The sequence below is a fragment of the Rhamphochromis longiceps genome, linkage group LG6 (assembly GCF_057381845.1).
Source record: "Rhamphochromis longiceps isolate RC_006_pf linkage group LG6, R_longiceps_female_GT1.1, whole genome shotgun sequence".
Taxonomy (NCBI): Eukaryota; Metazoa; Chordata; class Actinopteri; order Cichliformes; family Cichlidae; genus Rhamphochromis; species Rhamphochromis longiceps.
In genome coordinates, this window is record NC_140562.1 from 16,010,052 (window position 1) to 16,073,843 (window position 63,792).

The 63,792-nt window shown below is 42.0% G+C and overlaps 6 protein-coding genes, 1 long non-coding RNA gene and 2 pseudogenes across 14 annotated transcripts; 3 read left to right on the forward strand and 6 right to left on the reverse strand.

The window, feature by feature from the left end:
* Positions 1 to 4,680: 4,680 nt before the first annotated feature.
* LOC146667730 (uncharacterized) lies at positions 4,681 to 8,205 on the reverse strand. The gene is made up of 4 exons (XR_014911964.1): positions 7,755 to 8,205; positions 5,406 to 5,482; positions 5,249 to 5,310; positions 4,681 to 4,975 (listed from the first exon to the last, which is right to left on the reverse strand). It is a non-coding gene; the product is annotated as an uncharacterized LOC146667730 (long non-coding RNA).
* Positions 8,206 to 14,306: 6,101 nt separating this feature from the next.
* LOC146667731 (uncharacterized) lies at positions 14,307 to 31,676 on the forward strand. 5 transcript variants are annotated; one of them, XM_085409405.1, is made up of 9 exons: positions 14,307 to 14,432; positions 14,847 to 14,990; positions 18,036 to 18,287; positions 22,120 to 22,177; positions 26,434 to 26,633; positions 26,726 to 26,797; positions 26,898 to 27,017; positions 27,111 to 27,264; positions 31,465 to 31,676. In XM_085409405.1, the coding sequence occupies exons 3-6, from the start codon at positions 18,136 to 18,138 to the stop codon at positions 26,739 to 26,741; spliced, it is 426 nt and encodes a 141-aa protein (XP_085265531.1). In that variant the 5' UTR covers positions 14,307 to 14,432; positions 14,847 to 14,990; positions 18,036 to 18,135; the 3' UTR covers positions 26,742 to 26,797; positions 26,898 to 27,017; positions 27,111 to 27,264; positions 31,465 to 31,676. The 5 variants fall into 5 exon arrangements, with proteins under 5 accessions (XP_085265531.1, XP_085265530.1, XP_085265533.1 ...); XM_085409404.1 differs by having other exon boundaries at positions 18,128 to 18,287; XM_085409407.1 differs by having other exon boundaries at positions 18,128 to 18,287; positions 26,452 to 26,633.
* On the reverse strand, positions 14,316 to 15,579 carry LOC146667732 (ras-related C3 botulinum toxin substrate 2-like). Its single transcript, XM_085408802.1, has 4 exons — positions 15,505 to 15,579; positions 15,311 to 15,421; positions 14,753 to 14,912; positions 14,316 to 14,446 (listed from the first exon to the last, which is right to left on the reverse strand). Exons 1-4 carry the CDS (start codon positions 15,577 to 15,579, stop codon positions 14,316 to 14,318), a joined length of 477 nt encoding a protein of 158 aa, XP_085264928.1.
* LOC146667733 (serine/threonine-protein kinase pim-3-like) lies at positions 29,914 to 31,979 on the reverse strand (annotated as a pseudogene).
* LOC146667734 (transcription factor 7-like) lies at positions 31,538 to 35,517 on the forward strand. Its single transcript, XM_085409403.1, has 5 exons — positions 31,538 to 31,676; positions 34,435 to 34,591; positions 34,727 to 34,834; positions 34,947 to 34,980; positions 35,092 to 35,517. Exons 2-5 carry the CDS (start codon positions 34,502 to 34,504, stop codon positions 35,343 to 35,345), a joined length of 486 nt encoding a protein of 161 aa, XP_085265529.1. The 5' UTR covers positions 31,538 to 31,676; positions 34,435 to 34,501; the 3' UTR covers positions 35,346 to 35,517.
* Positions 35,518 to 35,947: 430 nt separating this feature from the next.
* LOC146667735 (leukocyte elastase inhibitor-like) lies at positions 35,948 to 42,722 on the reverse strand (the record flags this gene model as incomplete). Its single annotated transcript, XM_085408803.1, has 7 exons — positions 35,948 to 36,856; positions 36,984 to 37,161; positions 37,233 to 37,322; positions 37,468 to 37,545; positions 37,926 to 38,068; positions 39,965 to 40,082; positions 42,708 to 42,722. Coding segments are annotated over 7 exons (849 nt in total), but the record flags the coding sequence as incomplete, so codon positions are not given.
* A 233-nt stretch (positions 42,723 to 42,955) lies between these two features.
* Positions 42,956 to 44,733, reverse strand: LOC146667736 (uncharacterized). Of its 4 annotated transcripts, none has more exons than XM_085409412.1 (5): positions 44,682 to 44,733; positions 44,462 to 44,519; positions 43,341 to 43,540; positions 43,177 to 43,248; positions 42,956 to 43,076 (listed from the first exon to the last, which is right to left on the reverse strand). In XM_085409412.1, exons 2-4 carry the CDS (start codon positions 44,489 to 44,491, stop codon positions 43,233 to 43,235), a joined length of 246 nt encoding a protein of 81 aa, XP_085265538.1. In that variant the 5' UTR covers positions 44,492 to 44,519; positions 44,682 to 44,733; the 3' UTR covers positions 42,956 to 43,076; positions 43,177 to 43,232. The 4 variants fall into 4 exon arrangements, with proteins under 4 accessions (XP_085265538.1, XP_085265536.1, XP_085265535.1 ...); XM_085409410.1 differs by having other exon boundaries at positions 43,341 to 43,522; positions 44,462 to 44,574; positions 44,682 to 44,731; XM_085409409.1 differs by having other exon boundaries at positions 44,462 to 44,574; positions 44,682 to 44,731.
* Positions 44,734 to 46,018: 1,285 nt separating this feature from the next.
* Positions 46,019 to 49,384, forward strand: LOC146667737 (uncharacterized; annotated as a pseudogene).
* A 4,032-nt stretch (positions 49,385 to 53,416) lies between these two features.
* On the reverse strand, positions 53,417 to 57,529 carry LOC146667738 (kelch-like protein 10). The gene is made up of 4 exons (XM_085408514.1): positions 57,050 to 57,529; positions 56,023 to 56,637; positions 55,154 to 55,303; positions 53,417 to 53,779 (listed from the first exon to the last, which is right to left on the reverse strand). Exons 1-4 carry the CDS (start codon positions 57,464 to 57,466, stop codon positions 53,417 to 53,419), a joined length of 1,545 nt encoding a protein of 514 aa, XP_085264640.1. The 5' UTR covers positions 57,467 to 57,529.
* Positions 57,530 to 63,792: the final 6,263 nt, after the last annotated feature.

Sequence of the window (63,792 nt, forward strand, 5' to 3'; positions counted from 1 at the left end):
ACTTTGGGGATTTACTTACCTGGATGATTGAGCATGCATCAAGAAATTGAAAATGCATTTAATTCCTATTGGAATATTTTGGGGAATTAAACAAAATAATTTCTCTACAGCTCACTGGTTGAAGCATACACCAACCAGAACAGCATCGACTGGAAGGTAGGAAACATGTTGAGTGAAACATGCAAATCATATTATTATCACTGCAAACTGTTGATGTAGTCCTGTAACCATTTCTAGCTCCATGTTTAAAAGAGTATCCCATGACTGAACATTGTAAGGACAATATTTAAAAGAACAAAAAGAAGCGAAATTACCAGGCAACTACAGTAGAGCCCTACAAACATCATACATACATGTTTGCACCCTCAACTTTATTGAGGAAGATCAACCCCATGCTTGCTTTAATACACAATTTAAAATAAGAAACAATCACCTGCAATAACATGCACACACCATGCACTGTAATACACAGGAACAGAAGATTGTGAGAAATGTGTCTCTGTAGAGGCTATAAAAATAATCAGGAAACAAAGGTGGTGGCCGGGCCTTAGTCCATGGGGCCCGGCCGGGGACAGCCCGAATAGGAGACATGGGCCCATCCTCCCGCAGGCTCACCACCCACAGGAGGCGCCATAGGGGTCAGGTGCATTGTGTGCCGGGCGGCGGCCAGGAGCGGAGGGCCTGGCGGACTGATCCCTGGCTGCCAAGACTGGCAATAGGGACATGGAATGTCACCTCTCTGGTGGGGAAGGAGCCTGAGTTAGTGTGTGAGGTTGAGAGGTACCAGCTAGATATAGTCGGGCTCACCTCTACGCATGGCTTGGGCTCTGGAACCGGTCTCCTGGAGAGGGGCTGGACTCTGTCTCAGTCTGGAGTTGCCCCTGGTGAGAGGCGGCGGGCTAGGGTGGGTATTCTAATATCCCCTCGGCTTGCTGCCGGTACGTTGGGGTTCTTCCCGGTGGATGAGAGGGTTTGTTCCCTGCACCTTAGGGTCGTGGAACAGGTCCTGAATGTCATCTGCGCTTGTGCGCAGAGTGGGTGGGGTGCTGGAAGGTGCTTCACCTGGAGACTCTGTTGTCCTGCTGGGAGACTTCAATGCTCACGTGGATAATGACAGCGAGACCTGGAGGGGCGTGATTGGGAGGAACGGCCTCCCTGATCTGAAACCGATCAAATGTCTCCTAGAAAAAAAATCTCAATTTAAAAGGTGAGAAATGTGAATTTCATGTTGATTCAGTGTCATTCCTGGGCTTTATTGTTGAAAAGGGTCATTTAAAAGCACACTCAGTCAAAGTGGTTGAATGGCCAGTTCCCTCAAACAGGCAGCAGCTTCAACAATTGCTGTTTTGCTGACTTTTACTACCTTTTATGATTTCAGAAAAATAGCTCTATTGTTATCAAATTCAAATTTTATTTGTCACACACACAGCCATACACACTATGAGGCAGTCCTGTTTGAAATTTCCACCAAATCTACTTTTGTGTTTGTAGTGCTGTGTTTCCTCAGTGGATGCAGATGGTCAAAGTCTGTGATTTCAAATATGTATAGTGTCATTTCTCTACATAACACAGAAATAAGAATTTACAAATCAAACAATTATTCAGAAACAAAATGTGCAAAACCCAAAATAAACTAATCTTCAGTTTAGAGCAAAGGAATCATCTATTAATGTTGTGGAGTTGTTAAACACACACAAACTGCTCTAAGATGAATAACTCAGTGTGGAGATCAGGGAAATATTTTACTGCTACTATTCATAACCATCATCATTACCATTACATTAATTATCATTTCATCAAAGCATTTATTCAATAGATTACACATGTTCTTAGTTAAGATTATTACACCTATCACAGAGAGCTTCAGTCTGGTAAAAGATTAGAAGCATCAACGGGCGGGGTGAGGCTGAGTGCGTTGGAGGTCGAGACACACACGCACAAACAGTAGTTAGACTCATATTTAGGTAAGAGTTCAAATAATAGTTTGCAAAAGCTTGTGACTGCAAAATTGTGTCTGCCTAAGGGACAGTTTGTTCCAGGAGATAAGCGAGAGTTAGAAGATTAATAGGAAGCACCTGGCCTCGAGACAGAGAAGATGTCCTTTTAAATGTGTCCAAAGTCGTCAACAGAACATTTGTGGTTTTGAAACTTATGCATGTGTTGTATCTGCTTGACGCATGAGGGGGCGTCATAAACGTAAACCCTGATGGTATAAAACAACTGCTTGTGTATCATTGGGCGGAGATCGATGCTGTCTGTGGGCAGTGTTCATCTCCCCACGCGCGTGTTCATTAAAATCATTGTTTGACAGAAGCTCTTCTGGACCATTATTGTTTTGTGCTCACCCTCAATATTTGAACTCGTAACAAACAGCAATAACGGCAAAACATGTAATGGACGTGCTGGTCCACTAGACAACATCATGTTAATGTAATGCTTTGGGTCTCTTATGCAAAGTAAAGAGGCTGAAATAAGGTGTCCATGAGTATCAGTTTTCAACATTCAGTATTAAGAGACAAAGACTGTACGGGTTGGGCCAGTCGTCAAGTCCTGGAGCAAAGTGAGCCTGCAAATCAGTAAGATGCAAATCAGTTTATACCTTTCATTTAATGTTTGAATTTGTTTATTCTGAGTTTTATTGTTCAGTTAGTTTCCACAGTTCATATATCATGTGTAATTTTTCATTAGTTTCAGTGTTTGTTTGTATTTTATTCTATTATTGATGGTTGTGTTGACAGATTTGTCCAAATTTAAAGCTATAGATGTGAACTTTTGGTTCCTTTATTATTACCTGTATAATTAGTTTCAGTGTTTGTGAAGTGGGGAAGGAGGACCCAAATGCAGGACTCGTGCGATGAACAGTGCTCTTTATTTACAGTGGAGTAAATAAGACAACACAATAATCCCTTGAGCTCCCTCGACTCCTGTGTCATGTCTTCACCCAAAACTCTGTGCTCTCTGCTCCGTGGCTGCTGTCCACCTGTGCTCCACTCTCCTCCTCCTGGGATAAAAAACAACAGAGGCAGCTGTCAGGACACCATGCCGCCTAATCAACAAAAAACAGTCCCAGTCTAAATAATCTAAAAGACCAACCACAGCTCCAGTGATGGCAACACACAGTTCTAGTGACCAACCCAGTGGGCGGCACTCGAGACAAAGCAGTTCAGGTGGCCTGCATACATTTAGTATCAGGCTTTACAAAAAAAAGTATCAACTATGTTAGGATCCATGTTCATCATGTGTGATGTGTGTTTACATTTGAAGGTGTTTGTGGATTTGTCACCTCTCTTCAAGGTGTGGTTTGTGTTTGATGCTGAAACAGATAAAGACTGCTGATTGAAGTAGGGTTCAGTAAAAATTGTTTGGTTGTTGGTTTGGGCACTGCTCAGGTCCACATTAAATAAACTGCTGCTCGTGTGTTTGTAGGTTCTCAGTCATCCAGGTCATGGTTGTCTAAGGAGCCTGGAAAGAAAGCGACTTTACTTCTTTAAGGTTCTGGATGATGTTTAACTTCTGATCCAAGAAGCTTCTTCAGTTGATGTGCTTCCTTTGCTCATTTTCCACCTCTGCACAGTTTCGTTTGATGACAATGCAGTGCAGTTCTCCCAAACATACAACAGAGGGCGCTATGCACATTCACTGAAGTGCAGAAAAATACAAGTGGAGGAGGAAACAAACAGCAGCATCAAGAGAGAAAACTGAAGTGTTCAAAGCGAGTTACTTTAGTCTCTTATTGTAATATTAATCGACATCTAAACATCACGTTGATGCTTCATGTTTGAGTTCCGTGTCCTTTTACTGCTCAGTTGGAAAATATTGATGCAATTTAAAAGAAGAGGAGAAGAGTAATTTCTCTGTACTACTTCAAAAGTAATTTGAAAGCACTGCCTCATATGGAAAATGAATCATGATGAAATCCTGAAACAAATAGTGTTTGTGAATATGAAGAGTTTAGTTTTCATTTTGCTCTTAGAAGTATAAAAATGCAGGACTGAAGACAAGATGGAAATGATGTGTTATGAGAAATAAAACACATATGTCGCTATGTACTATAATTTTATTTTGTTTATTTTTTGTTCTTGTAGGTTTTTTGCTTTAGTGTAAATTTTGAAAGCACTGCTTTTAGTTTGAAAATTGGATTCAGTGTTTAGAGTTCGGACAAAACAATGGACGGTTTCAAGAAATGTATTTTATCAACAAAACGTATTTTGATGGTTACTGTATTTATTTTAATGCCCTCAGTGCACGGAGGCCAACAGCCTCCACGTAAACATTTCCACCCCCAACAATCAACTCAGATTTATGAAGTTTATCATGTTCAGGCCCTGCAGCTGATTGGTGGCATGTCTGATCAGAAAGCCTTTCTGCATCTTCACAGTGTGAGTCTGAGAGTTTCTGAACAACAGGATGAGCTGCTACACACCTGACACCACATTCAAACACACACAAGCTGCAAATCTGACACAATATTTTAGACCAAAGAAAAAGGTTCACAATTTGCAGTTAACATGAAGATATTCTAGAGTAGAAACAACACACAGCACACAAGTTTCATGTAGAGATGATTGTTTATTCTGGATGTTATTTTCATTCAGTTATTTTCCATTATTTTGAGCAATTTTCTGATTTATCCAGTTCATGTTAGAACAAACATTCACAGTAACAGCTGGTCCAGTACAGACACGTTCAAAACCAGAACTGATTACACCATAAATCATGTTGTTGTAAATCACTCCACCACCAGAATCACCCTGAGAGAAGAGAAATGTAGTTTGTGCTCCCCAAAATATCTAAAACAAACACAGATGATATACAGTAATATTAGCAGTCAACCAACCCCACGTGCATCTACTTGATGTTCTTCCAGACACAGCCTGTTGTTATATGGCACATATGCAGTACACTGAGAGTATCTGGTAGGCTCACAGTCAGCAACACACGTCTGCACACTGAAGATTAGGTGGTTCATCAGGGACTAGAGAAAAAGGAAAAGAACAAAAGTTATTCATAATCTTTCAAAAGCTAAAATTTTGAGTAGAATGATGTTTCGTCTTTTTTTATGTTTCCAAATGATTTTTAAACAAGGAACTTGGCGCACAGTATATCTACTCCAAAATTTACAAAAATAAAAAACTTGTTCTTCATTCAGTATTAAACAAAAACATAAATGTAAGTATAAAACAGTCACAGAAACCGAAATCAGATTCTAGCATTAACTGTGAAATAATCAAACAAAATATGGTCTTACGTGTGTGGCCGGTGGCATTTACTCTATAACCACCAAGTCCTGCAACCTGAACGACGTCTCCTCTAGAAACAGACAAAAAACAAAACAATCATAAATTAATTTCACATCCATCCATGTGACATGAACACAAAATAAATCAATAAATCATATGATGTACTCTGCAGGCTGGGTATTTCCAGGTGGCTGAAGTGTTTCCAGGCTCCTTAGACAACCATGAGCTGGATGACTGAGAACCTACAAACACACACGAGCAGCAGTTTATTTAATGTAGCGGTGAGCACTGCCCAAACCAAAAACCAAAAATATATATTGTACCCTACTTCAGCCAATCAGCAGTCTTCATCTGTTTCAGCATCAAACACACAACCACAATTTGGAGAGAGGTGAGAGATCCACACACCTTCATGAGAGGAGCCACTAATGTAAACTAACACCACACATGATAATCATGGATCCTAACATAGTTGATACTTTTTATGTGAAGTCTGGCACTAAACCTCTGTGTTCCTGTCATACTGCATGTACTATATATACATGTAGCATATACAAAGCACAATAATTAAGCTGTTAATAATTAACAATGTCTTCTGTAAGTATTTCATTTTAAAATACACATCCATTCATGCATTAATGTTTAATGTGTGAAACATTTAAAAAGTTAGTTAAATAATAAATAATAATAATGATAAAAACCCTCTGTAAAGGACTTTTGGATTTGATGCTTTATGTCTGGATCTTGCGCTTTTGCACCATCTGGTGATGAACAGTGGAATGTAGAGTTGGTTGCATTTTTGGGTCTCCACCCAACCCCTTTTTTGCTAGCACACATCGTTAGCTCCACACATGGAAAAAGTAATGTTCAAAATTAAATAAGTGCAAGAAATCAGAATCAGAATACTTTATTGATCCCTGGGGGAAATTATTTTTTGTTACAGTGCTCCATTATAAACCAACATTAAGACAAGACAGACAATACACTAACTAAGAATAGTACAATATATACATATATATACATACATACATACATAAGTCACTCATAAATAAATAGCTGAAAAAAAAACATGTGTAGTTGTAGCAGCAAACAGTGTGTTAAGTGGATGCGTTGTACAGGGAGATGGCCACAGGCAGGAAAGATTTCCTGTGTCGTTCAGTGGTGCTTTTCGGTAATCTCAGTCTCTCACTGAACGAGCTCCTGTGACTGACCAGCATGTCATGGAGTGGGTGGGAGGTGTTATCCAACATTGTCTTTATCTTGGACAGCATCCGCCTTTCCGACACCACCTTGAGGGAGTCCAGCTCCATCCCCACAACATTGCTGGCCTTACGGATCAGTTTATTAAGTCTGTTGGCACCTGCGACCCTCAGCCTGCTCCCCCAGCATGCAACAGCATAGAGGATCGCACTGGCCACAACAGACTCATAGAAAATCCTCAGCATTTTCCGGCATATGTTGAAGGACCTCAGTCGCCTCAAAAAATAGAGACGACTCTGGCCCTTCCTGTAAAGTGCTGTGGTGTTTTTAGCCCAGTCCAGTTTATTGTCAATGTGTACTCCAAGGTATTTATAGTCCTCCACAATGTCAACACTGACCCCCTGGATTGAAACTGGGGTCAAGTGTTTCCTGGTCTTCCTGAAGTCCACGATCAGTTCCTTGGTCTTTGCCACGTTGAGCTGCAGATGATTCTGCTCACACCACGTGACAAAGGAGTCGACCACAGCCCGGTACTCTGTCTCATCATCCCTGCTGATGCATCCAACCACCGCAGAGTCATCAGAAAACTTCTGAAGATGGCAGGTCTCTGTGCAGTGGCTGAAGTCTGTGGTGTAGAGGGTGAAGAGGAAGGGGGAGAGGACAGTCCCCTGTGGTGCCCCTGTGTTGCTGATCACCTTGTCAGACACACACTGTGGGAGACGTACATATTGTGGTCTTCCTGTCAGGTAATCAACAATCCAGGACACCAGAGAAGCATCCACCTGCATCGCTGCTAACTTATCACCCAGGAGGGTGATAGAAAAAGATAATAAGGCCACAAAGGACTATTTAGCCCCTCCTGGAGGTCAGCTTACTTTGTTTGTGTTCTTTAAATGTTTTATTTTCTGTGATTGATTACGTTGTGATTGATTTACACAAAGTAGAAGAATCCATTTTGATGTGATGTTTTTTAAAAAATCGTTTTCTTCTTTGAGCAGTTCTCCCGGGTCATCGAGACCAGAATAAACCCCGTTTTATAACTCTACATGGTGCCTACGTCAACCTTTGAAGGCGCTACACCCTCAAAAGAATCAGCTGTACAGCACATTTGCTGCTGTTGTTACCAGACACAAATATAAATGTGCCAAATTTTAGATCACAGGAAATATTTCTTAGAGCAGATTTTAAATCAGTAACTTTGCAAATTTAGAGGAAATGTTTTTGGACAACAAACGTGTCACATTTTAAACAGGGTTTGAATAATCAGCGCTGACATACAGGCATTTATGCGCTGGGTATAACAGACATGCTTACCGTGTGAAAGGACCGCGGATGTCTTGGAGCAGAGAAACATGCTGTATTGTTGTTTTTCTTTATTGCATAAGCAGCGCCCGACTGTCAGAAACGCTCTGTGCGGGTAGCAAAGTCGGCTCCAACGCACCTGCAGGTATCCATTTGAAAGAAAGGTGTCGCTGCGGCTAGGCTCTCGGGACAGTCAGGCTTTTATTTATATTTGCGGCATTCTGGTGCGTTAAAACTAGCAGCCTGTGTCCCGCTTAGATCACCATTCCGAACATTCAGATATTTAAATAAAATGATGAATCGGCGAGTGATGAGGAGCCACGTAGATCCTAAAATGAGGTTTGATTAAATTAAACTCTTATGAACAGTGATGACGCGTTCCAAACAAACGATGCTTTCTACATGGCCAAATTGTGTGCTAACTACCTCACAGCGCTGTGTCCGGGGTCCGAAAAAAAAAAGTTAAAACGATATACCTTGCGAAAGTTGTGAAGTGCTGAGGAAAATACTGTGTGTCTGATGGGGTGTTTTTATATAGGTGGACTTGGTTTCAGTTGACCTCTGACATGGAGAGATGAAAAGAGCAGTTTGTAAAGAAAAAAGGTGAAAAACTATGGAACTACAGTTGGGATGTGTGTGCTGGGATGCTCTTGATAAGTATGCAGCTTTTATTGTTTTATGACTTGTTTTGCTGACTGTTGGGGCCCTACCTGTAACCCCCTCTGTCTAATCATCAAGTCGTACTGTTGCAGTGCGTTTGTGTGGCTACTAGACAATTATAGGTTGCATTAAAGGAACATTGGGGCGTCGATACAGTGCTATTGTGGCTAGTTAAGAATATGTGGTTTTTAGAAGTATCACAAGAAAAGTTTATTTCTAAAGGGATACATGTTGTTTGTGGTACTCTGTTTTAAAAACTATTAGCCTCTGTGTCTTTCAGAGCACAAAAGAAAAGTGAAATGCTCCTAAACTAGTTAAAAAGTTATATTACTACTGAGGTTGAGGCAGTAACAAAGTTCTTTAAATCATCAGGCAAAAAAATCCAGAAACCTTGGGTTAGCCGTGGCTATCCGGGTCATCTGAATAGCCTCCTTCTCCTCCTCCTGCACAGGAAATAATCCAAAGTCCGTTACATTCCAAAGAGTCACTGAAATAAATGTCTGCTGGGTAAAACATGGTCAGGTTAAAAGCGAGCCGTTTAATGTGGCTGATAAAAGGCAGATGCACACAAGAAAGAACCTAACTAGAACTAAACTGGGAAAACTGAATGCTAAACACAAAAGGCAAAGAACAAAACCTTGAACGTTGCAAAAAACATAAACATGGAAACTCCTGGAGACATGGAACAACAGACAACTTGACAAAGAATGAACAGAAACACACAGAATAAATACACACAAGGGTGATTAGGGGGAAGTGGAAACACATGGGGAAACAGCTGACACTACTCTGACATAACGAGACAAAGGAAGCAAAGCTGACTACACTGACATAGGACACAGACCTTCAAAATAAAACAGGAAACATGAGACGCAGACAAGACAATATAAACTTGATAACATAAGACACGCAGCATGAAACACATAAAGGGCAAAGGGAGACTAAAACACAGGGGTAGAAGACACAAGGGGAATCTAAATAAACAAATGAGCTTAGATAACCTAATGAACTTAAAAATAAACCACAAATATCAAAAATAACCTAAAACTTAAAACGCTGGGTCAAAAGACCCAGGATCGTGACAGTGGGAGGTTGAAGCCTATCCCAGCTGCCACAGGGCAAAAGCAGGACAGGCTGCCAGTTTATCACAGGGCTAACACAATATATGTGATAGAAAATCAACTGAAATGTTTGATATTTATTTATAATAATAAGAGAATAACTACTATTTATAATAATATTATAGTTGTTGTTATAAAATGTATTTATAAATATGTGTATATTTTTTATAACACCCAACATAAAAGGCTTCTTTCCAAACCTGAGCTGTTTCAGACGCTTCTTGAAATTCTGACTTCTCTGAACTCAGTGTAAGGTGTCTGCTCCCTCACTGCGGCTGTGCCTGGAAGTACTTCTGCTTCTTGTCTTCCCCTAATGCAGCTTTAAAGTATTAAGTATGAAGCAACAGTGCTTCTCTTTGCGCCTCTGAAATCTGTGTTCTCTCTACTGATAAACAAAAGAAACAATGTAAAATGTATTAATAAATCAGTAACAAAAATATAGCGTAGAAGGTAAGTAGAGATTTTCATACCATCTTCAAGCCTAATGCTTTTAAGTCCCACACTCAATGCAGCCTGACTCAAAACCTGATTCTAAATGGTTCAGCACAGACAGAGAGGCACAAATGTTTAGTATTAACCTAAGTTACTGATCATTTACAGTATTACAGAGTCTATCAGTCTTTGCATGATGTAAACATTCCTGTAAGTTTCTAGCTGACTCTCAGGTGTCACAGGTGTGCCAGCAGGAAAGAGGGTCAATAAACCTGCATCCTGAAGTTTGTCATGCAGGATTAAAGGAGCCAGACTTTGTTCACACAGGTAGAATTTTATTTTACACTGACTCTGGGTAAGTATGAGTATCATACGGTTTAAATGAAGCGCAGAAATTTATTATAGATCCATTGAAGCTAATCGGGATCTTTACTGTGAATCTGTGGATGCGATTAACCATGTTACTGGTAACTTCATTAACTAGTAACTTAGCAACTTAGTCATAACAGGAGTCAATATTTCTGTCTAGACACCATTTAAATAGTAACCGCTTTGAACTACTGTTCTTTGAACTAGGAGGCTGTGAGAGTCCGAGGTCCTCACTTAGGCCGGTTTACGCGTAACCCGGGGCCCGTCCGGCTAAGCCCTCCCCTGCGAGGAGCAGGAGAACGGAGCAGAAGGAGGTCGCAGGACGGGGAAGCAGGAAGTGTCCGAAGTCCTCACTTAGGCCGGTTTACGCGAACACTGCCGAGAAGGAGAAATTGATGATGATGATGATGATGATGATGATGATAATGATGTGAAGTTGAGAGTTGTTTGCTCCGGCGGTTCGGGGTCCCTCCAGACCCCAGCGTTTGCCATCGTAACTTACGAATGAGCATTGGTGTTGCGAATTACCCCATCGCCATTACTAAGGAGTCACAGTGTACCCACGGAGTAGAGAGCACCCCCGGTCCTCACTTAGGCCGGTTTACGCGTAACTCGGGGCCCACCCGAGCAGGAGAATGGAGCAGAAGGAGGTAGGTAGGCAGCAGGGAGAGTCTGAGGCCCTCAAGGAGGGCGGTTTACGCGAACTCTGCCCTCTGTAAAGCCAAGCGTCCAACAGCGAGGCCCAGGAGAACTGAGGAGAAGGCCGGTTTACGTGAAGACTACCCTCTGTAAAGCTGAGCGTTTGCAAGCGCAGGATAGAAGGACCAAAGAGAAGGAGGAAGGAGACGATGATGATGATGATGATGATGTGAAGTTGAGAGATGTTTGCTCCGGTGGTTCAGGGTCCCTTGAGACCCCAGTATTTGCCATCGTAACTTACGAATGTGGTTCGGGGTGGCGAAATACCCCATCATGATCACTAAGGGGTCACAGAGTACCCACGGAGCATGGAGCGCCCGCGGTCCCCACTTGGGCCGGTTTACGCGTAACCCGGGGCCCATCCGGCTAAGCGCTTGCCTGCGGGGAGCAGGAGAACGGGGGAGAAGGAGGAAGGAGATCGAGGAGGAACGGAGAGTCCGAGGTCCTCACTGAGGCCGGTGTACGCGAACACTCTCGAGAAGGAGACGATGATGATGATGATGTGAAGTTGAGAGTTGTTGCCGTGGCGCTTTGGGGTCCCTCCAGACCCCAAGGTTTGCCATCGTAACTTACGCGATCGATGGAGGGTTACAACCAATTAGGTGCCTTTGTCCGACGCTGTGACGAGACCCGCTATAGCCGGGGGTCCGCCTGACCCCCATCTGCCCCCACCACGAACCGGTGCCCTGTTTCGTGACAAGACCTGGGTCCGCGCTTTTTTTTGGTCCAGGGCGCACAAGGGTTAAGATTGGAAAACAATGTCAATGCCACAAACGTGAGTTGTCATATACATCTGTGAGTTAATCTGCACAACCGTGTGCACATGTGCTCTGTGCATGTACACACACAAAGAATTGACCTTCGTTCCTTAAATTTGTAGCATTGCCTCTGTGCTGACTGATGGTGCTCAGTGGCTTTTGCTTCTTGCTTTTAAATCAGATGTCACTCTCAACATAAACACAAGCTACAGCAGCCAAGCAGTCTTAGCTGAGGAAACAAAGATACATTTCCTCATTTAATGTAAAATATTGTGGTGATGTTATGTTATATTAGGCAGGCAGCTGCCCAAATAACACTGTGACAATCAAAAGTACAGGGAGTGCAGAATTATTAGGCAAATGAGTATTTTGTCCACATCATCCTCTTCATGCATGTTGTCTTACTCCAAGCTGTATAGGCTCGAAAGCCTACTACCAATTAAGCATATTAGGTGATGTGCATCTCTGTAATGAGAAGGGGTGTGGTCTAATGACATCAACACCCTTTATCAGGTGTGCATATTTATTAGGCAACGTCCTTTCCTTTGGCAAAATGGGTCAAAAGAAGGACTTGACAGGCTCAGAAAAGTAAAAAATAGTGAGATATCTTGCAGAGGGATGCAGCAGTCTCAAAATCGCAAAGCTTCTGAAGCGTGATCATCGAACAATCAAGCGTTTCATTCAAAATAGTCAACAGGGTTGCAAGAAGCGTGTGGAAAAACCAAGGCGCAAAATAACTGCCCATGAACTGAGAAAAGTCAAGCGTGCAGCTGCCAAGATGCCACTTGCCACCAGTTTGGCCATATTTCAGAGCTGCAACATCACTGGAGTGCCCAAAAGCACAAGGTGTGCAATACTCAGAGACATGGCCAAGGTAAGAAAGTCTGAAAGACGACCACCACTGAACAAGACACACAAGCTGAAACGTCAAGACTGGGCCAAGAAATATCTCAAGACTGGTTTTTCTAAGGTTTTATGGACTGATGAAATGAGAGTGAGTCTTGATGGGCCAGATGGATGGGCCCGTGGCTGGATTGGTAAAGGGCAGAGAGCCCCAGTCCGACTCAGACGCCAGCAAGGTGGAGGTGGAGTACTGGTTTGGGCTGGTATCATCAAAGATGAGCTTGTGGGGCCTTTTCGGGTTGAGGATGGAGTCAAGCTCAACTCCCAGTCCTACTGCCAGTTTCTGGAAGACACCTTCTTCAAGCAGTGGTACAGGAAGAAGTCTGCATCCTTCAAGAAAAACATGATTTTCATGCAGGACAATGCTCCATCACACGCGTCCAAGTACTCCACAGCGTGGCTGGCAAGAAGGGGTATAAAAGAAGAAAAACTAATGACATGGCCACCTTGTTCACCTGATCTGAACCCCTTTGAGAACCTGTGGTCCATCATCAAATGTGAGATTTACAAGGAGGGAAAACAGTACACCTCTCTGAACAGTGTCTGGGAGGCTGTGGTTGCTGCTGCACGCAATGTTGATGGTGAACAGATCCAAACACTGACAGAATCCATGGATGGCAGGCTTTTGAGTGTCCTTGCAAAGAAAGGTGGCTATATTGGTCGCTGATTTGTTTTTGTTTTGTTTTTGAATGTCAGAAATGTATATTTGTGAATGTGGAGATGTTATATTGGTTTCACTGGTAAAAATAAATAATTGAAATGGGTATATATTTGTTTTTTGTTAAGTTGCCTAATAATTATGCACAGTAATAGTCACCTGCACACACAGATATCCCCCTAAAATAGCTAAAACTAAAAACAAACTAAAAACTACTTCCAAAAACATTCAGCTTTGATATTAATGAGTTTTTTGGGTTCATTGAGAACATGGTTGTTGTTCAATAATAAAATTATTCCTCAAAAATACAACTTGCCTAATAATTCTGCACTCCCTGTAGACGTCTACCTTTTCGGAACCATGATAACAGGGTTCTTGCTGTTCGGAGTTGGCTTGGCCCTGGCTTATCAAGGAAAGCGGAATCGACTTTTCAAAACCCCACAAGGCTGCCCGCTATGATGGAAATGATGGGACGGGTCGTGACTTCTCAAAATGGGCTCATTGAACGCAGCACGGATAGGATCTTGGAGAAGCTCACGGCAGTCTCTGCTCTCTGAGTACAAGATTGATAACATCTCAGAGAAGCTCTCCAACGGGAGATCGAGAGACCAGTGACGGACTGTTAGACCAACTGTGAAATTGACATGCAGTTGTTCGCACTAAAGGAAAACCACCATCATTTCATGCAGCTACCATATCGGTGTCAGCTGTGGTCTCAAGGCTGGAGCTGATACGTATGTATGTTTGGGGGGGGGGGGTCCAATTTCACTGCAGATGTAAACATTGCATGTGACAAATAAAAGGCTTGATTGAATAGCTTCAGACTTATGTTCAAAGAAAAGAAAATAAGCCCTCAAACCTCTACTCTACTTTATGTGTTCATTTAATGAGCGAGTTCACTTTGTTTCTCTCTTCTCTCAAACGTCTAATCTCTCTTCCTCCTCTTCCTCTGTGTTTTATTCAGTCATACCGTTTACAGCAGCGAGCAGGGCTTCTTCTTGACCTTGGCGGGCTGAGGGCAGAGGACGGCACGAATGGCCTCATCAAACACAGTCTTCAGACCACGCTGGGTCAAGGCTGAGCACTCCAGGTATTTGACTGCATCTATACATGCGAAGACACATATACGTTAATAAAAGAAGAGAAAGAACTACAAAGACAAAGTAAGAGAAGAAAGGTTTGCTGGTAGTGGAGAAGAATAAGTTCAACTTTCAAAGAACACTATAGTCAACTACAGGTACTATACTTTTACTGTGATGCCAGGAAATGAGGGGAATAACAAAAATTTGCAGAGGCAGTCAGGCTACAAAGTTCTCTAGCATCTTCATCTGCTAGTTTCATATCTTCACTGGTGAGGAGAGCTTCAAATCTTAAAGTGCTTTTCAAGCAAATAAAGTAAGAGTGACTGACCTATCTCCTTAGCCAGAGCTAGGCCCTGTGGATAGGTGATAGGCGCCAGCTTCTTGTCCTTCATTTTCTCAATGGTATCCTTTTCATCCCTCAGATCCAGCTTAGTGCCAACCAGGATGATGGGCGTGGAGGGGCAGTGGTGACGGACCTCAGGGTACCACTGGCAGAATACAGAGTAAAGGAAAACTAAATAAGAGGCAAGAAAGGGGAACACGCAAAATCAAGGAACGTGTTAGAGGTAAAAAACAGAATCAAAGGTGGAGGGAGATGAAGCTCTGATGCTAGGTGTTACAGAAAGGTGGATGAAGGCATGAAAAACAAATGATATGCTGTAGCTATTAAAGATGAGAGAAATACATCATCCAACTTTCACCCACAGCATCAATCATTCATTCACATCAATTATTAGACCTGTTTAGGCTTTTTCTCCATTTTGTAATCCAAGTACCTATTATTTTTCTCTATAATAAATTACTGCTTTTGTTCCGTTTGTTCTTTTTTACATTTTGTTCCTTGGCAGCTGAGAGACAGGCCTCATAAAAAACAGCCAAAACTCACCTTAGCTCTGACGTTCTCATAGGATGCCGGGCTAACCAGGGAGAAGCAGATTAGGAAAACATCTTGGATGGAGAGACAAGGAGACAAAGAATTAGAATAGCTGCTGCAGTTTTAATTAGCTGACATGTTATATAAGTTCTGTCTGTGTAACTTTATGTCCATTAGTTATTGTGTGTGCATGTGTGAGTCTGTACGGAGCGGAGCCTGTCATAATCTTCCTGTCCAGCTGTATCCCAGAGGCCCAGGTTGACCGGCTTGCTGTCCACCATCACATTAGCTGAATATTTGTCGAATCTGTGGAGAGAGTAGAGAAGGTCAGCGATCAGCCAACAAGTCATAGGCAACCTTTCATTTCATTGGTTATTCATTCATTCAACAATCTTTCAATTCACTGATTGTTTAACCAGTGAAACTCCTGTAATGGAGAAAAAAACAGGACCATACTTGAAATACCACTGTTCACAAAAACATTAACCAACAACATTACTTTGGTTAGTTTGACACAAAAGCCATCCTAACCATGTCTAGTAAGAGAGAATAATACATAATAAGGCAGGGCTGCCCCCGTGTGGTCTCATAGTAGAATAACAGTTTAATTTCTCAATTTTAAAAACTTGAGAAATTTCATCCAAAATGTATTCAGGCTCAAATGAAACTGATAACACAAATGTTTGCAGACACATTTGTTTTTTTTTTAAAGAAAAAAAGAGACTAGTGTACCAGATTAATCCTGTTTTATGGCCTGTCCGAGGTCTACCCCGCCCTTTGCCTAATGACAGCTGGGATGGGCTTCAGCCTACTTAATGACCCAGTAGTTAAAAAGATGGATGGATTTCCTGAAATAGAAAAGTCACTGAAATAACGTAAACTGTCAAACATAGAACAACTATGACAAACAGTCAACACTATCTGAGATCCTGCTGGTGGTTAGGGAGGATATACGTGATTCTGTTTGTTGTTTAAACATATTTATAGAGTTAAGAGTTCAGATTGCTGGAAGAACAACATTCACGCAGTCTGATTGCTGTTTTTCTCCCAAAATGTAGAAACACCTGCTAACCATGGCACACTCTGCTTTTCCATTAGGTCTGTGCAAATACTACTTAAATACACTCATCCTCCTGTGCCATTAGTGATATTAACAGAGTGTAGTCCATTTACATCTATGCATATGTTGGCAGATTTTCTGAGTAATGTAAGTTTAGGAGGACGTCACTGTGGAGAGGAGTGAGGTTCTTTTTTTTTTTTAAACAAAAATAACCGAGACAGAGTTTTAGTGTGGAAGGAGCCATTATGTTCCCAAAGTTCAATTATGTTTACCACAGATGCAGCAACATGATTCACAATGAGTCAACATGAGCAATGTTAATCATGACTGCAAAAAGATTAGCAACTGTGAAAGTGGAAGATGAAAAGTTATAACCTTGTTTACATAAAAACAAGTTACAGTAACAGTGTATACACACACTGATGCAGATACCGATCAGGGATACCATTATGACCACAGGCCACAGGTCCCCCTTTTGATACCAAAACAGCCCTGAAGCATGGACTCCACTGGAGCCCTGAAGGTATGCTGTATCTGCAACAAGATTCTAGCAACAGATCCTTTAAGTTCTGGAAGTTGCGAGGTGGGGCCTCGGAGCTTCTCAACCTTAAACATGTTGTTGTACTCTTTAAACCAGTCCTGAAACATGTTTGCGTTGCTGAAAGAGGGCACAGCTATAGAGGCCATGTATTTCTGTTGCTCCGTGGTTCAGTTCTGATGCTCATGTGCCCATTTTTGGTGCTTTCATGAATGTACAGAGGTCAGCATGGGCACCCTGACTGGTCTGCAGCTATGCAGCCTCATGCACTGCACATGACCCTGTTGCTGGTTCACCACTGCTTTTCAACCTGTTTATAATGAACAGAAGAAAGCTGGCTTAAAGTGAGGATGGCTGTTATAACCCTAGCAGGCTCCCACAGGTTCAGCTGCCGCCCATTTCTCCTGAGGAGCCAGTGTATAGCTGGATACAAGCTTGTGGAGAGCTTCTCGGTGTACGCCAGTGTCAGTACTGTGGTGACCTTAGGTGTTTGTTTCCCAGCCTGCAGAGGCTTGTGTAGTGATGTGCTTTGACGTATTGACGATGAGTTTAGCGCTGTGTTTGAGCTAGTAGTGAGCAGCCAGTGCCCTATGTGAGAGTGAAGTTTTTCTTTGATTAACCATTTCTTGTCTTTTCAGCAGATTCTAGTCTGTTGACATCCTTTGTTGGAGTGATATAACAGTATAGTTGACTCGTTATCTCTCCCCTGAGCTTATCATTGTTAATCCCCTCATCCCCTAGCCCTTTCCTGAGGGTGTAAGAGTGGCCTTAAAGGAAATGGCTTTTTTTAGACAGTGGATGAACAGTTAAATCTCAATCATAAAATGTCAATCAAGTAGATCAACATTAGTTGACTGAAGCCACAATACTCTTAAAACAGTTTGCAGCTGAAATTGGTTTACTTGTGGATTCTAGTTTGATTTAAGTTGGCCATGACACTAATGCTGCGGTGTTTTAATCAACAATAAAAGGCTCCTACTTCACTATTGCCCATCTGAGTTAGACTATGTAATATTTTTAGAAAAGAGCATTGAATAGACTACACTTTCTCAAAAATGTCTCCAACTTCCTCCTTTATCTTAAAAGCTCAAATTATTTCAGTGTTACTCTAAAAGTCATACCTTGATGACGATCAGCAGGTAGCACAAGCAGATGACCAGCAGGGGGCAGAAGAATCCAACAGTGCACGTGTAGACAATAAACGATGTCTTCCACACTTCTGCTGGTTCAGGCCATACGATGCTGCAGTTCCCATCATCCTTCAGCACGTCCGCAAACACCACTACCAGCAGCACCACCACAAAGGACCCCGCCCAAACGGTGCCACTGATAGCCTTAGCCACGTGGGGGCGCCGCCACCAAGAAGAGCGGATGGGATTCACCACAGCCAGGTATCCGTCCACTGACATCACAGTTAGACAAAAGATGCTGGTAAACTGGTTGATGGCATCCACTGTCATAACCACTCGGCACATCAGAGAGCCGAAAGGCCACGAGAGCAAAGTGTTCTGTACCGCCAAGAAGGGTAGGCCCAGCATGAAAAACTCATCTGCAATGGCTAGATTGGGGATGTAGATGTTTGTGACTGACTCGTGTTTTGTGTAGTTGACAACAACATGGATGACCAGAGTGTTTCCCACCAAGCCAATGACACAAACGATGCAATAAATGAGTGGGATGAAGATTCCAGCCAAGCCAGGGAGGGATCCTGGTTTACTTTTGGTGCAATTTTGACAGGAGCTGTTAAGGAGAAACGAAGTGTCATCTTGGTTGAAGCTGTGAAGCGGTTCGGAGGGAGCAGAAAGGAGCAGGAAATGAGAGTAGGAGGGGGCAGAGGTGTTGCTCCAGGTAGCTGTAGGGACTTCCTGAGGCAGCAAAGCAAACTGGATGAGCTCCATTGAGGCGTTAACGACTATCAGGCAACAGTTGTTGGTAAGCTCACATCAGTAGAAGATCAGCAGCCCTACAGAAAGCAAAGTTAATTAATTTAGCACACTTCATGTGGACATGAAATATAAAGCAATTAATGCATTAAAGGTGTATTCTAACATTTTGGAGATGTCCAGTTAATCAACTCTTCCAACAAATCAGCCGTGTTGGTTGTTCGTCCACTGAAATGTGTCTGTAAAGCTATAAAGTTTGTTCTGGGACCTTTCCTGAGTTCTGTTTTCAGTTTCTGTTTGAGCAGATCTGTTGTTGGAGAAAATGCTTCATCCTTTGTAGCATCCTTTACATCAGGGGTCCCCAATCCCAGTCCACGAGGGCCGGTGTCCCTGCAGGTTTTAGATGTGTCCTTGATCCATCACAGCTGATTTAAATGAATAAATTACCTTCTTAACATGTCTTGAAGTTCTCCAGAGGCCTGGTAATCAACTAATCATGTGATTCAGGTGTGTTGACCCAGGGTGAGATCTAAAACCTGCAGGGACACTGGCCCCCGTGGACTGGGATTGGGGAACCCCGCTTTACATGGTGGAATACACACAGCACACAGTTTGCATGCAATTATACACACTGCAGCAAACTTGTTGCTTAACTTTAAAATATAAATATAGTACATAATAATAGTTTTTGTCAAAGTATAGAATTTATGTAAAACCCTTAGGAGTAAGAAAGGTGCTAGGTGTTATTTAGCTTAGATTAGCACCTGGATTATCATTAATGTAACGTTAATCCAGGTCCATGAAACTCCAACTAAACTGCATTATAATTGTGTTTTAGAGTTTTAGAGGAAACATCTAGGCTGACTGTGTAAAGGTAACAGATTTCCCATCACGTCTTAGATTGTTCTTTGCTAGTATGGACTTTAAATTATTATTGGATAGACAGCAACTTGGGAAGTCTTGTTACCTTGAGGTTGCCTGGAGACAGCCGGCACTCAAGTGCTATATTGTTCTTGGTTTCAAGTGGGCAGGAGACTTTTGCTGCATGTTTAGTGTTTATGTCTTCTCTGTAAAACTCACAAGTGACATTTTTTTGCATCTAGACAACAATACTATATAACTAGCTAATGTGAGCTTTAGGGGTATTTAAATGTTTTAACAGGCTTCTTTTTTTTTTTTTTTTTTTTTTTGTGTCCCGTTTGGATCTTTAGCCATCAGAATTGTTGTCTTAAGGCCAAGAAAGATGCCAAGCGGATTTATTTTACCAAGTGGATCATCATGGCCTTGCCATATTGGTCCATTTGATTGACCTTTATTATAATTATGAATTTATTTTATTTTCAGTTGCTACAAACGGGCCAGACATGACTGGGGGATAGGACAGGGAGAAAGAATGAAAGAAAGAGAGGGAGAGAAAGAAAACCAAAGGGGAGAAGAGACGGTGAGAAGGGGGGGGAGAAAGAAAAAAAACAACAAAAAAAAAACACCTGGGTCACCTGTATGGAGAAAAAAAACACAAGAGAAAGCAAACAACAAAGAGCAACATAATAAAAAAACAGCACCATCACAATAAACTAGCTAGCAGTAGATATCAGTAGATACTAAATAATAAACGATATTGTGCAGCACGCAAGATAGACAGCGCACAATGTGCTTTGAGGCAGCAGCCAAGAAAGCTGTAGTCCGCGTCTGTGAATACCCGTGTGTACACCTGTGTGCATACCTGTGTGGATCAGCATGCTTGTATTCATATTGTTCAGTTATGCAATATGGAACTGAACTCTGAGGGTCCACTGAGCCTATCGCGTCTGATTAATTCTGAGGCTGTTGCCCTTTTCTCTGCGGCCTTTGCTAACTCTTTCTGTTATGATGACATCAGTAATGCACCTCTCTCGGTTGATGGCGTAGTCAACTCTTTTATTTCTACATGTTCTTCTATTTTGGACACTGTGGCTCCAGTAAAGACCAAACGCCGTAAAACCTCTCGCCAACTTTGGCTAAATGAATCCACCCTCGCTCTTAGACGTGAATGTCGTCGAGCTGAGAGGAGATGGAAAAAAGATCAACTTCAGGTGTCCCTTGACATCCTGCATATGAGCCGGTCTAAATTTCAGAAGGCTGCCAAAATGGCAAAAACTTCTTTTTTGTCAAACATTATTGCGACTAATAGTCACAATCCTCGAGTTCTGTTCAAAATCTTTAACTCAGTGGTTAATCCCTGCTCTGACGTTTCGATGGGTGCCTCCCCGGCCCTCTGCGAAAAATTTCTAAATTATTTTATAGATAAAATCTCGGTGTTAAGGGCCCCACATTCTCCAGTAGTAAATCAAGCCCCAGTTTCTGAATGTTCAACGGTTTTTCAACAGTTTGAACCTGTGTCATTCTCGACTTTAAAGGAAATAATTAATAACCTGAGAAGCTCAAATTCTCTGCATGACATTATTCCTTCTCGTATCATTAAGAATGCATTGAATACAATCGGGTCCTGTATCTTATTTTTAATGAACTCATCACTGTCATCTGGCTATGTTCCGACTGTCTTTAAACATGCAGTCGTGCAACCTGTTATCAAGAAAAGTAGCCTTGATCGTAACACTCTAGCAAATTACAGGCCGATTTCTAAACTCCCCTTCATGTCAAAAGTTTTAGAGAAAATAGTGCTTCAGCAACTACAGACCCACTTAGAGAGAAACGGTATAAGTGATAAATTCCAGTCTGGATTTAGACCGCGTCACAGCACCGAAACTGCCCTACTAAGAGTCTTCAATGACCTTCTTCTAATCGCCGACTCTGGGCGCTCTGTTATGGAAGAAATATAGTATCATCAGAATTCAAGTATTTTTAGACATTGAATTTATGACACTGAATTTTTATCCTCCAAATTTCCCTGCAAAAATATTCACCTGCAAAAATTCACCTGCAAAAATTCACCTGCAAAAAATTCACCTGCAAAAATTCACCTGAAAAAAATTCACCTAAAAAAATTCACCTGAAAAAAATTCACCTGCAAAAATTCACCTGCAAAAATTCAACTGCAAAAGTGATGAACTTTAATGACCCAAGCCAGAGCAATCAGCACCAGATCGAGTCGAGTGGCTCTCAGCCAATTAAATTACGCTGTTTGATCACATGACACCGTTAGCCAGCAGTGTGTCTCCTAAAAGAGAGCTGTTTAAAGGTGAGTGATTAAGTTTTTCTCCTAAATAGAGATCATTACAGAACGCCTAGTCCTACTTAAAATCCCATTTATTATTATTTTTTTTTTTATCATCTACTCGAACTAAGGAAAACGTTTGACTAACTCAAAGACAATTTCCACGCCTCCCCTGCCTGACTGCAGAGGCAGTTTTGAATTTAGGAGCGCCAAGATGGCAGCGGCAAACCCTGGCGGCTCTCCGGTGAGTATATATATATATTTTTTATCTTCAAGTTTGTCTTTTGAAACCTTAATTTTATTTAAATCCGTTGCTCACGTATAAAGTACACAGACGGGGTCTTTGCTCAACTCGTCTGAGGCGTGTCTCACTAAGCGCTACATGCTAGCATCCTGCTAACCGAGCTACCCTTTACATGCTGTGCTTTAGAAAATGGGATACTCGTTAAAAAAATACTCCGCAGATATTGATAGATAGACGAACACTGCAAATATAATGTTGGAAACGAGAACGGCCTTTGGTGAAGGGGTAAAATACACCATGAATAGAGCCATAGAGTGAATGGCTGCCATGGTTGCAGAACAGCCTGATTTAATGACAAGAATGGGGAAGAGTGAGGTGTATGGAACGCCAGGACTGCCATAATGAATTAATTAAATACACCATTAAATAATTAATTAAATGTGGCAATAATTAATTAAAATTGGAATTAATTAATTAAATAAATAGTTATGACACATGTAATTAATTAATTATTGACACATTTAATTAATTATTTATGTATTTCACATTTTAATTAATTATTGACACATGTAATTAATTAATTATTGACACATTTAATTAATTATTTATGTATTTCACATTTTAATTAATTATTGACACATGTAATTAATTAATTATTGACACATTTCATTAATTATTGACACATTTAATTAATTATTTAATGATATATTTATTTATTTCATTTTGGCAGTCCTGACGCCTGGCTCTCATCATGAAATAATTTTATCTGTCAGCCTCACCCATCAAACTCAGGGGGCGGGGTTAACGCTGATCGAGTCAAAACCATTGCTTTGGCCTGGTGGCCATTGTTTCTAGCACACAACAACCGGCATGTGGAAGCTAACAGAACTGAGCTTTGAAAAACCCTGTTTGTGTGTTACCAAATACCGTTTTAATATTTTTTTAGCCGAGAATGTAGTGGTTTAATCTTCATGTGTCTGGTCGGTTTGTCAAGATACAGCCTCTTTGCAAAAGTGTTTCGATGATTTCGGAGATGTCTGCCCAGTCTCACGGCAAAGCGTGGGATAGACCCGCTCGCCTCGCAAGCAATCCCACCGACAAAGCGCAGGCCCCGGTACACAGCTGTAGTAACCCCCGCTGACTTCTTTTACTGAGGTTATATTTATCGATGTTTTATTTCCTGATGTTCTTATGTGTCCTACGTGTTTCAGTCGCCAATTCTGAATTATAACTAACATTAAAAACATGTTTAAGGAGGAGAGAGAGCAAATAAATCTGTTTAACATCTGATCTTTGGGTTTTTGTTCAGTAATCAGCGTGACCTGTGTATAAACACATAAAAGAGATAACGTTGGTGTTTCCGTCATGTAGTAACTGCTGGCTTTAACTGTACAAAGGTTGTTCGACACTATGAAACACATACAGACTTCATGATGTTCGGCTAATATTTTTATTGTGAATATTAATCATGCTGACCTCGCTCTGTACACCACGCAGCGAGGTCAGCATATCCACGATATCCTCAGCTCCATGAGTTAACACAAAGTTTCCCAGCTGACTATCTAACTGCCAACTATTCCAGAGACGTGAAAATATACAGCATAAAGAAAAGTGTAAGAGACTCAGCAGCAGATTAGAATAACAGTTATACATTTAATAAATCACCAAATGAATCCAAGAAACGAGCAAACCTGTTCCGACAATTTGAATTTGTATTCCCTCAGCTGCAGACTCGCTGCTGTTTAAATGTTTGAAAAGGAAGATTAGATATAAAAAACGTCAAACATAGACTCAGTCTGCCTTCACATTTGATATGAGGCCAGCACGTATAGTGGCCTCAGCAGGCTATTACTGAAATACACGTGCTATATCATAAACTATGATATAAACAGGGAGGTCCTATTAACATGTTTAGTTTTAAAGGACACCTTCCTGCCTTTAGTCTCATTCATGAGCAGTATTAGTTTTCTTCTAACATCCAGAAGTCTGCACAATGTGTTTCATAGTTTGTAACAAGCCTTTGACAGGTAAACATAACATGACCGAAAAAGAAAAAAAAAAGAAAAAAAAAAGAGAGAGAGTGTTGACATAAGAAGAGAAAATTCTCTCAATTATGGAGACAGACAAATGGTTCATTTATGTTTGATGTGTGTTTATTCCTCCCTAAATATCGTCGGTGAAGTTCGCCATGCATGTCAGATTTTCCTGCGCATTTTTATACCTCTGCCAACAGAGAGAGAAAAAAAATCACATTCTAACAGACAGCTGGTGCTTAGAATACAGTTGAATAACTATTAAAAAACAGATGATATTTAGATGATAGTTCAGTCTAACACATGTGCCAGTGAACCATTAAACGTCTGTGAAACTATGCAGTTATGAAACGTAACTTTAACCTCAGCCAAACCGATTTGCTCAGTTGTAAATAAAACAGCGAAGTAAACGTGACCCGACAGACAGAACCTGAGTGAATGAAGTCCAGCGTTTAACCACTGAGAGCTAAAACTCAGCTGAGGTTTGAAAGCTGTGTGCCGGTGATTGGACATCAGCCGCTGATAAAGCTGTTCGCCTATAAAGTGCTCTGTAAGGAAACGAGCTCCAGCAGCTCTGCGCTCGGGGAAAACACTATATTTACTTATCTTGTGCAGAAAAATGCGCTGACATTGCGTTATATCGAGCACCGGCTGCCCAGTTAAACTGTGACTATCACCAGGTAACTAGGCGTGTTTCTTGAATTAGCAGCAGGTGTTAAACAGCTGACAGATGAGGAGGAGGATGCATGCAGGTAAACTGAGGGTCTGTTGAGCTGATCGCTGGTTTCGTGAGAAAAATGTCAGCTCGTTCTTTATGTTACAGAAGCACAGAGACACAAGACCAGGCGGAAAGAGACGATCGTTCGGTGAAAATGAGAATCTGTGAATGCAACATGTGGAACACGGAGAGTGGAATATGTAAACAAACCGGTTAACGTAACCCCCTCGGTGCACTCTGCATGCTAACTGTTAGCAGAGCTAGTGAAATCTCTGAAAACATCTGAGCACTTTTGCAAACATGTTCTATGTTGACAACCTGACCAGACATACGTGGCGACATTCGCGGCTAAAACACTGTTAAAAGTGTAGCTGGTGACAGAAAAACGGGGTATTTTAAAACTACACCACCACCATTGCTGCTTGTGATTTGATCTGCATTCTGGGATAACTGGCTGCCCCAAGTCTACACAAGCAATCGATTTTCTAGGATCGACCTGTTTTGACTTACTTTGCACGGCAACCAATCAAATGTTAGAGAAGCTGCATGGGCAGCGTTAACCCCGCCCCCTGAGTTTGATGGGTGAGGCTGACAGATAAAATTATTTCATGACGAGAGCCAGGCGTCAGGACTGCCAAAATGAAATAAATAAATATATCATTAAATAATTAATTAAATGTGTCAATAATTAATGAAATGTGTCAATAATTAATTAAAATGTGAAATACATAAATAAATAATTAAATGTGTCAATAATTAATTAATTAAATGTGTCAATAATTAATTAAAATGTGAAATACATAAATAATTAATTAAATGTGTCAATAATTAATTAATTACATGTGTCATAACTATTTATTTAATTAATTAATTCCAATTTTAATTAATTATTGCCACATTTAATTAATTATTTAATGGTGTATTTAATTAATTCATTATGGCAGTCCTGGCGTTCCATAGAGGTGAAGTGAACCACAGCCACAAAACACGGTCAGACAAGGCGGCAAAAGGGCAGTGATCTGTCCGTCAGTATGAAGTTGGTGTGTGCTTTGGTGAACAAAAACTCCAGACTGGTAGCAGGAAGATGGGAGACTCGTGTTTCACTGGAATAGTGGTGAATTAAAACATCCTTTGTTGGGGACATTTCGGTGTAAATGCATCCATACAGGCAAGACAGAGGCAGACTAGACAGTGAAGAAAACAAGGCAAACATTAGAAATATAAAAACGGAAATATAGGATGAGTCGGGGATGAGTTCCTGCCCCAAGTGGAGGAGTTCAAGTATCTCGGGGTCTTGTTCGCGAGTGATGGGAGAAGGGAGCCGGAGATCGACAGACGGATTGGGGCTGCAGCTGCAGTAATGCGGACGCTGCACCGGTCCGTCGTGGTGAAGAGGGAGCTGAGTGTAAAAGCGAAGCCCTCAATTTACCGGTCGATCTACGTCCCTACCCTCACCTATGGCCTTTACATGACTAACGTCCCCTCTTCTCCCTACCTCACATTAGCCCCCATCTTTCTTCCAGGTGGAAAAGACCCGTCACCTTCTGGGAGAGGCGGCTCCCGTGGGAACAGCTCCCACCACCAAGTCCCTGAGCGAGTCTCTGTCCCCCAGCGTGAGCTCCAGCACTCTGTCCACGTCCACCTCCGCCTCCTCGCAGATCTCCAGCACCACCTTTGAAAGCGTGAGAAGGAGCTGGCCACCAAGGTGAGAAAAACGTGGGCTTAGTGGGCGTTCTTGTTGCTGCCTTCTTCCTTCTCTGCTCGGAGCTGATCGGTCTTGTTCCTGTTGTGTTGTAGTGCCTGCGCCTTCTGACACACACCTTCAATACTGAATACAACCAGCTGGTGAACAGCATCAGTGACTGCAAGGTGAGAAATAATACAAAGAAATAAAAAAATAGCCTTTCTGTGTCACATCAGGGAGTTCCTATATTGACGTCTACCTCATCCTGCTGTTGTTTCACTTCAGCTTTCTCTCATCTCACCGATCGGACGTGATCCATCCGTGACGAGCTTCAGCAGTGCCACCCTCACCCCTTCCTCTACCTGCCCCTCTCTCGGACTCCCGCTGTGGCTCCATGGGCCAGAAGTAAACATATTTTTAGGAACATTGACCTCGATCTGCAAACGGTTATTGACAGGTTATCCATTTGATTCTAACTTGGTGTGATTTGTGTTAAAGGACCCCTGAGAACAGCTCACGTGCCTCCAGTCCCTCCTGCTCAGACTGTGAAAACTTCCCGATGGTTCCCACTCTGGAGACCTCCTACCTTGCGCGGGCTGCAAAAGAACGAGTTCCTGAACTTGGTGCCTGATATTGAAGAAATGCGACCAGGGTGAGTAATGCCATATTAACCCAAATACTGTCACTATGACATGTGTCTCACAGACCAAATGTAAGTCGACACTCATGTTCTCTAGTTCAAGCAGAAATGATGTGGATCGATTCAAATTCCTGAGCCTGGATGATTTCAGCTGGAAACAAACCAACTCTGCTTCTTCCTCAGGTAATTCAATTCAATTTTATTTATATAGCGCCAAATCACAACAAAAGTCGCCTCAAGGCGCTTCATAGATACAGAGAAAAACCCAACAATCATATTACCCCCTATGAGCAAGCACTTTGGCGACAGTGGGAAGGAAAAACTCCCTTTTAACAGGAAGAAACCTCCAGCAGAACCAGGCTCAGGGAGGGGCGGGGCCATCTTCTGCGACCGGTTGGGGTGAGAGAATGAAGACAGGATAAAAGACATGCTGTGGAAGAGAGACAGAGGTTAATAACAGATATGATTCAAAGCAGAGAGGTCTATTAACTCATACTGAGTGAGAAAGGAGACTGGAAAGGAAAAACTCAATGCATCATGGGAATCCCCGGCAGCCTACGTCTATTGCAGCATAACTAAGGGAGGATTCAGGGTCACCTGGTCCAGCCCTAACTATATGCTTTAGCAAAAAGGAAAGTTTTAAGCCTAATCTTAAAAGTAGAGATAGTGTCTGTCTCCTGAATCCAAACTGGAAGCTGGTTCCACAGAAGAGGGGCCTGAAAACTGAAGGCTCTCCCTCCCATTCTACTTTTAAATACTCTAGGAACAACAAGTAGGCCTGCAGAGCGAGAGCGAAGTGCTCTAATAGGGTGATATGGTACTACAAGGTCATTAAGATAAGATGGGGCCTGATTATTTAAGACCTTGTATGTGAGGAGCAGGATTTTGAATTCAATTCTGGATTTAACAGGAGAAATCTGCTCTCTCTTTCTAGTCCCTGTCAGGACTCTTGCTGCAGCATTTTGGATTAGCTGAAGGCTTTTCAGTGAGTTTTTTGGACATCCTGATAATAATGAATTACAGTCGTCCAGCCTGGAAGTAATAAATGGTAAATGCCCTGTATTTATATAGCGCTTTACTAGTCCCTAAGGACCCCAAAGCGCTTTACATATCCAGTCATCCACCCATTCACACACACATTCACACAATAAATGCATGAACTAGTTTTTCAGCGTCACTCTGAGACAGGATATTTCTAATTTTAGAGATGTTGCGCAAATGGAAGAACGCAGTCTTACATATTTGTTTAATATGTGCGTTGAAGGACATGTCCTGGTCAAAAATGACTCCAAGGTTCCTCACAGCGTTACTGGAGGCCAAGGTAACGCCATCTAGAGTAAGAATCTGGTTAGATACCATATTTCTAAACTTTTCAGGGCCGAGTACAATAACCTCAGTTTGATCTGAATTAAGAAGCAGAAAGTTAGCGGCCATCCAGGTCTTTAAGTCTTTAAGACATTCCTGCAGTGTAACTCATTGGTGTGTGTTATCTGGCTTCATGGACAGATAGAGCTGGGTGTCATCTGCATAGCAGTGAAAATTTATGCTATGTCTTCTAATGATGCTGCCTAGGGGAAACATGTATAATGTAAACAGAATTGGTCCTAGCACTGAACCCTGTGGAACTCCATAATTAACCTCAGTGTGTGAAGAGGACTCTCCATTTACATGCACAAATTGGAGTCTATTAGATAGATATGTCACAAACCAAACTGTACACTGGTAAACTGTTACAATAAAAAAGACCGTAATTTTCTTTACTCTTCTTTATTTATGTAACTTTTGTTTTCACTGGCAATTTAGTGTTAGGTTAGGACAAAAAAACAAATTAGGAAGGTTAAAGACAGAACATTACTAGATTGTGGTTTTAATTAAAATGTAGCCTTTGACAATGCTGAACACATGAGAAGCTACTTTAAGGCATATCACCCAATTTGTAATATTGCTAAACATTTCTTAAGGCAGACAAGTTATGCTGGCTGGGTCAGTGTCATTTTTGTTGTAATTGATGTCTGGTTTGTTCTGTTCCCTAGTGATGGGTAGGGATGGGTACCAGTATCCGGTGTTCTGACATAATCCTTGAAATAGTAATAACACAGTATCCTCAGCAAAGATGAATTAAACAAGTTTTATTTTAATGGAAGTTTACTTCAAGTCTTCAGATTTTTACTGTCTTTTATTTGATTACTTTAAAGTATATGATTACATTAGAGTAATTAAATAAAGACAGTTTTGATGGAGCTCCTGAGCCAGCCCAAGCTCTCTATGAAGACGAGGAAAAACTCCCCTGGGGGGGCCAGACTGACGGGAAGAAACCTCGGGAAAGCCCATTCAAAGAGAGATCCCCTTTCCTGGGATGGCTGGGGGGGGGGTTACAGGAATTCCAAAACACTGAAATTTAAAGTGGGCCAATTAAAAAAAATTATTTCCTGAAAAAAAGAAAGGTAATTCATACATCACACATAAATGATAACGTCTGAATTGTGTGTTTGTGTGTGTGTGTGTGATAGGCTTATCTCAGCCAAGTGTGATGCTGTAGCTCCTCCAGCGTCGGCCGCGTCTCCGGGACTTTGGTTAAACAGGCGTCCAAGAAATCCCGGCAGTCTGGAAAGAAAGGAAAGAGAAAAAACATGAAGATGATAGTTCCAGTGGTCCAAGCCATCAGTCAGTCTTGAAGTGTGACGTTTTCTTACTTTTGGACAGATGTCTTTTGAATTTCAGGCGCTTTTTGAGGAAGCTCGTGGTGTTAAAGTCCCCGGCATGAAGCGCTTCGTACAGAACCACTCCCATTTGCCATACCGTGGTGGGTCCACACCTGTAGCAACTGCGCCCGTACCACTCGGGAGGGGAGTAAATTTCTGTACCTAATAAACAGACACAATTGCAATTTCTTCTAAAACAAAAGGCGAAAATTGTGACATCTGTGAAGAGCAAGAGCAGAATATGTTACCATAGAAGACGCGGTACTGCGACTGCTCCTTAACAAAGCAGCTCAGTCCAAAGTCGATGATACGAACACGCGGTACATCTGAGCCGGTCTCAATTAGAATGTTCTCACTCTTGATGTCCCGGTGAAAGATGTGTTTATCCTCCAGGTGCTTCGCAGCATCAACCAGCTGCTTCAGAATGACCTGGAAATAGAGCAGGGCGATATGACCAAAAATATTTATCACGATATACATTTGAAAAGTTGCGATAACGATATAACTGACGATATAACTGACGATATAATTGACACTAGACAAAATACTTTACAACTCCACAACTTTATTAGTGCAAAAAACCCCATAAATGTATTTTCACTTAAACAAGCAGCTGTTTTTTTATGTGCATTAAAGTTATATAAAAATGTAACAGTGCAAATGCAAATTCCTTGCTGACAGTTTAACCAAAAGGCATTTCCAGTGGAAATTGGCCGACATATCCTCAGCATAACCATGTAAAATATCCACAAAGCTTAAAAAGAGGTTATTCACACACAATACGGTAATATCACGTTGAGGTGCAGTACGTATCACTCCGCGAGGCGCCTGCCTACGATAGCCGTAATGCTCCGACAATCCATCGAGCGGTGCGGCTTTGTAGCTTAGCAAAGTCGCCGTGTACATAAAATCGTTTTGAGGTCAGTAAACACAACCAGAATTCATACATAAGGCACACGGGATTATAAGGGGCACTGTCGAGTTTCAGAAAAATCAAAGGATTGATTTTAAGCGTGCCGTATTTTCCAAACAACACGGTAATAACGGCGGCCCGCTAGCATGCGCTACCAAAAATCGTGCTTTGTTGTGTATCTGACGGACGAAAGCTAAACCAGTTCCACACCACTAAAGTTGCAGCATTTTTACAAACCAGTTCTGGTTCATCCGTTTCATTCAACGATCCACTTTTGCTCTTCTCTTTCTGCGTCACCGCCATCTGCGTATGTAAACATAGGCACTGCGCATGCGCGTTTTACCTATTCTAGCGCGATATTTCATTTTCCTATCGTTGCCCAAAATTACACCGGTATTACCGTGAATGGTATGATATAGCCCAGCCCTACCTGGAAACGATGAAAAAGACAATAATCAATCAATGGGTTAATGTTTCTCTAATACTCTGTGCTTTGATTGAATGATGTACAGTCTAAGACTCTTCTAAGGCAAGTCAACTTGCCTTGGCCTTGTCCTCTGGCAAAAATCCTCCATTTTCTTCTATGTATTTATCCAGGTCCACAGCGGGGACAGGTCTCTCCATCACCAGGATCAGCTCTCTGCCAAAGTCAAACCACTCCAACAGAGACACTGGGGCTGATGTTTCCACTGATCCATCTGCTTCAGCTGCAAGCTTCAGCATGATGGCAACTTCCACTGACACATTCTTCCCGTTATCATCCTGAAATATTTCAACAAAGTGGATGATGAGGCACAGACGTTCCACAGGTGAACGCTGCATGCAATCCACTAATGTAAAAACAATTCAAGTCTTGCACATTTACCTTCACTTTGCAGTACACTTTCCCCTTTGGGATGTGTTTGATGGCCACCTAAAAGACACAGGGCATTGATGAGCATTTCCTCAGTATGACATCATTAAAGGTGTAAAACAGCATACATCTCAGCTTACGATATTATCCCTTATCTGCATTACTGCCTGTCTTACTACCACCATCTGAACACTTACTGGTAAATGATCCTTTATGCGGTAGCCAGCAAACACTGCTCCACATCCTCCTTCTCCAAGCCGGTGCTCCTCCACGTATCTCGCTTGGAAGTCTCCTAAACAGACAAACACAAATTGGGTTTTACTACAGCTGTCACACAAATTACTCTCTGCTGTACCCTAAATGTTCATTTTGCTCTTCACCTGAATATAAAAGCTAAGCTGCTTGCTACTTACGTTTCTGTTCAGCCACTGACTTTTTGGCAACGGTTTTGGTTTTGTCCTGGTCCACGTTCTTTTTCTTAGGTGGGTCCCTGGTGTCTCCCGCAGCTTTCCTTTTGCCAGCCTTTTTGTTTTTACTGCAGCTCTCTGAAATCTCTATGCTGCAGTCTGCAGATGTGGAAAACACCAAAAGCACGTCAGCTTATTAGATAATAGACACAAATATCTCCCAAACACTAATATCTTCAAACTAGCAACCAGATGTACACTTAATCTACCCCTCACTCAACTAATTAGCCTACCTTTACCAGTGTCCAACCAGGAAGATGCCTGCCCCTTGTCACCGCTCACATGCTCAAGAAGTTTACGCTTCTTTGCTGTATTGGTTGTCCCCGCTTCATCTTGTTGGACCTTTCGCTTGACTCCCCCGACCACATGAGCATCTGAGCTGGTGGAAGGACCAGCCTGCTCAGTGACCCTCCTTCTTTTTATGGGGGTCGTTTTTTCAGGACTGGCCTTTCTTTTAGCCATCCTGCTCTTACAATCTATAAACAACAACAACAACAACACATTAGTGAAAAAGAGCGCTCGACATCAGGACTAGAAGGATTTTGATGTCATTGAATTTTAAATTAGTATTGCTTACAATATAATAACAAGTTTATCCTTTTGATAAAAAACACCAACACGAGTCCATACTAGGTCTACTAAGTCTAGATACTGATGACACTTGTTGCTCTGTTTTCACTGCTCAGTCCAAGAATAAACTTGTCACATTATTTTACCAAAAGACAAAGTGCCCCAGTAACCTTTCTTTGATTAGACATGTTGCACTCAGGTTAGTTTCAATCAAAACCAGGATTTAAATCCTCTAAAAATGAATCATTTTATACACAGAGCCTCAACATTGTTAGAAATGTACATTCTGTTATTTGGGGGATTTTTTTTTTTTTACTTACTTTGATCTCCTGGATCTTTCTTATCTGCCTCAGTCGTAACTTTTCTTGTTTCCTTTTTCATCTTAATTTTTTGAGAACTTTTAAAATAGAAAATGTCACCTTAATGAGTGAATAGTCCTTCAAATGTCTGGATGCTTGACTTTTCTAACTAAGCTGTATAAGTCAGTTCTGTAAGTGAGCTTTAAAAGTAAACTCCGGAGTCTATGGCAACACAACATTAGAACCTTGCCTTTTAGTGACATCACTAAAAGGCAGTGTCCCAAGTAGTTTAAAGAAAAACACTCTGGCATTTCATATAATTCAGTAATTTCACATTAAACTTTCTTTCATTATCCTTTCATTATTTGTTTAAAGACTTGATGTGTGGATGCTACTATGAAGACTTCTAGTTGAGCAAACACTAATAAACACTGACTAGTTTATCTGAGATAAAATATAACACTTTTTTATTAAGTCAGTGTTAACTCTGTTTTTTTTCTGTTAGGATCATTCAATAGTATCAGAAGAGAAAAGAAAAGTATGTTTTGTTTTGTTTTTTTTCTTCAAGATCTGTTCACATGTACTTAGCAAGAGTGAGTACACAGCGTTAAATGGTACTTAGTGTAGTGAGGAAGGCGAAAAGCAAAGAGAGCATATGAAGGTAATATTGAAGAAGGCGCAGTTTTGAAGTGGTGAAAGGCAAAGGCATGAGTGCAAGCGTAATAAAAGGTAATAGGAGAGATGTAGAGCAGGCGGAGGACTTGGCTGGAGCAGGAAAAGGCAAAAGGGGAAACGCGAGTGCACGTCTGAAACTTCTTCACTGTCAGTGAATCCTAATTCTTAAGACTAACTAAGAAGAATAAATCTATGTATGAATGTCGTTTTGAGCACATCTCCTCTTTCTACTGATCAATTCTTCCACCTAGTGGATAGATGATAGTATTGCAGCTTGTCTCATCACCTGTTGTGTGTTTTGTGTGCTCCAGAACCTGCGTCCTGTTGGAGTACTGTACGTAAAACACACAAACACTGGAGTGAACACAGCTGCTGAACATCTCTATATTCATAACTTCTTCCTGTTATCTCATATCTGTCTCCCTTCATCTGTGTAGGAACGGTGTACAGATGTATGATTATGTCACTCCTGCTCCTCCACCTAACACCTCCACTCCAAACTAAGTTTGCTCTGCTGCTTTGGTTCACTGATCTGCAAGTATCTGTCATTTGTTTGCAGATGTCTGCAGGAATTATTGTAATGATCCATTAATGGTGCCTGATTTCATTCAGTTTTACAGCTTGTCTCGTGTTTTTGAACTGCTTCCCTCACAGTTGTACACAGTGCTAACATGTGCTCTTACTCTGTGTTTTATTCCTGAAGAAAAAGAAAGTGCCCAGCCCAGCAGGATGAAGATGGGCCATACGTCAAGAAGCTGCCAAATGCCTTCATGCTCTATCTCAAAGAGCAGAGGCCAAAGGTCATTGCTGAACTCAACATCCCTGGAAGTGCAGCCGTAAATGCAGTGGTGGGACAGAGAGTAAGTGTGTAACTCTGCATACATTTATGCATCTGTTAATGTTGTCTGCTCATGTTTTTGCATGTGTCCCAGCTGTCCTGTAGTTATGTGTAGTAGCAGTGCTCACAGTGTGTTCTTATGATCTTCTGTCCACAGTGGAAGTCGCTTTCAAACGACCAGAAAGCCAGATATTTCAAGCAGGCTGAAACAGAAAGACAGAATCATGCCAAAGAGCATCCAGCCTGGTCGACCAAAGAAAACTATGTATGTCCAAAGTGCCAACATGCAGTTCACACATGTGTGCATCACTGCACTGAATGATGAAACAGTCACTGCACAGAGTTTCAGCTAATGAAAACTCTGTGTTTGTTTTCAGGGCAAGAAGAGGAAGAGAATCAGACTTAGAAAAGGTGAAAGAAGATTTCTTGGTATCACAGCATCTTACATAAGAAATGTGATGAAAACGAAACAAAAATGTGTTGAAAAAAAGAAGACTTAATGTATTTTTGTTTGCGTTGCAGAATCTGCATCTGTACATGAAGAAGAAGTTCAACAAGCCAACAACTTGCGTATGAGGCCAGCTGAGTCACAGCCATCTTCTTCTTCTCATTCATTTCTGACAGAGCCACATGAGCAGCCACAGACAAAGCCAGATGACAGCAGCGTGCCTCGCCAGCAGCCAGTGTGTTTGCAACTGCCAAACACACAGGCATCACCCTACACACCTCTGTCAAGAAAATCAGGTCTCCCCTGCCTCTCACATGAATTTCCCTGAGGACACCTCATTGGACTCCCCTGTTGCAGCCCTTCAGTTCCAGACAGAGGAAGCCTTTGTCGCAGACAGTGAGGAAGAACTGCTGTCAGTGCTGGAAGAGCTCGACCCCCTCCCCATCACTGCGCAGTCTCAGCAGCCCTCACCCACCCCTGCCTCTCCTGTAGATGCCTCTCAAACTGCATCAGTTCAACCCCGAGTTGAATTATTTCAAGACCGAGATGAGCCCATCTGTTTTGCTGAAATCCAAGAAGACATGTGGTCAGTGCTTGACTACCTCCCCGTCTCTCAGCAGTCTAATGTGCTCTCCTCTCCTCATTCACACAACTACTCGACTCCTAAACAAAATCTCATCTGTCCTGCTGATTCCCCTCCATCCAAACTGGCGTCCTCCCCTGTTGCATTCACTGAATTGCCGTCAACAACCCCCATCTTTTGCCAACTAATGAAAAACAATAATTTCATTATAGACGATTGGACTGATTTCAATTGAATTAAACTGTTACTCCTGTTATTTCAACATCTCTTTGTGTAAATAAATAAAAAAATAAACAAAAGATGCTTCTGTCATAAGTTACAGCAGGATGAAACAACCTTCATGTAGTTCTTGTTTTTAACCCTGCAAACCTTCTTTAGTTCTTTTGTGTCCTTTCATATTCAGCACACATCTGTCAGTGTCCACTAACTGTCAGGGAAAAGCCAGATAAAAACACTGTGGGGTCTTTTGGGACACGTGCTGGTTGGGTTTACTCATAGATATCAGAAATGATCTGTTCTGTATTCAAAGGATACACGAAGGACGTTTGTATTAAATGCAATATAGCGACTGATCATATGCTGCTTTCTTTGGGGGGTTTTCACCACCATGTTACACAAATCCAGTTTCTAACTGAAAAGAAAATCCTTCACCATTTTCTAATCAAATTCCCTGGTTTCCCATGTCAGAGATGTCATGGCTGAAAGGATCATCGCATATTGAGCTCAAAGCTAAACTCTTGTGTAGGGCCTCTTTCCATGTTGTACCATTCATTTTAAAAAGTCCTGGTAACAAGAGACAGAGGTGACTTGATGTATTACAGTTACTTCCCAATTTACAGAAATGATGTGACTTCTGACATTTTCCTAGCAGGAAATGTGCTACTGTGGGACACTGAAAGAATAAACAGCAAGGCACGTTTTGTTTTAATAACTTTTCTTTACTTCATTTGTATGAACTAGGTTTACCTTACAAAATCTTATACTGTATATAATGTTTTATGTTTAATTCATGTCAATGTCAGCTCGTGTTTACTCGGGTGAGCAGTACCGGCCCACAAAGAGAATGCTCTTGGTGGGTTTATGTCGGATGAAGAAGATGAAGGGATGGTCGGCAACAAACTCAGCGGGAATCGTTATAGAGCGGACTTCCATGTCAACCCCAGTGGCAGCAGCAGCCTCAGCTCCTTCTTCATTTACATCCACGAAAGCCTTGTGGACAACTTTGGACACTATCAGGTCATTTGCTTGAAACATTCCTAGTAGATGAAGAGCCCAGAAATCAGTTGTGTTTTATTCTTTAACAGATGATGTTTTGCAGTTTTTGTGCTCTCAATATAACTGTATAATTGATTCAGTGTGTCTCATTGGTGCAATATTTCTCACCAGAGAAGTCTCTCTTGTAGATGTCAAAAGCGTTCTCCATTCCCATGTTGGTCAGGATTTTCTCCAAGTCATACTTCTCCATCTTAAATCGAGGGAGCTTGACATCAACCTCGTTGGGGCTCATCATGTCTGGGCGAGTCCAGTCCACAAAGTTCTGATAGGTCAGCTCCTTCTCCAGCTGTGTGGATACAGTGTCACTAGCTTGTCTGATTGAAACTGGACATTAAAGTACTGGTAAGTGCATCTTACCTTTTCCAAGCCTGTGGTATCATCTTCTATGTCATTAGGCAGGAATATGAGCATGCTGAGGTCATTTCCTTTATACGGCATCTCAAGAATCTGTCCAGAAACATTGTTTTTATTTATTACTCCATCAAAGATGATCTGACTTCCTAATCTAGAAATTTAGGCTGATATTTGTAAAAGACAAGTTTCAGATCATGCTGGTGAAATCCTGTAATAAGCTGAAAGTGATGGATGTTACCTTGCAGTTGGCCTCAGGAATGGTCGCAAAAGGAAATTTACTTTTCTGCTGCATCATCTTCACCGGCTTAGTGTCGTTCTGAAAAATAGGGGAGACAAGAGAAATGTTTTTTGTGTTTAGTCTCAAAATGATCTCAAAAAGTTCTGTCATGGTTTTATTCCAGCCATTGAGTGGATTTGGATGTAGAGCACACGTCACAACACAATTTGTTCTTGTTAGCCGAAGTTTGTGATGTGCTGTTGTTTGAGATTTATTTGAGAACTTATTGGATATTACATGAATAATAAACTGCATTGCATAACTGCATAAAGTTGGAAAGTGATTGTCCTAAAAGCACGATTTTATCCCCTCAGAGCTCCAGGCTTTATGTTCTCATTCAGCAAAATCCACAGCTCGTTTGTAGTATGACAGATCAAAGTATAACTGCACCATCCTATGCTGCCTTTCTGCACTGTTACCTTGTTCAGTCGAAACTGCACATCAGCAGTCTTCTCCTCCTTAAACTGCGTGTTCCAGCTGCCCTTGAAGTAAATGGCATTCACGAGAACCAGCTTCGTCAGGCTACCCACTGCATCCTGGCTTAGCAAGTCCTTGATTTTATCTGGTAAAAAGAATTTATGAAAACTATTAACTATTACCAAAGATGCACTAGTTACTGTACAACATCTTCAGCTATAAAATCAGAAAACAGGGCAACAGCAAGATGGTTTTTATTTTAAAAAAAGGGGGAAAAAGCTTTATGATCAGTATAACAGGGAACAAAAAACAAAAATTCAAGCGTAGGCTTGAAGCCACTCAGGAGGTTGTTAGCGGGGGTGACGCGATGCTTCTGGTATGCATGAATTAATTAAACAGTCCAATAACTCCAGCAGTACTTATCTTGTCCTTTTTGGTCTTTGTTCCAAACATTTTAAGATAAAAGCGCAGCGGTCACAAACGTTTTGCCTTCTTATGATTAACAACACACCTGACGCTGATTACGTGCGTCCACCTTAAATACCTTACATAAACCTACCATACAGAAACTTAAAAAGGTGGAATCCTCAGTGGTGCTTGGTGCCACACCCTCAGGGACTTTAATGTTATATAAAAACACTGACAGCTCAATATCTACCTCAGTCACTCTCCCTGATCCAGCTGAGTCACCAATAGGAAAAATCTGCTTTTCACAGGAACTTGGTAACAGCAATAAGAGAATACGTAGTTTATTCCAAGAAGATATCGTCTCTCTCCCATATATAACATCTTATTGGAACCGATATGTTCCAGATATCAAGTGGAAGACAGTCTGGATGGTCCCCCATAAATATTTGATTGTAAATAAGGTGAAAGAAGTCTCATTTAAAATTCTACATAAATGTTATCCAGCCAGTCACTACATGGTAAAATTTAAAAGGGACATAAATACTAATTGTACTTTCTGTGGGGATCATCCAGAAACTGTGACGCATCTTTTTTGGTACTGTTCTTTTACACAGAGATTCTGGAAGGAATTTAGCAGGTTTGTTATTGTCCATATTTTAAGGGAGTTTTCTTTACGATGGGAAAATGTTTTATTCTGTTTGTTTAAGTTCCCCAAGAAGTATGAGAAATGTTTTTTATGATGAATTTGTTCATACTTTTAGCTACATTTTTTATCCATAAATGTAAGTTTACTAACAAAACACCATATTTCTGTCATTATTTTAAGGATGTGGAAATGTACATACAATCAATATCAGACTCCACCAACACAAAGGCTCTCAAAACAATACATGTATGTGTATTCTTATAATTGTTACCCTTTTCTTTTACTCTTGGCTTTTTGTGTTCATGTTCTGTTGTTTTGTATACTTCATCTGTTCGTATGTTGTATACTCATTGTTTGTTAAATAAAGTAAAAAAAAAAAAAAAAAAAGAAAGAAAAAGAAACTTAAAAAGGTTACCTCTAGCGGCAACATGAGGTATCAACCCAAAAATGGCTCCTACAAAAATAATGGGATTAAGATTGTCTCATTTCCAGCAGGTGGCACCACAGTCCTATAACCCTCATGGAAAGTCCTTGTATCCTATTATTATAGATGGTAGATTTATAAATGGCCTGTATTTGTATCGCGCTTTTATAAAAACAATGAATGAATTTCCTGCTGCACTTAAGATAATATAAAGATATAGAATCAATAGCAGCCAATCCTAAATGGGCCTGAAAAATAAAAATATGTTAAAGACACAAGTGATCAAAGTAGAAGTACCCATCACATAATATAATAAGAATAGAAGAATTGGCCTGCTATTTACAGCAACATACTGCTGTGATGGTTTTATTAATAGCATGAAACCAAACAGTAAAACCCAGAGATAGTGCTGCTTAATACTGAATAGAAATTAGACTGGAAGAACTGGAAACAGAAAATAATGTGGACGGTGGACAATCCGGTAATAATGTCTCAACTGAACACAACACAACTGATCCCCAAGGATTTACAGTGGAGATCATTTAAAGTTACATTATGCTTACCTTGTGTCTGCTTCTCCACCCAGCTGTTGATGTGGACCCTGGCCTCCTCTGCATTTCCTTTGAAGTCCACAGACTCGAGCTCAGCGTTGTAATGCTTTTTGGTGCCTTTTAAAAATTCCTGGAATTGTGAAAATAAGTCACTCGAAACAGATTCAACAAACTACGGAGACTTCAATCAAGTTCAGTCACTGTGTTAAAACATTTTCAGTCCTTTGGATGCAGTTGAAGCTTGAACTAACCAGTCAGCCTTTGTCTAATAAAAGATTAAAGCAAATAGCTTGTTGGATGCCAATTTAAGTAGCCAGCATAGAAAAATACACAGATTGTGGGTAAGCTGGTTTGTAACGTTTCGGTTCAGATGGCGGCAGTTTTTGCTGACAAATGTAAGTTTTAGTATTTCTAAGTATTAATAAATTACTGTTTTACTTCTTTATATATTTCTTTATACTATTTGCAAATATTTTAAAAGTTTAATCTGCTGTGATGACTGGAACACAAAGGAGAGAAATGGTGCCTTGTCTCTTGTTATGAACTGTAAATAGCTAAGTGCTTAGAGCAGCTGGTCCTAGCACACTTCAAATCCTGTCTCCCCCCCACCCTGGACCCCCACCAATTTGCATACCGCCAGAACAGGAGCACAGAGGATGCAGTCTCCATCGCACTGCACTCTGTCCTCTCACACCTGGACAACAACAACACCTACGCCAGAATGCTGTTTATAGACTTCAGTTCAGCATTCAATACAATCCACCCCTCACAACTCATCAGGAAACTGACAGACCTGGGCATCAGTTCCCTCATCTGCAAATGGTTACTGGACTTCCTGACCAACCGCCCCCAACATGTCCGGCTGGATAACCACTGCTCATCTACCATCACAATGAACACCGGTGTACCACAAGGCTGTGTGATGAGCCCTTTCCTCTACTCCCTCTTCACCCACGACTGCAGACCTGCTGATGGTTCCAACACCATCATTAAGTTTGCAGATGACACCACGGTGATTGGCCTCATCAGTGACAACGATGAGGCCGCCTACAGGGAGGAGGTGGATCGTCTGGCTGAGTGGTGCGACACAAACAACCTGCTGCTTAACACCGAGAAGACCAAGGAGCTCATCGTGGACTACAGGAGGAATGCTGACCCACATCCACCCATCCACATTAAGGGGACGGCTGTGGAGCGTGTGAGCAGCTTCAAGTTCCTGGGAGTCCACATCTCCGAGGATCTCACCTGGACGACCAACTGCTCCAAGCTGGTCAAGAAGGCTCACCAGCGCCTCTTCTTCTTGAGGACTCTGAGGAAGAACCACCTGTCCTCAGACATCCTGGTGAACTTCTATCGCTGCACCATCGAGAGCATCCTGACCAACTGTATAACAGTCTGGTACGGGAACTGCTCTGCCTCGGACCGGAAGGCGTTGCAGAGGGTCGTGAAAACTGCCCAGCGCATCGCCGGAGCACCACTTCCTGCCATAAAGGACATCTACAGGAAGCGGTGTCTGAAAAGGGCTGGGAAAATCATCAAAGACCCCAGTCACCCATCACATGGACTCTTCACCCTCCTGCCCTCTGGGAGGCGCCACAGGAGCCTCCGGACTAAGACCACCAGGTACCGGAACAGCTACTTCCCCACAGCTGTCAGACTCCTGAACTCTGCCTCCTGACATCTGACCCACGTTAAACTCATGCACTGAACATACACACACCCACAATGGACAACTGTACCCTCAAACACACAATAATAACATGGAGTGAACCACCACTCACAACCACTAGCACTTTATATAGCCTCTGTAGAAACTATCTACACCCTCACTTATCTTAACTGCACTACTGTATAGCTCTGTGTAAATAATCATTCTGTACATTCAATAATCTTTAATCCTACAACTGTTTACAACTTGCATAGTTGCCGGGGATTCCCATGATGCATTGAGTTTTTCCTTTCCAGTCACCTTTCTCACTCACTATGCATTAATAGACCTCTCTGCATTGAATCATATCTGTTATTAACCTCTGTCTCTCTTCCACAGCATGTCTTTATCCTGTTTTCCTTCTCTCACCCCAACTGGTCGCAGCAGATGGTCCCGCCCCTCCCTGAGCCTGGTTCTGCTGGAGGTTTCTTCCTGTTAAAGGGGAGTTTTTACTTCCCACTGTCGCCCAAGTGCTTGCTCATAGGGGGTCATATGATTGTTGGGTTTTTCTCTGTATCTGTAACCGGAAGGTCGCCGGTTCGATCCCCGGGCTCTCTGTCCTGGTCGTTGTGTCCTTGGGCTAGACACTTTACCCTACGGCCTACTGGTGTTAGCCAGAGGGGCCGATGGCGCGATATGCCAGCCTCGCTTCTGTCAGTCTGCCCCAGGGCAGCTGTGGCTACAACCGTAGCTTGCCTCCACCAGTGTGTGTGAATGTGAGAGTGAATGAATAATGGCTTGTAAATGTAAAGTGCTTTGGGTGCCTTGAAAAGCGCTATATAAATCCAATCCATTATTATTATCTATGAAGCGCCTTGAGGTGACTTTTGTTGTGATTTGGCGCTATATAAATAAAATTGAATTGAATTGAATTATCTGAGGAAGAAGCAGAGTTGGTTTGTTTCCAGCTGAAATCATCCAGGCTCAGGAATTTGAATCGATCCACATCATTTCTGCTTGAACTAGAGAACATGAGTGTCGACTTACATTTGGTCTGTGAGACACATGTCATAGTGACAGTATTTGGGTTAATATGGCATTACTCACCCTGGTCGCATTTCTTCAATATCAGGCACCAAGTTCAGGAACTCGTTCTTTTGCAGCCCGCGCAAGGAAGGAGGTCTCCAGAGTGGGAACCATCGGGAAGTTTTCACAGTCTGAGCAGGAGGGACTGGAGGCACGTGAGCTGTTCTCAGGGGTCCTTTAACACAAATCACACCAAGTTAGAATCAAATGGATAACCTGTCAATAACCGTTTGCAGATCGAGGTCAATGTTCCTAAAAATATGTTTACTTCTGGCCCATGGAGCCACAGCGGGAGTCCGAGAGAGAGGGGCAGGTAGAGGAAGGGGTGAGGGTGGCACTGCTGAAGCTCGTCACGGATGGATCACGTCCGATCGGTGAGATGAGAGAAAGCTGAAGTGAAACAACAGCAGGATGAGGTAGACGTCAATATAGGAACTCCCTGATGTGACACAGAAAGGCTATTTTTTTATTTCTTTGTATTATTTCTCACCTTGCAGTCACTGATGCTGTTCACCAGCTGGTTGTATTCAGTATTGAAGGTGTGTGTCAGAAGGCGCAGGCACTACAACACAACAGGAACAAGACCGATCAGCTCCGAGCAGAGAAGGAAGAAGGCAGCAACAAGAACGCCCACTAAGCCCACGTTTTTCTCACCTTGGTGGCCAGCTCCTTCTCACGCTTTCAAAGGTGGTGCTGGAGATCTGCGAGGAGGCGGAGGTGGACGTGGACAGAGTGCTGGAGCTCACGCTGGGGGACAGAGACTCACTCAGGGACTTGGTGGTGGGAGCTGTTCCCACGGGAGCCGCCTCTCCCAGAAGGTGACGGGTCTTTTCCACCTGGAAGAAAGATGGGGGCTAATGTGAGGTAGGGAGAAGAGGGGACGTTAGTCATGTAAAGGCCATAGGTGAGGGTAGGGACGTAGATCGACCGGTAAATTGAGAGCTTCGCTTTTACACTCAGCTCCCTCTTCACCACGACGGACCGGTGCAGCGTCCGCATTACTGCAGCTGCAGCCCCAATCCGTCTGTCGATCTCCAGCTCCCTTCTCCCATCACTCGCGAACAAGACCCCGAGATACTTGAACTCCTCCACTTGGGGCAGGAACTCATCCCCGACTCATCCTATATTTCCGTTTTTATATTTCTAATGTTTGCCTTGTTTTCTTCACTGTCTAGTCTGCCTCTGTCTTGCCTGTATGGATGCATTTACACCGAAATGTCCCCAACAAAGGATGTTTTAATTCACCACTATTCCAGTGAAACATGAGTCTCCCATCTTCCTGCTACCAGTCTGGAGTTTTTGTTCACCAAAGCACACACCAACTTCATACTGACGGACAGATCACTGCCCTTTTGCCGCCTTGTCTGACCGTGTTTTGTGGCTGTGGTTCACTTCACCTCACTCTTCCCCATTCTTGTCATTAAATCAGGCTGTTCTGCAACCATGGCAGCCATTCACTCTATGGCTCTATTCATGGTGTATTTTACCCCTTCACCAAAGGCCGTTCTCGTTTCCAACATTATATTTGCAGTGTTCGTCTATCTATCAATATCTGCGGAGTATTTTTTTTTAACGAGTATCCTATTTTCTAAAGCACAGCATGTAAAGGGTAGCTCGGTTAGCAGGATGCTAGCATGTAGCGCTTAGTGAGACACGCCTCAGACGAGTTGAGCAAAGACCCCGTCTGTGTACTTTATACGTGAGCAACGGATTTAAATAAAATTAAGGTTTCAAAAGACAAACTTGAAGATAAAAATATATATATATATACTCACCGGAGAGCCGCCAGGGTTTGCCGCTGCCATCTTGGCGCTCCTAAATTCAAAACTGCCTCTGCAGTCAGGCAGGGGAGGCGTGGAAATTGTCTTTGAGTTAGTCAAACGTTTTCCTTAGTTCGAGTAGATGATAAAAAAAATAATAATAATAAATGGGATTTTAAGTAGGACTAGGCGTTCTGTAATGATCTCTATTTAGGAGAAAAACTTAATCACTCACCTTTAAACAGCTCTCTTTTAGGAGACACACTGCTGGCTAACGGTGTCATGTGATCAAACAGCGTAATTTAATTGGCTGAGAGCCACTCGACTCGATCTGGTGCTGATTGCTCTGGCTTGGGTCATTAAAGTTCATCACTTTTGCAGGTGAATTTTTGCAGGTGAATTTTCTTCAGGTGAATTTTTGCAGGTGAATTTTTTGCAGGTGAATTTTTGCAGGTGAATATTTTTGCAGGGAAATTTGGAGGATAAAAATTCAGTGTCATAAATTCAATGTCTAAAAATACTTGAATTCTGATGATACTATATTTCTTCCATAGACTGGGGATGTTTCATCTTCACTACATCCTCTGTTTGATTGTCTGAGCGATGTCAAAAACTGGTTATGACGTAACTTTCTTACTTTAAATGAAAAGAAGACAGAAATTATTGTTTTTGATAGAAATATGCCTCTGGGACAACTGACTGGCACATTCGGGCCTGTTGCTAACCACCTTACTGATGCTGCTAGGAATCTTGGAGTTTTCATGGATAGTTCCTTCAAACTAGATAAACAGGTCTCTACTGTGGTAAAAACCAGCTTTCACCAACTACGCCTAATTTCTAAGGCTAAACCTTACATACCACACAAAGATCTGGAGAAACTCATTCATGCTTTCATCACTTCAAGACTGGATTATTGTAATTCTCTCTACTTGGGCCTACAATCTTCTCTTCTTCAGCGTTTGCAGCTGGTCCAAAATGCCGCAGCACGTCTCTTGACCGGCACTAGAAAGTACGATTCTATCACCCCTGTTCTGGAAAATTTACACTGGCTTCCTATTAAATACCGAATTGATTTTAAAATTTTATTGTTTACTTGTAAAATTCTAAACAATATGGCACCTGACTACCTAGCTGATCTCCTCTGTCTGTATAGCCCTCAGAGAGCACTAAGATCATCGGGCCAACTGCTCTTAGTGCAACCTAGGTCTCGGCTGAAGACCAGAGGAGACCGTGCCTTTGCCGTTGCTGCACCCAGGTTATGGAATACTCTTCCTCTTCATATTCGCGCATCAGATTCCATTCAGTCTTTTAAATCACGTTTAAAAACGTATTTGTTTAACCTGGCATTCAAGGCGATTTAGGGTAATTTACATCTGGCTTTGCATTTGGATTATGTAATTATTTTATATTTTATTTATATCTGTAATTTATATTTTATATTGTGATTTTTATCTGTATCATGATTTTACTGGAAAACACTTTGGTGTACTTCGGTCTTTAAAAATGTGCTATATAAATAAATTTTGATTGATTTTGATTGATTGATTGATAGATACCCGTCAAAACCAGAAATTACAGCAATGGCAAAGAGAATAGTGCAGTACTACCCTATGCTACAGGACCAAGGCATCAAGAATACATGGGTAAGTGAAATGCATCCACTTCAATACCAAAGTGTTTCATGTTGGACATTTTAGTAGTGGTTCGAAAAATGTATTAAATGTCCTATACAGGTTACTGTGTACACACAGCTAAACAAAAGACTGCAAAATGTGAGATCCCCCCAAAAAGCCACTCCAGATGGGAGACATTCAAAGAGGTAAGGCTGCAACTAATTAATTTTAATTTTAGCAATGATAATTCTGTTATTCATTTTCCTCATTAATTGATAAGATGTTTAGTCAGTACGATGTCTGAAAGTTGTGAAAGTTTTTCCCCAAAAGTCTTCTTTTGTCCACAACCTGACAATTTTAATTTCCACGATAGAGGACAAACAAAAAAGCTAAAATCATGTTTGGGCATTTTATTAAGGAAAGAAAGAAGTGATCCAAAATGATCAATCAAGTATTTGGTGACCTGCCTTTAGTTTCCTCACCTGTTTTAGCATGAAAGGAAGAAGCACTTTGTATATATGAAAATGGCTATACAATAAAGATATGAATTGATTGAGTTTATAGTTGATAACTAATTGATTAACTGACTAATCTTTGCAGCTCTGCCAAGAGGCGACGTCTTGATCAGCCAAGTGACGTAGAAGAAATGGATTCAAGTGACTCAACAATCATTCTGGATCTGTCCACAGAAGGGAGGAGCAGCCCAGAGTCGGCCAGTAAAACAAGTGAGTTAGAAGGTGAGTTTCAACTTTACATTTACAAACCGGTCACTGTGTGGTCATCATAAAAAAATAAAACAAATATACCTGCATGTTGAGTCAAGATGGCAGTCCTGACATGACAGAAGTAAAAGGCTTTAAAATGGGCATCAGAAAATGATAACTACATCACATTTTTCCTGTTTTATCATCAGTTTGTTAACATTTCTGTGGAAATGAATGTTAATAAAGTATTGGTATTAATAAAAGCCAGTATATTATAAATTTAAAGAGCTGGGTACTGTGGTGTGTTTATAGTATAAGTCTGTGCAACATCACTGTCTATAACCACTCAGTATATCATGTAAAGTAATGTTTTTAAAAACAATGTGCCTCACTAGAGGCTTTTTTTTTCTCTTTTTAACTGTTTTTTTAATTTAGGTTCCAAACTAATTTTTTAAAATGTATTACCCTGACACAAAATATCTCTTTGCTATGTCTTTAAGGAAAAAGGAAAGCACAAAACCTACTTGAAGAAGAACCCTCTACCCTGCCAAGTCCTAATAGTGAGTCCATCCAACTGCCTCATGGCTGTGTGTGTGTGTGGGCACATCTTTATAGTGGTGCACTTGTGTGCCTACATATAATTGTATATGATTGCATGACCATATGTAAATTGGCATTTACATGGTAAATATTTTGAAAAATGAATAAGTATTTAATAGTTAAGTTCAGAGCTGTAGTTTTTTGGGGGGTTTTAAGATTTAACTCCATTAAAGTATAGTCTATATTTTTTTTATGGCAGATTTCTGACACTTGTCATTTTAATGACATGAGATTTTTTTTTTAAAGTGAGAGACATTATAATTTTGTGTCTTGCAGCAAACAAGCCTGCAGATATCAACAGTCCAGACACCCACTGTCCAGCAACATTGGCCAAACACTACAAGACCCTACAAACTTTGTTTAAAAGAAAAAACACAAACCACCAGGATGTCTCTCAGCCAGAAGAGCATTCATTGATTCAAATACTATTCGCGAGGAGGACAGACACAAAAAGCTTCTAGAAGCATATCCTTGCTTCAAGGACATTGGACATGTAAGTCATTGTTGAATCCACGTGATTCAAGCCAAACAATGTTTATCATACCGACTTCTTGCTCCTCAGTGATGCATTGACATGTTTGTATTGGTATGCTGAATATTTTATAGGTGATGGAGGAGCTTCATCACATTTTGGATAATGAAAATGCCAACTTCATCAATGAACTGAAGGGAAGATGGCAAGCTTTCATTTTTTTTTGACTAGAAGGTGCAGTTTTTTGGTGTATGGAAAAAGACGCTGAAGCCCCCAATGGGAATGGATAAAGGTAAGCAATGATGTTTTGGTGTTATTGGTCATCAGAGTATAGTTTGGATCTTTAAGCATGTTAAAGCAGTAGTCCGTAAAGTAATGTCACTGAGGACAGGAGGAGGAGAATTTGAAATTTTAAAGGCCTAATCCCCCACTCCCCCTCTCCTTCTTGAAGGAGCTGAAAGCCGCACCTTTATCAAATCAAATCAAATCAAATCACTTTTATTGTCACATCACATGTGCAGGTACATTGGTACAGCACATGTGAGTGAAATTCTTGTGTGCGAGCTTCACAAGCAACAGAGTTGTGCAAAATACAATAATGTAAACAAGCAAAATACAAGAATGGCTACATCTGAAACTAATAAATATATGTACAATATATAATAGTATATGCATTTCTGGATGCTAGTTACGCGCAGGGAAAACAGACTCAACACTACAAAAGGCTAAAAATACAAACCAACAGGCCAGTTTAGGAAAAGGTTGTTGTGTAGGCTCACTACACAACATACAATGTAAGATAAATCCCTTTTTGTTCCCCCTCCCTCCCCTCTTGAGCATTAAGTTTTACAGACTGACATTAATGCAATGTAGGCCAATGTAGGTGTAGTTAGCATTCAAGCATAAGTCATATTAGCCTACTGTAAACACAGTATACTACAATTATCTACACCATTTAGCATTTTTTTAGGTTACTGTGACAAGCTTAAACTATGGATTACAGCTTTAACTTTCATGTGCTAGTGTCTTGTTGTTCACCTTTTCAATCCACGATGGTTGTCACTGGCCAAATATTTGTTGTTGTTTGTTTTTTTGATCTTGAGGATTTTGTTTAAGTTTGGTAATGAGATGATGATTCTTTTTTCTGTATAGCTGAACAGGCTCTTGAGATGCTACATGTGCTGCCATCACTGTTCCCATCCACCTCTGCTCCTCCAAAGAGGGCACGGGATGCGAGTGAGGCTCTGGTGCATGTCCTTGAGGTGAGTTGTGTAAAATGTAGTAGTTGTTTTTTGTTTTTGTTCTTTTTGGGACAACAGTATTAAAAAAATGCTTCTGATGAGTGCCAAAGTATTTTATATTCACATATTATATGTTCTAAGCCTTCAAAAGGCACCTAAAACACATTTTTGGAATGAGGGTTCTCACATGTTAGATCTCTGTGACCAGTAAATACAAACATGGATGCATTACGTGGTAGCACATTTTTATCACCTCAATGATACCTAACTAAATGTAGCCTTGGTTTTCTGTTTTTCAGGAAGGCTAGACAGATGTGAACAGTAATTCCATCGAGAATAATTAAAAGTAGCAATTTCAGATGTGTTTTCTCAGAACCTCAACTTTTGTTGTAATTTATCTTTAGTTATGTGTTTGAAACAAAAGTGCATCATCCTTACAAAAGTATGTCTGTGTTATCTGTTAAAGGACCAAGAAGACCCTAATACCTATCTGATGAAACGTCCTCTCTCATGCCCAGTCCTGATTGTGAGTCCATCCAACTGCATCCTAGCGGTAGGAGATGTGCCAATAACCACGTTTCCAAAAGACTTGGTTACCGAGGGTGCTTTATACCTTATGGCCTACTATTACACCCTTCACCTTACATACCCAAAATGTGTAGCCACTCTGCTTTCCGTCATACAGACGGAGGTTCTCTTGGACAAAATCCATGAGAAAGATCTCACATCATCTTACAAGAAGAGCATAATGATAATAATAATGGATTGGATTTATATAGCGCTTTTCAAGGCACCCAAAGCGCTGTGGAGCAGGGAAATTATTTTACTGCTATTGTTAAATAATCATCATCATTACCATTGCATTAATAATATAATCTGCAGCATTGATATTGTATTCAGAGGTTTAAACAGTGTGTGTGTCTTTCAGAAAGACTAAGTTGCAGGAGTTGACAGGAAGTTGCAGAGAGTTTGCAGAAGTGAAAGCAGAGTCTAAGTTATTCTGAGGAGCAGGCTAGACGAGGCTATTTGAATTACTAGGTTATTCAAATTGTCTGTTATACTTTTATATTCTTTTATTAAGCTCTTAGTAGAGGTTCTTGATTAAAACATTTATTCAACATAGTACATGTAGTTTCAGTTAGGTTATTACACATAAGGATGAGCCTCTGGTCTGGTAAAAGGTCAGAAGTGCAACGGGTGAATTGAGAGAGCATTTGAGGACGACATAGACACACACACACACACTCAGAGAGACTCATGTATAGGTGAGAAGTTGGTCATGTTTGTCTCTGGAAAGAGGAACAGCGTCTGGCAGGATGTGGGGCTCGTGTTTCAGACGAGATAGAAGACAATGTTCTTTTAAACCGTGTTAAAAGTCATTGTGGTTTTGATTTGACGTATACCGGTATATATATTCTGTCTGTGACGTATGAAGGGGCGTCTTTAATTCAAACCCTGATGCTATAAAAATCTGTGTATGCTTTGATTAAGTCGAAGATCAATCCCTGTCTGCGTACAGAGTGGTCTTCCCACGCGTGTATTCATTAAAATCAATTGTTTGACCAATGGTTGTTTGTACGCTCCTTCCTCAATTATGTGAACCTTAAGATTTGGGGGCTTCGTCCGGTGGTTGAGGAGGGAGAGAATTGGAGGTGTAGACGGAGAAATTCGGTGGTCTGAGGTGGTCGGACGGGCAGACATGAGTGCCAGTGGTCGAAGTGAGTGGGCATAAGCCGGCTTATCCAAAGGTAAGACACTACCTGTTGAATTATTTCCAAAGTGTGCCAAATTGGACATGATAAAATTTAAGTCTACTCACTGAAATTACTGGTAGATGTCTGTTTTGATTTTGATGAAAAATCTCATGAGTTGAAGCAGTTAGAGTCTGCTACGAAGAAGTTAAAGCAGTTAGAGTCTGCTAAGAAATTGGGTTGGAGTCCCAAGGAAAAAGAAAACAGTGAAAGTGAGTTCGAGGCTCACGTAGGATTTAGGGAATTTGGTCATTTTGTGGGTTAAAGTCCTGGTTGGTCATTAGGTCAGACCTTTGTTGGTCATTTTGTGGGTTGGAGTCCCCATTGTCCATCAGGGTAGATCTGCCTCAGTCATACACTTGTTTTGGGTGTTGATTGTTGTTTTAAAGTGTTATAAATTTTTATAGGATGGCAGTTAGAGTCTGCTAGGAAGCGCAGAGCCCGGAGGTTACGCTCCCTCATTGTCGTGGACGCGCGACATTGACCTGTCGGCGAACAGGGTTAGTTCAGTTTGGCTTGACTGTGGGGTACAGGGCATCCTGGAATTAAACTAGGAGTTAGTCTCCTTACCGTTTGGAACGGTAGTCTGCGCTTTTTTGGCCAGCAGAAGTTGGACTTCGGGCGTGTAACTTTAACTTAAAACTTCTGGGTAAGCCTTGGCTGTGAAACGCCAAAAAATAGAGCTTCAGGCAAAGTTTGGGTTGGTTGACGCTTTTAAATTAACTTAGGGATTTTAGAGATGAGGCCAGAAACAGTTAGTCTGATACTGGTTAATTGATCACAAAAAAGTTGGACTTTACCGGTTGGACCGTTAACTTAAATTTGTCAAAATTGTTTAGGCGCTGAAGCTGACAGATCTGACAGTGGTTGTAAATATAAGACGTCTTTGTAATATAAAATAAGAGATCTCTGTGTGAAAGGAGTCTGAGGCAATGCTGGAGCTATTTTTAGACTGTGTGTGTGTGTGAGTATGAAAATGCAAATTAGTAAGCAGTGAACTGTTTAAGCCACAGCTGGTTTTACAAATACTGCTGCAAACATTGTTGAATGTGTGTTTAAGACACCATTTATGTTCATTAGAGGGCTATAAATAAAGTTTTGAGTTGCTGTAGTGGATGTATAGTAATTGACTGAGTTTGGATGTAGATATATAAATATAGTGAGTGCATTATATATACTTAAGATTAACATATTACTTTCAGTAGTAACTTCTCTCCAGCAATAGTTGCTGGTGTGTTTTATTTTTTCAATTTCTTGTGTGTGCTGTGAGAATTAATAGAGGTTTCAATCGTTTTTTTCTTTGTTTTTGTTGACTTGCTCTTTCTGATTATGACAAGCATGTCTAAAATACTTTTAGGAAAGCTTGTTTTGAGTTATATTCCTCAACTCTGGTCACAGTTTAAGTGTGTGAATGTGGTGAGTAGAAGGTTTTGAATGATAAATAAAGGTGTGAGAGGATTATGAAATCATTGTGTGAATGATGCTACATTTTGGATCAAAAGTTAGTAGAATTACAGAGGGTTTGTAGATTGTAAATACAAAATAAGTTTGATTAGCCTGCAGAAACAGAAAAGCAGCTTGAGCTGCTCTGAGAAGCTGCGTGCTGTGTGTGTGACAGGAAATGGTGTGGGTGACAGGAAGTTTGCTTAATTACAATGCCACTATTCATTCACTCTCACATTCACACACTGGTGGAGGCAAGCTACGGTTGTAGCCACAGCTGCCCTGGGGCAGACTGACAGAAGCAAGGTGGCCATATCGCGCCATCGGCCCCTCTGGCATGGCTGAGTGGACTGCTTTTATTGGCCAGTAAAGCCAATATGGTCAGATGGACTATAGGAAAGCACTTCCTCTCTCCTTCCACGGCTACTACAGTCCATGTTGGTTGTGATTGATTTTTGTTTGTAATTTGGCCAGGTTAGCCCAGTGTTATAATTAAGGGTGCACGATAATATTGGCTAACATGCCGACATTTTGTGTTTGGTCTGTGCAGTGCAGAGACAGCCTCGCTTTTAGTTAATTTTAAGATTTTTTTTTTTTATATGTTGAGTTTAGACAGAAGACTATTCAGAAAATAGGCTCTACTGTGAAAGAGTAAATTGACTAAGCTGAGACTGACTAGTTTGGTATAAAAGTAAGAATTGCTTTATTGGGTATTGGCTAGTACAACTGTAAAATATTGGATACATCCTTACTCAAACCTATAGACTGTTACCAGACAGAACCGCAGCTGAAATAACAAGGGAGAGTGAAAACTTCCCTTTATTCTTATGGTGTTTACCTAGCAAGAGTTGATAAGTCCGACATGCGGCTTATTGTGATCTGGTCACCCTGTGTGCATGTCTGGTATGGCTACTCAGCAGCCATACATTACAGGGAATGAAAAAATCTTTTCAATTTGTTATTGTTGCAATTGCATTCTCTTAATAAAACCCAGTATCTACAGTGCAGGCTCTCCTACTGAAAGTTTTTGAGATACATACAAAAAATGTCCAGTTCACCAGCAGTTTAATGCTCTAAAGATTTATTTCAGTCCTTCATGTTGGAGACTCAGATGTTGACACATGGCAGTACTGCACTTTAAAGATGTTACGTGGACTCTGCTGACTCCATTGCTAATTCTAGAACATTTTCAAGTGGCAGGAAGTCACGAGGAAAGGTGTACTCAGTCAGGTTGGAAAGTCCGGACACCACACAGCAGCTCAAGGCTGTGCGGAAAATATCCATGCCGCACGCCTCATACCACTCATTGGTTAAAGCGGTGTAGTACTCGACGTCCGAAGTGGTGGTGAAGCCGTTGAAACCCCCGACGACAAAGAGGCGATCATCAATTACCTCAATGCCAAAGTTGCTGCGCGGGGTCAGCGTAGAGAACACGAGGTTCCACGTGTTGGTATGCGGGTTGTAAGCCTCAGCGGTGCGCAGACGGTTGTTTCCATCGAAGCCACCAACCTAAAAGTAAATACGTGGCTCAAATGATTGAATGTAAGTGTAACCAGCTTCACCGTACCCCTGTAAGAAAATGCACCTGCTATATGTCTTTAGCTGCTTTTGCACAGATACTCCAGAAAGTGACAGAAGAATTAAGTTGCAATATTGTCCCAAGTTGCCCTTAATATGTAGCAGATACAAGGAGATTGTTTACCTTAGGTGTGATCTGACTACTGGAAATACTCTGATTGGTTTAGGGTTTTACCTGGATAAAGCGAACACCTACCTGACATATTCTCATGCTGTTATATGGAGTTTACACATAAAAGTTGTTTAAAAAAGGCTCATTAACGTCCCAGTATTTGCATTCTCACAGGCCCACATTTGTTGGGAATGTCTAGAAAAGATCAGGGTGCAGTGGTGTGTGAAAATGACTTCTGAATTAAAAGGAAAAAGTAAAATAAAGTAGAAGCCAGCTGTTGTGGAAGTCTGTATGAGACCTTTTTTCACTCAAGCCTCAACTACAGCTATTAAAGCACTGTTGTCTATTACACCACGCTATTATCAACAAAGATGAATAGCCCTCGACAAAGTATTTGTGTTTTCAGTATAAATGTCTTCAAAGCTCTTTTGCCTTTAGTCCAAAAAGGAACATTGAGTTCCAGTCCTTTCTTCCTATAACAGATTAAAGTAGCCCTGATAGGCCTTGGGGCCTAAAAGCCTGATCAAAGACCCTGAGGTCAGCACCAGGGTAAGGTCACTGCATTCTGCTGATGATAACTTTTCCTTTTTTTGAATAGAGACTAAAATAAATACTAAACGGTAGCTAGCTAAATAAAGAAGTGTGTCTCAGAAGGTGAGACTAAAATCTTTGCTTTTTACCAAAGGGTGCAGCTGCAAAACAACTAAATAAGTGGTTTTAAGGCAAATAGCAAGATAAATTTACAGCTAAAATGCCTACCGTCCCCAGAGGATGAGTTCTAATCACTTGGCTTATTCCCTCATTTTTCTAAAGGTATTGCAGGATAAGTTTGAAATTGTCTCTAACATATGTCCTTTATGGAACGATGAGGATGACAATGTTGGTTTTGAATAAGTATTTCTGTTGTACTGAGTGAAATGTGAAATCATCAAAGACACAACATTTTGGGAATGAGGCACATGAAAAAAAAAAGAGAGAGGCAGAAACATCACTAATCAGTTAAATGAATACATAGAATGAGTAAGAATGCCTTCTCTGAACCTGTGGTCAGGATAGGAATCTGATCATTGATAAATACAAAACAAAGTTAGCCAAATTCTGTGTCAGCCAAATCTGTGTTAAACCTTACTGATCAAAGCACATTACAGATTTGATTTGTATGTTACGTGAGTGTCAGCACTACTTTGTCTTACTGCAAAGACATGATCCGCATATGCAATGACACCTATCCCGCTGCGGCGGCTGTTCATGGGACTGATCATCGTCCACTGGTTGCTCTCTGGGTTGTAATATTCAGCTGTCTGCAGACACTCGTTGCCATTGAGTCCACCACAAATGTAAATCTGAAAACAAAAAAGGGACATTAAAAATTTTTGTGGGACTTCTTTGAGTCAGAAAGCCAGAAATGAATCAAACATAACATGCAATCAATAAGGCTAATTTTTCTGTTCAGGAATGCAGATAAATAACTGTAATATGGGATCTTAATATAATAAAAGAATGATGTGTTTTACAATTTTTTGTAATATCTGTTATATTTTAGTTGACAAGTCAACTCAACTAAAGTACTGTACATAAATGCAAAGATGCACTTGTGATCAGTTAGAAACAAAATAGATATATATTAGTATATTGTTCAACTTTAAACTATACTTTTAAATTTGAAAACATGAACATAGAAACCAGTTTGTGACCTATCTTGCACCTCGCTTCACTGTAAAAATGTGTATTCCCTGACTGGTTGGCAAGTGGTTGCTGGAGGTTGATGGCTGTCACTACTGTGAAATTGTAACCAGGAAGGTGTTGCACCACAAGCCTCCTTGTGTTTCCTTTGGTCGTAAGCAGACTGTTGAGGTTTGCATGGAGTATTCTGACTTGTCTGCAAATACTCAAACTATTTGCTGTAGAAATCTGTAGTCTTTCATACAATCACTGCCTAACCAGCTGAGGAGTACACATTTTTCCCTAGCAACTCGTTGTTACCAAAGGTTGCTGACAGGTCTCTAGGCCTGTGTGCCTGAGACCCTACTCTATTTCTCTGCTACTCTTTTACTTCACCCACCCGGTTGTTAAGTGTTGTGCAGCTGGCGTCGCTCCTCTGTTCGTGCATCGGTGCAATAAGACTCCACTGGTTGAGTTCAGGTTGATAGCGCTCTGCACTGCTGAGTCGTACATGCCCGTCGTAGCCTCCCAGGGCATAGATGAACCCGTTCAACACAGTCACGCTCACATAGCTGCGGCGGGAGTGCATGGGCGCCACCTCATTCCAGGCGCGAGTGGTCAGGTCAAACCTACGGACGCTGTTGAAATGCTCCACCCCGTCGAAGCCACCAACGGAGTAGACGTACCCGTTGAGGAATGCGGCTCCATAATAAGCACGAGGACACTCGAGGTTGTTCGTTACGTTGACCCAGCGGTTAGCCCGGCAATCGTAGGCTTCGATGCCGTTAGTTGGCTCACCACCACTCCACCCCCCAATGGCCAGCAGGATGGAATGAGGCAGGCGTGGACGAGCAAGAGGGTGATACAAGGCAGATATGAAGGGTCTGCTTCCTAGATCATGTATGTCTAAGATGGCATTACTTATCATGGACAGGCACTCAGAATTGGCCTCCACCAGCTCACTAGACAGCACATGGTCCTTCAGGTAGTCTGACGTCATCAATCCCAGTCGGACCTATAGAGAGATGACAGAAGAGAATGTGACTATGAATTTCAACTACATCAGTTTTAGTAAACTCAAGCTTCTTTAGGATAATGCTCCTAATGTTGTTTAATTTTCTTATTGCTAGCAAGAGAGAGACCAAAGTCAGACACCATTAGCCTTTTCGTCAACAGGGACAGTTTTTAGTCATAGCCCTAGCAACTATACTTAATAAATATAATTTATTCTATAGTATGTATGTAGAGATCTGATACGGTTTTAATGCTCTTGAAGAGAATTTCTTAAATGTGGTTTGGCTACACCTGAAAAGAGCAACATCTCAAGATATTAAAGCATCCTTATACCCAGATGGATCGACTCAATCTATGACTTAAATACTGAAGATTTAAGTCCAAACTAAATGTAGTAATGAAAGTTTATAGACCTTGGACAACAGAGCGGTGAGGTGTTGTTTCCGTTGTACAGGTACATGGCTAATCCACTTTGTAAGCGCTTCATACACAGTGGTCTCCAACTGCACATTGAGGTCCTCTCTATCAAGGATGTCAGTAAGTTCCTCCACAGTTAGCTGCAGGAACTCCTCCTCAAGAACAACCTGCTCAAAGTTACTGATGATGTAGTGGTAGGCCTTGGCGCGTAGTTCGGGTGATAAGCATACTTTTGTGAACTGCCAAATGCCAACGCAGTTCTCTGGGCACAGTTGCTCCCCGAGGAAGTCAGAGCAGAGTTTCACAATGTCCATTGCTTTGAATTGATCAGCTGCCATGAGAAGTTCCACTACATTTTCCCCTGCTATGGAAACTGAGCCGGTGTAAGCAAAGTTAATGATGAGTGCCATCATCTCAGAAGACAAGCCAGGTATGTTGAAGACCTGTTTGTCTGGGTCGCTGCAGTGGGTGAAAAGAGCCCTGAGGGTAGAGATGGAGAGTTAGTTAGCAGCAACTTAAACTGTAGCACATACTTTATGTGAACTTCATTTTTAGCTGCCTGTGTCTCTAGTGGACTGGCGTGGATTCAGCCGATGCAAGACTTATATTTACAGCAGTGCCCAGACCTCTGTGAGATATACCACTATATGATATTATAACTATTGAAAAAGTTATAGCATCCAAGGGTTTTTGTAAGGATTCAGAGAACAGCTTGGAGATCACTTAGTGTCTCACGATGACAACTGGCATCTACGTAAAGATTAGATGTTATTTTTTTTATCTGAAGACAAACTATGTAATTTTCATTGAACATCTCAGCAAATTGCACTGCACTTTCCTCTGAGTTATTGATTCTGTCACTAGTTAGCTAAAATTAATGTAAGTCTATTTGCCACAACCAACCAGCCAACCAACCAGATAACGTCCAGTTCCGTACTGACAAAAGATGGTGCTAAATATGTTTTTAAATTTTAATTTTAAGCACTTAAATCCAGTTTCACAGACAGTGTTACATCTATATCAGATTTTGAGAGCAGGACTTAATGGTGTACATTTCCTTTATACTCTTAAGGCTTAAAAGGAACATGAAATGCTACAAATATAAAGGCTAGATTGGACTTTGCTAAAAAAAAAAAATGTAAAAAAAGTCAGCACACTTCTGGAAAAACATTGTTTGGACAAATGATACCAAGATCAACCTTCACCAGAATGATGGCAAGAAAAAAGTATGGAGAAGACGTGGAACAGCTCATGATCCAAAGCACTCCATATCATCGGTAAAAAAAAGGCAGAGGCAGTGTGATGCCTTGGACGTGCAAAGCTGCCACTGGCACTGGGACACTAGTGTTTATTGATGATGTTACACGGGACAGAAGCAGCTAAATGTATTCTGAGGTGTTTCAAGACATACTGCCCGCCTAGAGTCAAATTGATTTTGTAAATGCATTTCATACTACAGATGGCTAATGACCCAAAACATACAGCCAAAACTACCTAGGAGTTTATTAAAGCCAAGAAGTGCAATATTTTTGAATTGCCAAGTCAGTCAACTGATCTTAATTCAGTGGTTCCCAAACTCTTTTTGCTAGGCCCCCTTTGTTTTACAAGAAAATCTTCTGTCCAAACCTGTCCATTATGTCCGTTATGCTAGGCTCTGCACCAAGGGGCACGCCCCCTACTTTGGGAACCACTGTTTTAATCCAATTGAGCATGCATTTCACTTGTTGAAGACTAAATTTCAGACAGAAAAGCCGACAAACAAATGACAACTGAAAGCCGCTACAGTAAAGGCCTTGCAGAGCATTAAAAAACAGGAAACCCAGCATCTGGTGATGTCCGTGAGTTCAAGACTTCAGGTTGTCATTGCCAGCAAAGGGTTTTCAACCAAGTATTAGAAATGAAGATTTTATTTTCAGTTATTTAATTTGTCCAATTACTTCTGAGCCCCTGAAATGAAGAGATTGCGCTAAAAAAGGCTTCAGTTCCTCACATTTTTATGCAGTCTCTTTGTTCCATATGAAATTAAAGCTCTGTACTTAAACTGGATCTGAGTTGTTTCATTTAAAATTCATTGTGCTAATATACAGAACCAAAATTAGAAAAAAGTTGTCTCTGTCCAAATATTTGTGACCTAACTGTCATGGTCCTGGGTCGTTGACCCAGCGTTTTGTGTTTTGTGATTATTTCCCTCTGTTCTAGTTATTCTGTGTCCTCCCCCCTTGTGTCCGGTTCGGGTTCTAGATTTCCTGTTTTGTTCTGAAAGTCTGTGTCTGTTGTCATTGTGTTCAGCTTGTGTCCTCCAGTCATCATGTGTATTCAGATCAGCTGTTCTTCCCTCCTGTGTGCGATTACCCGATTACCTTGTGTGTGTGTGTGTGTGTGTGTGTGTGTGTGTGTGTGTGTGTGTGTGTGTGTATATATAGTGGGTGTCGGTCTGTGTTCGTTGTCGGCTCGTCTGTGTTTCTTGGTATCCTGGTCCTTGGTCTGCGTCTCTCTGCTCCGCTCTCAGTTTTGTAAGATTTCAGGTTTGCTCTTTAGTTTCTCCCAGTTTAGGTTTCCGTTTGTAATTACTCGTGCTTCATTGCCTGTTTTTGCCACTACCACCCTGTAAATAAAACGTCATTCGTATCATCAGTTTGCTGCATTTTGGGTCCTCCTTTTCCTCCACACCACACGGCTCCCTCCCCCAGCCGTGACAGTACGAGCCGACCAAACATGGACCCAGCGGCATCCGCACCTCCCGAGGAGCTTCGGGAGGAACTAATTGACTCTGTTTCCAGGTTGGTTAACCTATGGCTCGAGCATGAGGGGGAAGAGTGTCTCCGCGCTGTAGAAGCCAGGCTACAGCAGCTCATCTCTGCTCACTCCTGGCTGCTGGACTCTCTTCACCCGCTCGCACAGGACTTCATACTCAACGAACTGCACCTTCACCCACCAGCCGCTACCGCTTCCCAACTCAGCCCGGCGGCGAAGATTTTGCCCGGCCCGCCGGAGGTTTTGCCCGGCCCGCCGGAGGTTTTGCCCGGCCCGCCGGAGGTTTTGCCCGGCCCGCCGGAGGTTTTGCCCGGGAGGAAGTGACGATCGCGCCGTCGGCGCATCACCCCACAGCCGAAGACTAGGACTTTGGAACTGCCAGCTGTGGTGAGTGAAAAGGACCCTTTTTCTGTTTTGGACTGTGTGTCTGTTTATTCCGGGGCTGTGTTTTTTGAGTCGGCTGCCCTGCCGGTAGCTCAGTTAGCCACTCAACCGTCACCCCCATTACAGTCACAGCCAGACCTATTAGACACTTGGTTACAATCCATAGCTCAGTCAATAGCTCAGTTGACAAGAGACTCATCCGCCTTATTATCACCTATTCAGCCATCGTTGTCACCAACTCCTCCTGCACAACAAGTTAAGTCCATCCAACCCGGAAAGAACTATTTTTCACCTGTTCATGTCAAGCAGAGAGACACACCACATAATATTGTAATCAGTCCTCAAAAGCTGGCCAGCCCAGAGACTGTGACACACTCCAGGGCCTCCCCAGAGGCTGGGTCCCAGCCCCCGGCCGACTCTGGACCCCTGGAGATTAAGAAGCCAGCTGAGGACTGTATCCGGCTGTCGCTGCCTGAGCTGAGTCGATGCTCTGTGCAGCTGCAGTCTGCCTTGTGTTTGCCAGAGGCCCGTGCGCCTGCTGGCTCTATTCTGTGCCTGCCAGAGGCCCGTGCGCCTGCTGGCTCTGAACTGTGCCTGCCAGAGGCCCGTGCGCCTGCTGGCTCTGAACTGTGCCTGCCAGAGGCCCCGGTGCCCACTGGTCCAGAGACTGTTTTCGCTGGGGGGCCCGAGGAGCCCGTCCAGCCTCCTGCCTCGTCAGCTGGGGGGCCCGAGGAGCCCGCCCAGCTTCCTGTCTCGCCAGCTGGATGGCCCGAGGAGCCCGTCCAGCTGCTAACTGCAGCCTCATCATCCTCGCCAGCTGCAGCTTCATCCACGCCACGGGCAGCAGCAGCTTCTTCCACGCCTGCAGCGCTACAGTCTCCGGCTTCCACGCCGTCGCCTGCTGCAGCCTCATCATCCTCGCCAGCTGCAGCCTCCGAGCCTTCATCCTCGCCCGGTGCAGCATCATCATCTGCCTCGCCTGGTCCGGCCTCTGCTTCAGCCGCGCCTGGTCCGGCCTCCGCTTCAGCTTCAGCCGCGCCTGGACCAGCCGCTGCTTCGGTCTCGTCTGGTGCTGCGACGGCCACGCCACCTTCGGGTCCCGAACTGCCGCCTCGACATCAGCGGTCATCTACCAGGCCGCTGGTGGAGCGTCATCGTCAATATGGACGACCTCCTAGACGCCGCCGCTGCCTTCCGCACGGTCGGCCTCCAGACTTGTGTCATCGTCGCCATTGCTGTCCGCACGGTCGGCCGCCTGAACGGTTTCCCCGTCGCCGCCGCTGCCGTGTGCACGGTCGGCCCCCTGAACTGCCTCCACTCCGCCACCGCTGCCTTCCGCTCGGTCGGCTTATGGATCTACGTCGCCGACGTGGCCGGCCTCAGAAGATGAACTGTCCTGGACTTCTGAGTTGTCAGCCTCCGGGCCGGCCTCCTGAACTGTGTTTTGTTCTCGTGCTCCAGCATGTGTGTTTTTGTTTTGGACAATTCTCTCGGTTCGCTGGAGCTTGTGTTGGTCCCTCCGTCCTGGGCCCCCGCCGCCCGCCCTGGGTTGGTCGTCTGTTTTTGTTTTGGGCTGTCTGGAGCCAGCCCTTGGAGGGGGGGTACTGTCATGGTCCTGGGTCGTTGACCCAGCGTTTTGTGTTTTGTGATTATTTCCCTCTGTTCTAGTTATTCTGTGTCCTCCCCCCTTGTGTCCAGTTCGGGTTCTAGATTTCCTGTTTTGTTCTGAAAGTCTGTGTCTGTTGTCATTGTGTTCAGCTTGTGTCCTCCAGTCATCATGTGTATTCAGATCAGCTGTTCTTCCCTCCTGTGTGCGATTACCCGATTACCTTGTGTGTGTGTGTGTGTGTGTGTGTGTGTGTGTGTGTATATATATAGTGGGTGTCGGTCTGTGTTCGTTGTCGGCTCGTCTGTGTTTCTTGGTATCCTGGTCCTTGGTCTGCGTCTCTCTGCTCCGCTCTCAGTTTTGTAAGATTTCAGGTTTGCTCTTTAGTTTCTCCCAGTTTAGGTTTCCGTTTGTAATTACTCGTGCTTCATTGCCTGTTTTTGCCACTACCACCCTGTAAATAAAACGTCATTCGTATCATCAGTTTGCTGCATTTTGGGTCCTCCTTTTCCTCCACACCACACGGCTCCCTCCCCCAGCCGTGACACTAACCATGTATAGGTAAGTTCTGAAAACTGCGCAAGTGCTTATCGTATCTCTTCAGGTGTAAAAGGTTAATCCTTGAAAGTCTCATGCACCATAGGTTCGGAGAGATGAAGTGAGGGAAGATTAGAAATTTACAGTCTCCTGAGTTATACTGTAAACATTAACCCATCTCCGCCAGACCAAATCTATCACTGTCACGCTGTCACTCTATTTATGCACGTGTGATGTGCAATGTTCCCTCTAAGCTGCGAACGTGCGCAATTGCGCACTGCTGGCACGGTCTCTGCGCACAGAAAATCTGTGTTGCGCACAAAAAAACCTAACCTGAATTGAAATTAAAATTAATACTTTAACAATTCTGTTTTGCAGTGTTAGTCACGATGCCACCTTATCCCATAGTCCAGCCAATGATGCGATTCATTCGTATATACGCAGCTAATCACCGTCGTCGACAGGCTTTGACAGCGTCCTTATGTGCCGACACCGGTGTTTTAGCTAGCAAAGCGGCGTGGCCGATGTGGAGTGAAGCCACGTTGATGACAATGTGTAAAACCATTGGAGATGTGAGCAGACGGAACAATTAACGGAAAAAGTGTGGACTTTATACCAGTTTTTAAATTGTGTTGATAGGCCACGTAAAACCAGAGTTATGATAAAAAAAATGCAATGTTTGGTTTTCTTCCTGAATACTGTCGTTGTTTATATTTACTGCGGGAATAAACGGTAAAAACGGCGTTTTATAAGAAAAAAGGCTCGAAAGCGCTCACCTGTGAGCAAAAACAAACTCCACCCCCTCTCCCTTTCCTATTCGTCCAAAAAACTACCATGTCGACCAATCAAAAAATGATATGGCAACGAGGCATCTAGTTGTTAAAAAACGGGGGGAAGTTTTAGGAGTGACGGCGGTGCTTTGAGATGTGAGAGATTTGAGACGTTTAGCGCAAATCTTGTGTAGTTAGTGTGTCGTGTAGTCAATAGTTTTGTTGTGTGTGTCAGAACAATGAGGCGACTGCTGAATGTTACAGGTGTTACAGCAGTGATACATCTCCTGCTGTCAGGCCTGCAGGTATCAGGCTGTTTTTCTCATAGTGGACAGAAAGTATTTTTTGGAGTGGCACAAATAATTTGTGTGGCATCAAATTTGATGCAGATCAGCTGATTGTTCTGTAAATAGTTTGAAATGTTTATTTAAAAATGCCTTGGCTGTATTTAAAAAAAATAGCTGCAAAAAAACTTGTGATCTCCACTCAGTTTGGCAAAAAATCTGTTTGCCAAACTGAGTTACTTTTTTAAAGAAGTAACTATATAATTAATTGCCCAGCATTGGTCATTATATACTATATTTTGCAGACAGAGAGTTACAGGACTCTCTCCCAGACCACAGACTCATAATACAAGTCAGAGCTTTATATTAAAAAAAAAAAAAAAAAAAAAAGGGGGGGGGAATGA

Bases quoted from the DNA above. Each gene is read 5' to 3' on its own strand.
- LOC146667738 (XM_085408514.1), bottom strand. From the start codon at position 57,466: ATGATGGCACTCATCATTAACTTTGCTTACACCGGCTCAGTTTCCATA. The intron at 56,638-57,049 runs GTCTATAAACTT...ATCTCTCTATAG, and splicing joins TCACCGCTCTGTTGTCCAAG to GTCCGACTGGGATTGATGAC. The intron at 55,304-56,022 runs GTGGGTGAAGTA...TTTTGTTTTCAG, and splicing joins GCACAACACTTAACAACCGG to ATTTACATTTGTGGTGGACT.
- LOC146667736 (XM_085409409.1), bottom strand. From the start codon at position 44,730: ATGACACCGTTAGCCAGCAGTGTGTCTCCTAAAAGAGAGCTGTTTAAA. The intron at 44,575-44,681 runs GTGAGTGATTAA...ACTCGAACTAAG, and splicing joins TAAAAGAGAGCTGTTTAAAG to GAAAACGTTTGACTAACTCA. The intron at 43,541-44,461 runs GTGAGTATATAT...ACCTCACATTAG, and splicing joins CAAACCCTGGCGGCTCTCCG to CCCCCATCTTTCTTCCAGGT.
- LOC146667732 (XM_085408802.1), bottom strand. From the start codon at position 15,579: ATGGTGGACAGCAAGCCGGTCAACCTGGGCCTCTGGGATACAGCTGGA. The intron at 15,422-15,504 runs GTACAGACTCAC...TCAGCTAATTAA, and splicing joins ATTATGACAGGCTCCGCTCC to AACTGCAGCAGCTATTCTAA. The intron at 14,913-15,310 runs GTGAGTTTTGGC...GTATTCTGCCAG, and splicing joins ATGAGAACGTCAGAGCTAAG to TGGTACCCTGAGGTCCGTCA.
- LOC146667734 (XM_085409403.1), top strand. From the start codon at position 34,502: ATGCTCTATCTCAAAGAGCAGAGGCCAAAGGTCATTGCTGAACTCAAC. The intron at 34,592-34,726 runs GTAAGTGTGTAA...TTCTGTCCACAG, and splicing joins ATGCAGTGGTGGGACAGAGA to TGGAAGTCGCTTTCAAACGA. The intron at 34,981-35,091 runs GTGAAAGAAGAT...TTTGCGTTGCAG, and splicing joins GAGAATCAGACTTAGAAAAG to AATCTGCATCTGTACATGAA.
- LOC146667731 (XM_085409405.1), top strand. From the start codon at position 18,136: ATGCTGCAGTTCCCATCATCCTTCAGCACGTCCGCAAACACCACTACC. The intron at 18,288-22,119 runs GTATCCGTCCAC...GCCTGACTGCAG, and splicing joins ATGGGATTCACCACAGCCAG to AGGCAGTTTTGAATTTAGGA. The intron at 22,178-26,433 runs GTGAGTATATAT...ACCTCACATTAG, and splicing joins CAAACCCTGGCGGCTCTCCG to CCCCCATCTTTCTTCCAGGT.